This window comes from Penicillium expansum (assembly GCF_000769745.1).
Source record: "Penicillium expansum strain MD-8 chromosome Unknown contig348, whole genome shotgun sequence".
In the NCBI taxonomy this organism is placed as follows: domain Eukaryota; kingdom Fungi; phylum Ascomycota; class Eurotiomycetes; order Eurotiales; family Aspergillaceae; genus Penicillium; species Penicillium expansum.
The window spans coordinates 39,872-94,387 of record NW_015971310.1 but is presented as its reverse complement, the minus strand read 5'-3'; the positions used below and the strand labels follow the sequence as shown (position 1 = coordinate 94,387).

Genomic DNA, 54,516 nt, shown 5'->3' with positions numbered 1-54,516 from the left:
GTCGTAGAGGGTTACCCGCGAGCGACCCTTAGAGGGTCAGGGTCAGGGTCAGGGTCGCTTATGAGCGACCCTNGGCTTAGCGCTCGAAATTTATATATCCGAGGGTCGCTGCGGGTCGTAGAGGGTTACCCGCGAGCGACCCTTAGAGGGTCAGGGTCAGGGTCAGGGTCGCTTATGAGCGACCCTGACCCTTAGAGGGTCGGGTAGAGGGTCCAAGATCATGGACCACCTAGAGGGTCACTGCCAGGTCTACTAATATTAATAAATATCTAGCCCTACAGCGTTTATTACCTTATATATTCTAGAAAGAAAACTAATATAAATAGCCGATTTTTATAAGTATTACCTATAATATTATATCTATCCTAGCTACTAGTATAGGTATAGAGCGACTATTTAATTCTATATATAATATTTATTATTACTAGCGAGGCTTACTAAAGCTAAAGATAATCTAGGATATTATAATATTTATATATATAATAAGGTTTGATCTATAGGAGAGTTAGTAGCTGATTCTCTAAGAATACCTATCTTCTTAAGAGATCATAGCTTTAATAGAGGTAAGTAGTATAGTTACTACCTTATTTAAACTAATTAGTAATACTAAGAAAGATATAGTTAAAGAAAGTTAGTCACTACCTACTTTATAACTATTACCTAATATTATACTTAAGAGGAAATAAAGAAGTGGCTTACTAAGCGAAAGCAATAAGATATAATCTAATACTAAGGATAGTATAGATAAAGAGGGCGAAATTCCTCTCTCTCAATCATCTAGAAGAATTCAAAAGGTTTTAAAAAGGCTTAATAGATATATAATAGTCTAGTAGATAGGAACTAGATTTAAGAATATAATATAAGTTTTTATAATAATATATCACTAAAAATTAATATTAAAGAACTTCGGATATATAATCAGGATACTCAAAAATATAGGGCAAATCTATATAAATTATATATATCACAAGATTTGCCTATTTGTCTTGTTTGACGACCCTCAGGGTTACCCGCGGGTAACCCTCTGAGGGTCCAACCTCTAGGTGGACGACCCTTAGGGTCGGAAGGTTGGACCCTCAAACCGCCCTAGTGGCGGGGCGGTTCGAGGGTCGTGAGGGTCACCCGCGGGTCACTGCTAGGTCTAGATAGACCTTTAATAAAATTAGACTTTACTAGCTTAAAAAGCTCTTTATTCCTATTACTTCTTCGCGTATAAAAGGGGGGTATTAGCTTTTAATACTTAATAGCTATAGAAGTTATTTAACCCTAAAGTTTAATAAAATCTATAAAGAAAATAAGATTATACTAATCTATATACCTCTATACTCCTCTTATATTTTATAGCCTCTAGATATAGGCTATTTTATAATATTAAAATAAGCTTATAGCCGGCTAGTTAAATTTTAAATATAGTATAGATCGAATTATATTAATAAACTTAATTTCCTTAAAGTATACCTATTTATATAAATAGAGGCTTTTAAATCTAAGACTATTAAAAATAGCTTTAGAGTAGCTAGTTTAGTCCCTTTCTTACTAGAGAGAGTGATTTTAAAGCTTGATATTCGGCTTCGAACCCCTACCCCCCCCTCTAGCCAGGGTAGTGATTAGGATCTAAAAACACCTTCGAACTATATATAATTATAAAAGTAAGCCTCTTTAATAAAAGTACTACTTTATATAAGATCAAGGAGCCCCCTAAGCCCGCTTAATTCTGCTATAAACTAGGTTTTAAAAGCCTACCAGATCATAATACAATCCACCGTATTACTCGAGAAAGAAGTAAGCGATTTACGCGCTGAAAACGAGAAGAAAAAGTAGAAGCGAACTCGATCTACAAGGATAATAGTCCACAAAGGGGATCTCTCAGTTCAGGAGGTTCGTAAGCTACGTTCGGAGCCATTTAAGGCCCAAGTAGCGCGTATCAACAACTATTATAAGTAGGTTTCGGAAGGTTTAAGACCGCCCCCCTAAGCCGGACGAGCATGTGGAATATGTAGGAAGCCAGGGCATAGAAGAGAAACATGTCCAGATAGATGATTTTTTTTTTAAATTTAATTTAATGGCGTTTTGGTTGAGATAAATGCATTTGAAATTAGTAGGTTGGGTGGGGTGGCCGGCTCGCTTGTGTGGCCGGCTCGCTTGTGAAATACGTTATTCCAGTAGCAATGGCCACCACCTCAGTAGTTAACCGTACCTTCATGTAGGTATGCGTAACATATTGAAGCTACAAGCAAAACATATTTCTCTAGTATTCAAAATATTCCCAACATTCGCTTCCATCGCCGCAACATCACGCCCTGGGACTTCAGAAAATAAGAATCTGCCATCTTGATAACATATGCCGGGTTATGGTCGTAAAAGTGATTCTCAAGATCAAGGACCATTTGTTGCCTCTGGTGCGTAGTATACTTGAACCCTCGTTCATTTGAACAACACTGACAAGATAATGTGCAATGTCCAATCCCTTTAATCCGTTTGGTTGCTGATTGGCGAGTTTTACAACACCCACAGTTTCGACCGCAACAACCCCCTCTTCTCGCACAGTCTTCGACTAGTTCTTCCCGAAGATACCAAGCGGGACTTTGTCGTAAAATATCGTAAGAGCGTTTCACCGGCCCGATGGGAAGCATTGATTCGGCGAGGTAAAACTCCCACTCAGCCTTGGTATATTCCTGTGAGAGGTCCCTCAGCTGCTCATCATATCGTGCTTCTTCGTGCTTATCGGTTGCAATTTTTTCTGATACCCGAGCCTTAATCTTTAGAGCATGTTCCCGTTGAACAATTTCTCGGAGCACATATTCGGTTATCATAATATCCACAAAAACTCGGATATCGAAAATGAAGTTTTTGCCATATTTGAGTCGACGTATGAGAATGTCTTCACATCCTTCGAGTTTGGCGTACCTTTTGACAGGCCTGAATCCCATCTTATCTGCGAACATATCGTGGACTCCCCAATATTCCATGCTGAGACTGGATTGCTTGCACCAGTGAGTACAAAGGGAAAAAAAGTTGAAGAAGATCAAATGATCTAAATATCCCGTAGGAGTATGTGTGACAAAATAGTAGCAGGGCCGCTACTGAATCGGAGTTCGGCCAAACCCTAATTGACCCGAAAGAGAAATAGAAAAAGAAAAAGCGCAGTTACGTAATGATCGGGTCCAAACTAGACCCCCCAGGCAATCCCGGGCAATGCACCAACTTTCTTTCTTATTCATCAGATCTTCGATGAGTCTCCCCTGCTTGTTCAGGTGCTGATCTGAGATCTACGAGTATGGAATGTGACTAGGAACCATCGAGGTACAACCCCCGAGAACCGTGCAGCTTCTTGTACAGCTGCCGCAAAGAAACCTCGGAGTACAAAGAATGCTTCAAACCCCTTCAATCCTCAGGGCCTCAGACTTTTTCCGACGGGAAAGTCATTAAGGCCATTTCATACCGAGTCTGATCGCCGGGCTGGGTGACGTCGGCAAAGGATTTCCAGTAGCGGCCGAAACACTTATTGAAATACTTGGGCTTGGACCTAATTCAGGTCCCTCACTAGGGCATCACAAGCATTTAATCTAAATAAAGATTATTCCTCTATAGGAATTCCTAGTCCCCTCAACGCCGTACCTTAAATCGCTTACTTAGTTCCTTCGTATCGCGGAGCTATAGGGCCCAGAATCCACTGTAGTATAACCTCAATAGGTAGTAGCTTGTCCGTCTTAAAGACTATACCGATAGTACTAACGCCGGAATCTTTAATATAACTAGGGGTTTATATCTAGGTGGGAAACTTCGACTGGTTGACTGTAGTCCTATTATTGATTGCGTTGGAGCTACCAAAGCGTTTTTTCCAGGTAGACTTGAAAACTCCAGAAGCAATACATCGTAGCACCTCCTAGCAGCGATTGAACACCTCCAATTCTGTCTCTGGCGTATCTTTGAGTGGACTGAGATTGGGAGAGGGGAATCCGACTGTGTCACTTGGGAAAGTCACTCGGGAAAGTGAGATTTAGCTTCGTAAATTCTGATGTATGTTGTTGTAGAAACTTTTCCTGCTCTGATTTTGTCCGTTTTCCGTTCTCCTCTGCGGTATTTGCGTTGTAAACATTAACATCGGGTACCTGTATTAGAACACAAGCTTAGTCCAGGATCCTATTGAGCTTAAGTTCCTGTACTCACTGTCTTTTTGCTTGGCCTCGGAGAATTTACTTTCTTGCTGGCGGTTTGCATCCAAGTGGGAAAGTTCGACTGGTTGACTTGAGTCCCATTGTTGATTGCGTTGGAACTACCAAAGCGCTTTTTCCGGGTGGACTTGAAAAGCCAAGAGGTAAGATATCGTAACACCTCCCAGCAGCGATTGGATACCTTCACTTCTGTCTCTGGTGTATCTTTGCGAGTACGGGATATGAATGGAACCACCGAGATGCAACCCCTGAGAACTGCGCAGCTTGTCATTACCCAAAGTAGCTTTCTTCTCAAGGAGCCCTTTGGCGTTTTCCTCTCCTCAAAATGCGTCAACTTCGGGTTGGAGCTTCGTGTAAACCAGGAATTGGTCGTCGGTGTTGCGACGAATGAACTGCCGTACAGGTGGTGTGACACTCTCAGTTCTTCTGGGGCGAAAAAGCGACTCCGTGGTGGCATTTGGATTCGAAGGCTTGAACCTGCTAGGGAAGATTGGTCCCGTGCCGGCTCTAAGCCCCGCGACAGGGGAGACATAAGGTGAGCAGGCCGGTATATATGATGCTGGGCCATGTTGGAAGTAGTACCTCGAGATGCGTGTTGGCTGAAAACTCCGAAAGATCGGTCCCCAACCCTAGGGCATCTAGATATATGGTGTTAGCTCTAGATGTTGAGGCTTCAAGGAGTGAAAACTCGCCAGGGAGAAGAGTGAACACAGTGGTGAGAGAAGAGTGAACACAGTGGTGAGAGGGGAAGAGAGGGGAAGAGAGTATGGAGGTCTCTGTGGAATGAGACAGGATTGAATAGAAATTTTCTAGGATTTGAATGATATAAGAGACAAACCAAATGGGGTCAGCGGCGATTACATCTGAGTACGTAATCTTCTGTTTACACACCTGAAACACTACAGCACTCGATTCTATGTTTCTCGACAAACAGGCCCATCCCAACGCATTTCAGCCTGCCCAAAAACCCACTTTAGATCTACCGAGGGACTCAGGCTGGCTACTAGGAAAACGAGGGTGATATGTGATATGACCAGTTTCCAGCTGGCACTCAGCGCTCAAGAGCCAGCAATCGAGCCTTTGCTGCTGAAGCTACTCCAAGGTGCATACCCAGACAATGGCGGAGCAAATCCAAAATCTGACTGCTCCTTTGTTTACAGAAATTCCATCCTAAAACACCAAATCCGTGATTATACAAATTTCGCTCTTGAGAAAGAAGGCCCTGCGGGCATTGAGTACCCACATACAAGCAACCGAGCTGAACTACGAGCTGTCATTGCTGCTACGCAATCTCCACACTGGGTTGCTGAAGGATGTCGCTGTCTAGTTATTGCCACGGATTCGGAATACGTGGCGAATGGTGTGACTCGATGAGCAAAAGGATAGGTACGGAAGGACTGGAAAACGAAAGTGGGAGCGCCTGTTAAAAAAAAACCAGGACCTTTGGCAGTGCTTACTAGGGGAGGTGGAACGGTGGGATGAGGAAGTAATGCGTATTCAATTCTGGCGTATTCCTAGAGGATTGAATACAAAGGCGGATCGATATGCTAAAGAAGCTACTTGTAAGGGTGTATTTCAAGAATTCCGCGGTCCCTTTAGCATCGTTATTTAAGAGCATCTGAGCACAGAGTTGTCAGATCTACCAGCCGGCAGGTTCAAAATCAACCTTGGAAGTTGTTGACTCTAAATTGACCTGAGGAAATGGCCGTGGGGAAACCGTTTCCAAGATCCTTCTGGATTCTATTATTGCATCAATGAATCTTCCAAACCTGTTGTCTGACGATTATTAACTAAAGCTTGTTGGGCAAGCCTATGATATATCCCTGGGGAAAGTAAACTAGGCGCTAGCTTGGGATAGCTTAGGGAGCTTGCTGGGTAGGACTTGGACGACTTCACTGATACCAGTTGATTTTTTTTTTCTTTTTTACAATATCTTATATTCGAAGAAACGTGCAGTCATTAAAGAACAATATCATTAATCTATCCACTCCTTTATGCTGGTGGCCCATCTAAGGTAACGGACCTTTTATTTGAACACCCAGCCCCAAGCCCAAAGTATGTAAACAAATGATAACTCCCAGCCATGCAAATTACGAAATCCATGTAACTCCCTGTGTGCTAATGCTTTTTGTATACCAAGGGATCGTCAGAAAAAGTCTTGTTCGCCTAGCCATTGCGAGTCCATCGCGTAGGCCACCAAATCCGCGGCGCAACACATGTCTTCATGTCCATGCTCCAAATCGAGCAGTTCGAGGACGGCATTCAGCCTGTCATCGAGTGTTTGCTTGAGCCGTGAGATACCAGCCTGCATTTCTTTGGTTTGTCTCTCCTTGACGAGGGACCCGACCATGTTTTGGTCTTTCCCTTTCGCTGTCTCCGGTTTCGGTGTCATCTTGTTGGGCGAGCAAGATGCAAGAGCCTTTCGTTGTGGCTGTGCAGGCAATGCTTCAGGTTTGCGGTTCTTGAACAGACTCTGGAGCAGGAACAGTAGCCAGACCAAGTTGGTGCGTGGGGAGTATTCTGCCCAGATGCCAGGAATATCCGCCACCTTTTCTGTTTCTATAGGGCAACCAGTATAGAGTGTTGCGCGCATACTGATTTTTAATATTAGCAAGCTGCTTAAGAGAGTGAATGATTAGGCATGGGGCAGCATACTATCGGTAGGTGTTTCTTTGCATAATCTCGTCTTCATCTTGTCCAATGGCATCGAACAATTGCTTCTTGTCCAGATCTGAGGACGCAACTTCAGTGAGACCGGCGGGATCATCGGTCAGGAGGAGATCCGCCCGAGAGAGCGAGTAGTCGATAATGGTAGTTTCAAGGGAGCTGATTCCAAATCCACTGGAGGATCGCTGTCGTGCAACATCGTGTTCTGTGGGGGGATCTATGCAACCATCTTCCCGCGTAGAACGTATGCAAACATTTCCTAAATGAAGATCTCGATGTTCGAACATAGCATACTCCTCTGCCCGGGCCAAAGCCATGGCAACTCCCCAAAAGATATCATAGATCTGGAAAATCGACGACCATGCGAACTTTTCCAGTTCACATCCCGCATCGTCCATCTCCACGATCGCCCATAGCTGCGTATCGGGATAAGCTCTTTTGTTGGACGGGTTAGGATTCATGCAGTCGTCTTTGGTCTTCTTATAGTGGTCCCATGCATTTTGGAATGACTCTGGGAAACGACCTTGAACAACATGAATCTCTCTGAAGCGAGCAAACCCAGGGATCGGGTCCAGGTACTTGAGCATCTTGACCTCAGCAACAATCTCATCAATGGTGGTGAACTTTTTGGATCCGAGACCACTCTTTGCGCGCAGAGGCACAACCTTGAAGACTCCATCGCCATATGATTTCAGTTTAGCCAACTTTGATTTTGACACCGCTGTCTTACAAACTTCTTCCCGTAGGTGAAGTTTGTAAACTTCACCGTAGGATCCCTCTGCGAGTTTTGCGACATCGAACATGTTCGCTGATCGCGAAGCCCATGAGTCGAACTTCTGAATACCTTGCGCAGCAATTGGAGATAGTGCCTCATTCAAAATTGGGCTAACATACTCGCTGGCTTTGCTGTCATGGACAACTCCAGATGACCGTCTGGACGCAGGAATCTTCTTTCTTTCCGCTCTCCTTCTGTCGGAAGATGTACTTGGCTTTTCTCGATCCTCGCTCGTGGACTCTGATGTCGTAGTTGGGGAATCTGATGTGACTTGAGGGAGATTTTCTGGAGCCTGTGGGCATATTCTGACCTCCACCATCGTTTCGCATTGCTTCTGTTTTGGCTTTGTGTCCTCCAGGGAGGACTCGACGGAGGATTGCGTTGTCGGAGTGTCCGAAGTATCCTCTATCGTGGATGGACTCGATTCATTGGAGGGGATTTCCGTCAAATATTGCTCCTCGCTTTTAGTCTTTGGAGGTTCTGCATGATTGTCTGGTTGAGGGGTTGGGTCGTCATCGATTGTCACTTGGGCTAGTTTCGCCTGGAGGCTTCCCACGGGGTCGACATGTTGGGTCTTGGATTTGGTCTCTCTGGCGGGACTTCCTTGATCGAATACTGCCCTGGGGGCATTGGCTTTTCGTTTCCCGTACACTCTGCGCTGAGCCACTGACTTGGGCTTGGGTTGTTTGGGCTCCATTGGTGTCGCGTGACTTGAAACTGGCGAGGGTGACCGGGTTGACATTGTCGGGGGGGATTTATACACCCAGTATATTAATCCGGGGTGTAGAATACCTGTGTTTGGGGGTTTCAGGATGGTTCTGTTCGACAGAATGAGGCCGAGAATGATGATCTGGGCCAGCGGTAATGGATCGTGTTGACGTTTAGCCTAATTGGGATTAGCGTAGAGTTGCTGCGGTGAAAACTTTTTGCCTTTGGCCTCGACGTTGTAGACTGATATTGGACTGATATTAGACTGTTGTATACTTTCTATATAGATCTTGTATTGATCTTATGGGCTATTAAATGTATAAGCAAATTGTTGTGATTGTATTTTGAAAGAAACATTAGGAAATTGTTCAAGAATACGGCAGAATTCCGGGGGAAGTGTATACTTCTACAACCCTTAGAGTATATATGCGACAAATTTCAGGCTTTATACGGAGTACCAGGGATACAATTCTTATTTTAATTGCATTACTCTGACATCTTGACTAGACTTTCCCTCGGAATCTTTCCCTTACATCCTACATGAAACGAACGTGGGACTCTGACCTTTGAAGATCTGCAGCCCCGTGCCTGTTTTTGTAAGTTATACATAGTAGGACACCTTCAAGTTCAGAGACACTTCCCGTGTTTTCCCCCCTTTCTCCAGATTTCGGGGCAGAATGGTCATAAAGTACTCCGTACTCCGTATTCAATAAAGCCCAAGAGTCTAGATACATGCAAGCCGGATTGCTCTGACCGGTGAATGGCCTAGTACTATCCACAGTGGACATCAAGGTCGGGGCTGACCGGAAGTGGTTCCTGCAAGTCACATTGTGACGTACCGGGTATCCCTATGGCACCGAAGGAATATATTATCAAGAAGAAAAAGAAAACAGAAGAAAAGGAAGAACACTAGTGGAATGATACATCCAATTAATCCTTTTTTAACAAAACACTAAAGAAAATCTAAAAAGAAAAAAAAATCATAAAAAGTCTAGTGACTCGGAAGCACGCGCCTCGGGTGTGCACTTTGCCTTTTTTTTTTTTCCTTTTCGTTTTCCGCCTCCCGCCTCTCCCTCTTTTACCCTCACATCTCATCTAATGTCCTTGTAATACCTTTTTTTAATACTCTTCTCGATGCTTGGGCATGGCGTTCAACTTCAACTGGTCGCCTTTGATGGCGGACGCGAGTTTTTATACTCGCGCCCAAGATCTGCTCACTGCCGCCCTTAATAAATCGCCAAAACCCCCCATAATCGTCGACGATATTCACGTCACCGAGTTGAACCTGGGATCCATTCCCCCCGAACTCGAGATTTTGGAAATCGGTGACTTGGCTGAAGATCGCTTTCGAGGCATCTTTAAAATGTCTTATACCGGCGACGCCTTTCTCACCTTGAAAACCCGAGTTCAGGCGAATCCACTCAATACCTTCCTCGTCACACGACCAACTTTCGGTTCGCCAGTACCTCTTGCTGCAGCGTAAGTATTCGGTCTCACTTCTCTCTGCTTTGGCTCCAACCTCTCAGATGTGCCGTGCCTACTGACACTGTCGCGATTTTAGTACCCCGCTCACCATTCCTCTACAAATCACCCTCTCCGACTTTAAACTCTCTGGATTCGTCATACTAGTATTCTCAAAACAAAAAGGAATCACAGTCGTGTTCCGTAATGATCCGCTTGAGTCGCTCAAGGTTTCCTCGACCTTCGATTCGATCCCGTTCGTGCGCGACTTCCTACAAAAAGAAATTGAAGCTCAGCTCCGGATATTGTTCATGGACGAGCTCCCCGCCATCATCCATCGACTTTCGCTTCGGTTATGGGTTCCAGAATATCGCACAGGGGAGGAAATGAACGACGAGACCGATAACACAGCCAAGTCACGCAGCGAAGGGCCCGGCCAAGATCCTCTCGCTAGTCCGCCACAGGATCCCGTCGACTCACTCGGAAATGCATTGAATGAGTCGGAAATCGCGTCGCTCTCTTTGGATTCATCGGTCGAGACCCACTCCCTTTTCTCGCAAAAGAACCTCCTTCGCTTGGCCGCCCTGACAGACTCACAACGTACCCTGTCGTTGTTCACTCCCTCGATCCAGGAAGTGGTGTACCGAGCATGGACTTCTCCAACTGATACCAGTGATATTCATTCGAGCGTGATTTCTCCACTGAGCCCGACCCTTTCGCGAGCACACTCCCAGATGGGAAGCATGTCTTCACTTCACGAAACCGCTAGCACTGTCTCCATGCAAAGTCGACCATCCATGTCCAGCCAGTCATTCAGTACTAGTACCTATGGTCTGAGCCTAGGCGCTGGACGTCATTCTAAGGCCCATGCCCGGAAACGCAAGAAGCGTGTTGTGGATCTGCGCCGCCCTAAGACAACCGATGACGTTATGAGTGTTAGCGATGAGAGTGTTGTGACTGAGTCGTCTAGACCCCCTTCTATAGCCTCCGCGCCTCTCCCTATTGTGAATGAGCCGTCAGATGACCCAGTCACACCACCTCTGTCACCCGAAGCCGACTCCCATTTGCCCGTTATCCCCGAAAGGCATTTGGCCAGCTTTTCCCGCCCAACCCGTCGGGATGGGGACTTATCATATTCCCATGAGACCATCCGCGGACCCAAAACAGAGGACGTGGAAGCGACCCCTCGTGCTACTGTGCGTGGCTATCCCCAGGAGAAGGCGGAGCCGGGACCATCTAGCAGTCAGCGACCCCAGTTGCCTGCGACTGTTCTTCCGTTCAGCAAAGACGAGAACGCCAATGAAAGCGTCGATTCCGTCCTGGTTGAGAGACTCGCCGGTGAAATCGCTCGTCGGATGCGCGAGGACAAGCTTATGACAAATGCATGCAGCGGTTTCTGGAGCCGTCAGCACGAAGACAGTCCTCCCCCAGCGTACGGCCACTGAGCGCTTACATTTTCCCCCCACACTTGAGTAACCCTCGAGCATGACCGTTACGATTTCCTTACTTTTCCTTTCTTTTTCCTACCGTTTCTTGGTTTTGTTGTTCTTTCTTTTTTTTTGGGCTAACTGATGTTTCTTTGGAGCGGGATTGTACAAAATTGGGGTCTGTCATGGTACAGCTGGCGTTGAGTTTTGTCCGGGGGTTTCATTTTTACATGATACCACACTCATTAGCCATCATTATTTTTGTATTTCTTATTTTATGGGTTATCGAAGGTACCTAGAGAAGATTGGATATTTGGAGTTTATCAATTATATTTCTCTTTGTCAATTGCTTCAATTTGCTCCAATCGCATAAATCGCCTAATTATCTCCGATGCGGGTCAAAAAGCTGGAGACAGCGCTAGACCCGGGAGGAACTTAGCTCCGCACCGGGCACCACGAACCGGACATCTCTCGATTCCTTCCCACTCCTTTCCCTTCCATCCATATCACATCAATCCCAATATGGCGGGCATGTTCAAGAACGTGTTTGGCTCTCAGCCTAAGCCCGATGATGGTATGTTAATTGATATATCTCAATTGCTGAGCTAACTCTGGTAGACTTCGCCGACTTCGTGGAAGCTCCCAACCCGTCGCCTGCCTCCCTCCTCGCCGACTCGACCGTCGTCCCAGCTGCCAACACACTGGCCGCTCAGGCGGTCCCCTACACGGCTTGGTACCGAGTATGGGAGAGGACATCCCCGAGCGATTTCAAGCAGGAGGCAATGATCATGCCCGTCATCCTCTTGATTGTCCTCTTCCACCTCTGGGGAACGCGCAAGAACCGACGTAGGGCGAGGGACTGGGCGCAGGCCCATGGACCTTCTCTTCAGAAGGAGTTTGCCGTTGTCGGATTTGATGGAATCGCCCGACCGGCTCCCGTGGAAGGCGAGATCACCGTGGAGCTCGCCAACCCCGAGTCGCTCTTGAAGGAGAGATCTGCCTCCGAATTCGCCGCGTATGCGACTGGCCGCCAGAACGTTGCCTTCCTCGACGTTAACATCAAGATGCCCAAGCGATACAACCCTATCACCTTCGTCATGGAGTATGCCTTCAGCTTCTTCTTTGAGAGCTGGGAGCCCCCCGTTGAGAAATATGAGGCTCTGCTGTATGCTTTCGATGGCAAGGAGAAGGACTTCGTTCCCGTTCTCGCTAAGGATTCTGTCCCCGTTAAGGTGCCTAGCTCGACTTACGACGGCTTCATCTGGGCTGTTGTGCACAAGAGCCACATGCGCAAGTTCCGCAACGACCGCTACGATGCCTCTATCACTTTCTCTAAGGACAACCCCAAGCTCCCCTCGTGGGTGACCGTGATGACTGAGAGTGCCGAGATTAGCGATACCCTCCTCACCCCGGAGTTGATCCAGGCCATTGAGCAGGCTGGTAATGACTTTGAGTACTTGATCGTCACGGACCAGCCCGTCGACAGACCCACTAAGTAAGTAGCATCAGTGCGGGACTTTGATCATATCAGTTGCTAACAAATGTGTGTTCCCAGGATCGAAGAGACCATCCCCAAGAAGCGCATCCAGCTCTCCGCTAACCTCGCCTCCTCCGCGTCCGGCTACGCCTCCACTCTCCCTCTCTTCAACCAGTTCCTGCGCTTGTCCGACAAGCTGGTCGCCTCCGCCCACTTCCGTGGCGAAGTCATGCGCAAGGTCCGTAACGTCCGCGAAGAGGAGATCAAGAAGCTGCGCCGTGTCGACGAGGAAGAGAAGGCCGAGGAGCGCCGCATTGCCGCTGAGAAGATTAAGAAGGATGAGCGTGAGCGCATCCTGCGTGGATTGAGCGCCGAAGAGCAGCGCAAGTTCCTTGACCGTGAGGCTCAGAAGGGACAGAGACGCCAGGCAAAGAAGAGCACCCGCAAGGGTTAAACGGGGTGTCTTGTGTTCTGGAGGATTTTTATTCTGTCTTCTTGCACCTTTCTGTGGGAAAGCTGTGGGTTGAATGTTTTATCCTGCCCTTTTGATACCTTTTTAATTTGATGTATTCATATTTATTTGTGGAAGATATAATATCTACCATAGAATTGGGGATGCAATCTTCAAACGTTCAGCTATATTCAATTCAGATTTTATGTTCAGCTTATTGAAGTGTGCGTCTGATTTGGATCCCAGGAAGCAGCGAAGTAGATCCTTGCTGTCCCATACCTCGCCAACATCTCAACCTCAGCTCATTACTCCAATCCAACATCCACAGTCATTTGAGTTATCCTTATATACTCCGTCCTGGTTCATTCATTAATCGCAATGCATTTCCTCGCCCCCTTAATTCCATTCCTTCTTTCGGCTACAACCCTATCCCAAGCCGCTCCCACAGGGAACAGTATCAAAACCGATACCACCAACATCACCCAGATCAACGCCTCCAAATTACCCGTCGGAGCCATAATCACCCACTGTACCACTCCAGGCACAATCGCCCTTACTTTTGATGATGGCCCGTACATCTACACCCCCCAGATACTAGATACACTCGCCGAACATGGCGTAAGAGCAACCTTCTTCCTCAACGGCCATAACAGAGGAAACATCGATACCTCCCCCGAGATAGTTCAGCGTGCATGGATGGAAGGACACCAGCTGGGGTCTCATACGTTCGTTTATACTACCCACCTATCCACCCAATCTCTCTCTCCCAGCCCGGCCCAGCCCGGCCGGTCCAAGCACCAACATATACTAACCAAATAACCATCCAGATGGAATCACCCATCCCTCGACACCCTGCCATACGAAGAAATCGTGCACCAAATGACAATCCTCGAAGAAGCCTTCCTGCGCATCCTAGGCTTCTTCCCGACCTACATGCGCCCCCCGTTCCTCAGACATACGCCCGTCGTTCTCGGCGCCATGACTGATCTGGGATACCATGTCATTGGGGCGAGTGTTGACACGAAGGACTTTGAGAATGATAATCCTGATACAAACTGGATTAGTTTTGAGAAGTTCAAGAGGGAGGTTGATGCCGGTGGGACGATTGTGTTGGCGCATGATGCACATCAGTATACCGTCGAGATTTTAGTCGATAATATGCTTGCGGATGTTGAGAGGAGGGGGTTGAGAGGTATGTTTTTTCTTTTTTCTTTTTTCTTTTCCTTTTTCTCGGTGGCTATGGGCTGAGGCTAACAGGTTTACGTGATAGCTGTTACTGTTGGCGAGTGTCTTGGTGATCCGCCTGAGTATTGGTACCGTGCTGGGAGGTAGATGGTCTGTGTTGATAGGAGGTGTGTTTTAATTTCCTGAATGTTTTGAGCGGTTGTTTCTTTTTGGTCTTTGTACTTGGGCCAAGGGCTGCCTGTGTATAGAATCCCTAGGTTTCATTGAACTTGTATGTTATTCTTGACGAGGCTTTCTATATACATGCATGCATGGCTAGTGTAACTCTAGGCTAATAATATGGACCACCTATCTTTATATAAGAACTGGTGTCTACGGTTTTCATAACCATTTCGCACCTCCCTTCACGACACTTCGTCAATCCACACTTTACCTTCAACTCGATGCTTATCTTCCCCTGGATACTAGACTTTTCAAGTGGTCACGCGGCTATCACTGCCTTGGTATATCTGTTTAATATCACCTATCCTACTCCATTCCACACCATATCCCTACACGAGTAGACTAGCTAGATGTCTCAGAGGGGCGGGAAGCTGACGTACGGGACACTGGTAGGTAAGCTAGGTGTCATAGAGGGACTAATGTGTGGCACCTCGGTGGGCAAGCTAGGTGTTGTAAAGGGAAACGCGGTTGGCGTGGCCTGCATCTTCAGTAGGGTGGGGATGGGCGTGCTAGATAGGCTTGCAAATAGAATATCCTAATTGTCTGCATTTTTACATTTTCGCATACGAAATACATGACTTTGCCCTCTATTACCTGAACTTATGGAAATAAACTAGTTTAATTTCTTGTCGAGGAACATGCCACAGCCATCATAAACCGTCTATCAGTTTCCGGCCCAGTGGCTATGCCCGTGATAGAAGCGTATGTATTCGATTTTTTTTTTCTATTCTAGCGGAAAGGGCCCGCTTCCAAATGCTTCCGACCTTTCGTACCGGGGGCAATAAGCCCTAGTTGATTAGATGCATCCATATGTTATGTACTGACAGTCCCAGGGAGGACGAAACAAACAGCCCAGCCGCAACCCCGAGACAAAAAGAAAGAAAACGCCTTTTCAAAATAATCGACAAACGCTTTTCGGCCCTATGCTTTTCCACAGTCGAGACAATGATCTGTCTCAACCGGTGTAGTAGAAAAGAGATGTCGTCAGTTCATTTCGTAAATTCGTACACTTAGAGTGCAGATCCAGCACCAGCACGGAAGAGCTTCACCATCAACTCGGGGCGGCTCCAGAGCGAGAAGGACTTCTGGTCAGTCCAGCTCAGAGACTCAGAGAGCAGCTCCAGGTCGAAGTTCCACAAGAGCTTCGCAAGCAGGAGACGCATCTCGGCGTTCGCAAGGCTGTAGATTAATTGTTAGCAAACACTGCCAGGTACGACTCAGGCGAAAACACAGATGGGGTAAGTGGGTAGTAATGGAATAGGTGCTTACTGTTGACCGAGACAGTTCCGTGGACCGTAGGAGTAAGGCTGGAAGACCTCCTTCTTGTCGTTGCTGTACTCGTCAGACTCGTTCAGCCAGCGTTCTGGGACGAATTCCTCGGGGTTCTTGAAGTGCGAGGCTGCGTGGAAGGCGGAGTACAGCGAGATGGAGACGGAGACCTGTTTGCATTCAACTGCTGTCAGTATCAAGACTATCAAATTGGAATCGTGTTTTGTGTGTTGAGGTGGGAATAGTGAAGATGGAACTGTCTTAGTAGAACTAGCTCCATGCACTTCTCATATTGTCCACAAAATACTACACACTAGGGCTAGGGCTAGGATTAGGATTTTGTACTCACATTTCCAGGAACGTATTGGCCATTAATCATTGCTCCGCCTTCGGGGACAATGCGCGGAAGCATAGAAGGAATTGGCGGGTAGATGCGCATCGCTTCAGTCAGGACAGCGTTCAGGTACGGGAGGTCCACAAGGGTGGACAGCTTGATATCAGCGTCCTTTTCGAAAGCATCACGAATCTCCCGGATCAAGCGCTGGTACTTGTCACGGCAGCGCAAAAGGTAGTATGTCACACCAGAGAGCAGGGCAGCGGTAGTCTCACTACCAGCCAGGACGAACACGGCCGAGTTTGCATCCATCTCCTCAGGCGACATACCCTTTCCATCCTTGGCGTGCTTGAGGATGTAAGAAGTAAAATCTGGGCGGGTAGCACCGAGGGCAAGACGACGACGGACCTTCTCAACGCTCAGGTCGAAGCTAGCTTGGCGTTTCTGGAGAAGATGCTTGGGAACCAGGACGCGGACCAGGGGAACGAGGAAAGGGTAGAACCAAAAGACCTTGAGGTAGGCACTTGCCTTGACGGCATCCAGAATAATTCGAACCCACCAGTGGTATGTGCTGGCTGACAAGCAGCCGAAGGGTTCTCCAAAAGCGAGGTCGCCAATGAGGTCGAAGGTGGTGAAATTAAACCAGCAGGTGATGTCAATGTTTTGAGACACGGAACTTCCCATGAGACCCTTGAGCTTTTCGATGAACATGCTAGCGTACATCTGGAGGATTTCTTCCTGCTCGCGCAGGGCTTTGTTGGAAAAAGCGTGGGTCAGCAAACGGCGCATCCGGGAGTGATCATCTTCATTGGCTGTGATGATTGCATTGACACCGTTGGGAGTGGGTGCATACAAAGCCGGATCCTTGACGAAGACCTTCTGTCCCTTCTTGCGGTGACCGTAGATATCCTTCCAGGCGGGTGCGGCACGGTAAACGAGGGCATTGGGGGCAATACGGACCACGTCTCCATACTTGTCGTGGAGATGTTTCATAGTCGAGTGCTGCTTACCCTGTATATCCCAGATGAGGTGGACCAAAGGAGTGATGGCAGCCAGCTTAGGGCCAGGGTAACCACTCAGAGGGTGGAAGCAGAGAGTGTGGATTATCCAGCCCACATAATAGACACACAGCTGTGGGTTTTGATTGAAATGAGACACGCACTCCTTCAATATTTGGTCTCGTATATCAGTACTTACCAAGACAAGGAGTCCACTCAGCAGACTCCAGAATGAGGGGACGGCTAGGGCATGGCACCAGCTGCCCATAGCCAAGGAATCGAAAACCATGATCAACAACAACTAGAGACTGTAAGATATACGACCAAAGACATCCAAGGATGTTATTCTTACTGAAAGACAACCGAAAAACAAAGGTCAAAGGAGGGAGTAGTGTGGGGGAGGGAAGAAGAGAGGAGAAGGAAGAGAGAAGAAGGATGAAGGAACTGACCAGGAGGGGACCGGGGGTGGGCAAACGACAGATGGGATGACAGGAGACTTACAATAGGAGTTGACTGGGGGACGTAAAATGGTAGGGGACTGTTTAGTGGAGAGCTTTTAGAGTCCCAAGTGACTGTGCGTTTAAGAATGATTGAAACCGCGTAGGAGACAGCCGGCAAACTTCGACTTGAAGTCTCAAGTTAGGGCTCCTACTCAAACGGAAAACAGGGGCCACATTAAAGGGCTCAATGGCTCACCTAACAAAGAAGTACTCATGCTGAGATCAAGTAATGGGAGAATTCTTATGGCTCGTCATTCATTATATTTGGGTCTACTAGATGGCAACAAATTATATAGCACCGAAATCAACCACTGGCAACAGAAAAACTCAACAAGCTCCCAGCAGCCAGTCCACCAACAAGAACCAGGCTCATAAATCCACCAGCAGCCGGCCTTTCATCGGCAACAACCCAGTGACTAGCACCCATCATACAGCTTGTCCCCAGGTACCCATTGGTTGCACCAAAGAAGAACTGTACAAGGAAATAGAAAACGTCACTCTTGACGGTAGCACCTTGGCCGTTGACGTTGCAGAGCTGGTACATGGGAATGAAAATAACACGGGCAATGGCCACAATGGCAGCCATCTGAGGATGTTGCCCCAAGGACACTCCTGGAATAGCCACGCACATTCTCCCAGCCAAGTCACCCAGGTTCCAAATCAAGAAAGCCAAGGGAACAAAGACACTAGGATCGTAGATCCGTGAACTTGCAGGGTCGTTGACAGACTGGATTTCCGCAGTGTAGACTGGGAAGACCATAGACACCAAAAAGCAGACGAACACAGCGAATGCCAGGAACCGCAGCTTAACGAACAAAGTCCAGAGGCTGACAGTTTTGGAATGTTCGCGGTCATCCGCAATAGACTCATCATCGTCTCTTGTCGACTTTTGCGTCGAAGAAGGTTGTTGCCTCAGAAGATAGAGGAAGGCCAGCAGAGCAATGACCGAGACACCCGTAGAGGTTAGAAAGTAAATAAACGCTGACGTCGACGCACTCGTCTGAGGCATGCTAGGATCTTGATCTTTACCAATGCTATCCTCCTTTGGTGGCACAGCTAGCACAGAGAAAATCTGAACAATGCAGGGCAGCACACCGGCAACACCCTGTCCACTCATAATAGCCTGGGTATATTCCTCCCTTCCATACCCGGAGACGTATGCAAACACGCCATTCTGGTTGATACCAGTGGCCAGACTCGCGGCGCACACCATCACCATCAGGAAGCCAAAGTACGTCCGCGGTGAGGAATCGGTCATGACGACTGCCGAGAAGGCCAGAATAGTGAACACAACAGAGTTCATCAACAGCGAAAACGTTATCCGCCGTGGATAGGAGGCGTTCTTCTGTAGCTTTGCTAGGGCATAGGCGGCTCCGAGGTTGGTGACAGTTGACATGGACTGAATCGACGGTTGGTAGTGTAGTCTTGTCCAGTCATCCGACTGGAATCGGCTGTAGAAATATGGTGCCGCGGCAAGGAACATGTTCCTAGATTGTGCTCTACGTTAGTTACGGTTGGCCCAACACATATAGCTTGCTCCTCCATTCCCGGAGACTGTTGGGTTTACTTACCAGGCCCACAGCATAGACACTCCGAGGAGGAAGAATATTCCATACTGTAATCTTGAAAAAGGAGGCTGCTGGTGTCGCTCCGTGTATGTCGTCTCATCGGCGTCGTCTGCGGCGGAGTCCTGCAGTCGCTCATACGCCGCTGGACGGGCGATGAGACTACGTATGCGGTTCATGGCTGTCTTATTCAATCCCTACCCCTTATGTATAAGTAAAAGGTTCGTTAAAATAAGGGGGTTATCTCATAGCAAAGAGCTGTAATATGCTGCTGAGGTCGGCCCCGGGGGATATGACAGGTTACTAAGCAGGATATGTCACGGTCTCGGGGGACCCGCACGGGACTCCGGCCCCGTCAGGCGGGCGATCTGTAAGTTCTCTTGTTACTCACCTGCCATACCTTTTATAGTACTACCTAGGTACTTAATTAAATAATTACTAGATATATTCAAAACAATAATAATTGTACACTGATGTAGTCTCTGTCCTTGACGACGTAGGACTATGAATCCGATTCATTTGACTAAGGATGATATAAGGGACGTTATATGTAAGAACACTCTGGTGTAGTTTTGGATGCTCTTTTGGGTATCTTTTTGGATAATGGGGATAAAAAGCATAAACTGTACAGAGAATTTTTATATGTAAAGCCAGGGATAGTCATGTAAATAGTTGAGCATTCACCAATTTCCGCCTTTTGATCCCCTCGAAGCATGTAGATATATCTTTCAGTATCATGTTTTATTTCTACTCTTTATACCAAGCTGAAACAAAAGGGAGAGAAAACCAAGCAGCAAAAGTACAACTCGAACAATAGTATTGATATCAAAATTTATACACAGTAATTGCTGACTTTGTATCTATCGCAAAATCCAACATGCAGAATGTGTATGAGTATGAGAAGAGAGAACCGTGAGAGGTGAGTGTAGATGAGGGAACATGTATTTTAACAAAAAAATTCAACAAGAATGAACAGACATCGTAATGAGATAATAGTATAAGGGTGGGGTCAAAGGGAACGAGGTGTGGAGTATGATTAGTCCTTCTTCGGAGAGGTTGTCTCTACCTCTTCTACTTCATCTTCCTCTAGCTCAGGCTCTGACTCCTCCTTCTGGAGCTCCCAGAGCTGATCTACCTCAATAGGCTTGGCCGGAGGTGGCGTTGTTTCGCCACCACTCATTTGCCATTCCATGAGCTTTGTAAAGGCGCCGTCAGGGTGCGAGCTGAGCTCATCGTATGAGCCTTGCTCGGCGACCTTGCCGTCGGGGCCAAGGACAATGATTGTGTCGGAGCGCTTAATAGTGGAAAGACGATGGGCAATGCTAATTGTCGTGTTGTTGCCGCGAAGCAGGGCGGCCAATGCACTGTTGACAAGGGTCTCGGACTCGGCGTCGAGGGCGGAAGTGGCTTCATCCAGAATCAGAATATCAGGCTCCTTGATGAGGGCGCGTGCAATAGCAATGCGTTGCTTCTGACCACCGGACAATTGAGCTCCACGAGCTCCAACGTGAGTGTCGAGTCCATCAGGCTGCATTAGGTTAGCTAGGTTCATGAAAATAATAGCTGCTCGGCGGACTTACGAAGTCGCTGATGAATTGACAGTTGGCCTTGCGTGCAGCAGCAACGATCTCTGAGCGTGTTGCCCGAGGCATGCCGTAGGAGATGTTGTCAGCGATTGTTCCAGAGAAGAGCACAGGCTCCTGGGAAACCACGCCAATCTTTCTGCGAAGGGACTTGGCGTTCATTTCCTTGATATCTTTCCCGTTGATCAAGACCCGGCCCTCAGTGGGGCTATAGAACCGAAGCAAAATGGATGCAATGGTAGATTTGCCTCCACCGGATGGTCCAACGATTGCAACGTTAGTTCCTTGAGGGATCTCGAAGTTCAATTCCTGGAAGATCTTCACAGCGGGACGAGTAGGGTAGGAGAACGTGACATTCTCAAATCGAATGGGTCCACGTGCGGTTTCGACCTTGAGACCCTTGGTTGGGTGAATCGTGGGCTGACGATCTTGCAATTCAAAGAGTCGACTCGCTGCACCCACACCTTTCATCAGCTCCGAATAGAAGCTGGAGAGGCCGAACATGCTGGAGCCTGCATAAGCAGTGTACATTAAGAACGAAGTCAAATCTCCGATACTAATAGCCCCCGACTGAACCATCCCGCCGCCAACATATAGCAAAGTCAAAATAGTCATATTGCCCATCAAACCAGTCTAAGAATCAAACAGTCAGCTAAAATCGCAAAAGAAAAGGCCAGGAAAATTTAGACCGCCGACTCACCGAGCTGAAAAAGGTTGCGCTAATCAGAGATTCTTTTTTGCCAAGCTCGAAGATCTTGCGGACTTGCTTGTTGTACCGGTTAACTTCGATAACTTCGCCTGCAAACGACTGACTAGTCTTGACGTTGCCCAGACGCTCTTCGGCAATCTTAGTCAACGATCCCAAGTTCTTTTGGATTTTGCGACTGAGGTTCCTGATGGCCCGACCGTAAAAGAGAGCGCCGAGGCCAATTGGAGGAAGCAACACAAGCAAGATAGTGGATAGCTTTGCACTAGTATAGGCCATCAGACTGAATCCAGCTGCACCGCTAACAGCAGCTCGTAGACCGTCAGACAAGTTCTGCGTGATACTTTTGCCAACAATTATAGTGTCGGAGCTAAGGCGCGATATCAGATCACCAACCCGGTTGGCATCAAAGAACTCGGCATCTTGCACAAAGGTTTGACGGAAGAGCTTGGAGCGCAGCCTGGCAACAATTCGCTCACCAACAATTCGAAGAATGATGATGCGCCCATAGTTTGCACCAGCACCGAGAAGTAGAATTCCACCGAGAGCAGTGTAAAACATGGGCATGCTCATGCCGAACAGTTCGCCGCCACCTTCGGTTACGCCCTTGGTCGCAGCGTCCATGATTTTACCAATGGAGAAGGGAACTGCCATTGTGATCGATGAGGAGACTAGGAGGAAAAAGAAGGCAAAACCAAGCGCCTTGGATTCAGGGCGCGCGATCTTCAAAAGCCGCCAGATCTCGGCGAACCCGGACTTCTTTCCCGATGCGCCTTCTTTGGCCAATCTGGCGCTCATGTTGACCTGCGCCGCCTGCGCTGCTCGCTCAGACAATTCAAAGCCCTTGTCCTCCTCCACTTCTTCTTTCGGTTCTGGAGCTGACTGGGTAGTTGGGTCTGTGGAGGTTGCGGGTGGTTTCGCTTGGAAAAGTTGAGAAGTCGAACATAAAAGGCGTGCTTGGGAGACAATGCGAGATGTAGAAGGGGTATATTTGAAGCTGTTATTTTGAAGCAAGAGTGGGTTGGCACCATCCCGGAGTGTACCCGAGGCGGTTGAATAGAGGCGATTCAAGCCATTGTGGTCGCCGGAAGAGACAATAGACGACCTTGTCTTGGGAAGTAGATCGCGGGTAAAGGAGCTATATGGTCTCAAAGCCTGCCGTGGGCTGACGCCCAAGGCCAGAGACACAGGCAGTCGGGAACCGCGCATCTCGGAGTTGGATCGGACAATGGATGGAAACGGAATGGAGTTACAATGATGTCACCGAATAAGACGTCGACATGCCATATCTGAACGGAATATGTTCAAGTTGAGCACATCACATGGCACACATTCAGCTCCTTGGAACGTGCGATGGATTAAGAGCGGATGTGTCTGGAGCTTCGTCTGACGCCCACGGGCATCGGCAAAGCGGTTTTCGGGGCCGATTTTGCCTTGGTCGACCGCTCGTGATTTTGCCTTGATTTACCGCCCGTGGAAGCCGGTCGAGAGCTTTGGATACTTCGCTTGTTGTGGCGCCAGAAGCTTCTTTATTTAGTTTCACTGGATTAAATTGCTTCAAAAATATAATAGCCAACTTGCTGCATCATAACTTGTGTCAGGACCGGCAAAAACTTTGTCTCACCTATTTCCTCTGCCGCTGATACACCCACCCCACCTCATACCTACTCTACACATTCACTGTCAGACAAGATGGTTCTCGACTACAGCAAATGGGACGCCTTGGAGCTGTCCGACGACTCGGATATCGAAGTTCATCCCAACGTCGATAAGCGCTCTTTCATCCGAGCAAAGCAGGCTCAGATTCACCAGCAACGAGAGCAGCGTCGCCATGAAATCAAAACCCTGAAGTACGAGCGCATCATCAATGATGGATTGCTATCGCGCATCGATAAGCTTCTTGAGTCTCTCAAGAAGCACGAAAGCTCGTCTGCTTCCCCTGATGAGTTCATTTTCACGACGATTATGGAGTTCGCAACCAACCCCGCCGAAGACCAGGCCCCCACCCCGCCAGAGGGAGTATACACACACGCGCCGGAGCAGCCCAAATTTTCCCAGATGATAAGCTCATTGGTTGATCAGGTGAAAAAGGAAATTGGCGACTCTAAGCCTGACAACCTCTTCAAGGCATACATTCAGGGTGTGAACGGACACTTGGAAAAGATTCAAGGGCTCCAAAAGGAATTGGACGCGAAGCTGGCGCAACTCGAGAAAGAGGAAGGCGCCAAGATCACCAGTGATAAGCTACATGAAGGTTTCAACCAATCACATGTGTCCAAAGTTGCTGAGAAGGAGAAGGCGACTACCAAAACAAAGGAGAGCTCCGTTGAGCTCCTGAATCCTGGTGCGGGAAGCTCCGCCGCCGATGCCGATGATGAAGGCGATGATGATGACCCCGCCGATATTGAGATTAGTCCGCTGGCCAAGAAGTTTGCTCAGCTCAAGCCTGGAGACTACAAGGCCTATCTGAACTTCATCTCAGCGAACCCTGACATTGTCGCTGAGAAGGAGACCGACGGTCTGCTTGTTGAGGCGTTCAACAGTCAGCTCAAGGGCCAAGATGACTATGCTCGTCAGTGCGTGCATCAAGGTCTGCTTCTGCAATACTGCCGTTCGCTCGGTCGTGACGGTATCCAGCTGTTCTTCACTCGGTATGTCAATGTCCTACAATTCTTTTTTCGGTCAATCGCTAACATGTAAACTTCCAGCATCACCACTAAGGATCACCGCGCATCCACCCTATTCCTTAACGATGTCAATGAAACATACGCTCGTATCAAAACCCGCTCCGCTGAACTCAGCAAGGACGGCTCAGCATCCAACGATCCTGCGGGCGTAGAGCAAATCCAGCTGCACGCCGTTGACCCCAACACCAAGATCACCATCAACCTTCCTGCCGCCAACAGCGAAGACCCCACTGAGATTGAGGTGCGCAAGATCTTCGACGCTTTCCCTGAAGACCTGCAAAAGGCACTGGCAACCGAGTCCTTGGACGAAGTCAACAAGGTTCTCGGCAAGATGTCCGTCGAGGAGGCGGAGGTCGTTGTGGAGCAATTGGGCAATGGTGGCATGCTCAGCTTAGAGGAAGGAATCGTGGATGCCACGACAGCAGAGGGCCAGAAGAAACTGAAGGAGCTGGAAGAGGAGGGAAAGCAGGAAGTTGGTGAGCCCGGCGGTGACATTACCGAGCTTGACTAAGGATATGCAAAAAGCGATGATGATATGAATTGAGTATGCATTTACTTCTTTTGATCCGAGAACAGGTTGCCAACTACTTCTATGATTCTTGTACATTTGTGACTATCCATTCTACTATTAAGCGTATAATGAAGATACCTGGTCAGGGCTAATCGGCTGGAAAAGGAAATCCGTGGTATTAACGATGCTATCAATTTGAGTGAGATACTAATTTACAAATCCCCCTAGATACTTCGCTGCGTGGAGTAAAATAAAATAAAGAGAAAAAGAGACGTAGCTGCCAGATAACAGTCAGGCTACCAAATAATGCGGGGAGGGGGATGTAGAAAAAGCCATATCATGAGTAAATGTGGGAAACTTGTGAATACCACGTCTTAACCCCGGACTCCCGAATCTTCTATCCCCCACGCGCCAAAGCAAACCACCTAGATTCCGCTAGAGCCGGGAGCCTCCTGGTCTTTTCGGAGGTCGAGCAACAATTCGCGGAAACGCTCCTTTCCGGAGCCGCTGGCACCGCCCGCGGAGCCCTTGCCGGATACATCAACCAGCTTAGCAATGCGCTCCCAGCTGGTACCACCGGCGGAGGTGTCCTCCCGGTTGGCAAGGAATTGTTCGGCCTCAGCGCGGGCGTGGGAGCGGTTCTTATCGGCCTTGTTGTTGTAGGAAACGTAGAAGTCATCAATGTCCTCCTGTGCCTTCTTGACTGTGCTGTCCTTCTTTTCGGCGGAGACTTCTGCACGGCGGGCGATCTCAGCATCACGCTTCTCGCGCCATTCACTAATTGAAAGATAGACATTAGCTTGGGGATCCGAGCCGAAACAAGATGAATACAGATCGTAAATGCAATGCGCCCCGTCATCCTGTCATCCAAAGTTTGAGATTCAACTCACCGAACAGCATCTCCTTCATCCTCGGGTTCCTGGGTGCTCTGATATCCGGTACGGGGGAAGGGTGAGCCGGAGCCAGTGATTGTGCCACCGGGAGCAACGCGCTGCATGGATGTAACCCCTGGTCAGCACACTGTGTGTTCACCACCATATATCCAATACCCAAGTCATACCTCGTTCTGGTTCTGTGTCGCAACGGAGGGGAAGGATGATTCGAATTGGCCAATCTCCTCAACGGGTTCGTCACCTCCGCCGAGTAGGTCGTCATCCCCCGCGCCTACATTCCCGCCGGCAACGTGGTCTTGAGAAGTAGCGAATTGCTCAGCGTCGTCACCGAGCGCGGCACGCTCACGGGCAAGGAAATCGTCATCTGTGGTAGCCTGGATGTCGGCTACTTCGGTTTGGCCTAAATGCGGGTCATGTTAGCTCTGGTGTAAGGAGAGTAAGTAAGGTGGGTTGAGCATACCCTCAGAGAAGTCCTCTAGGGAAGGGAAACGGTCAGCCATGCTGGGAATGGACTGTCTTTGACTGTTGTATGATTCAATAAAAACGTTCGAATCAAGAAGATGGTCGTGAGGAGAAGTAATCAAAGGGTCAGGAAGTTGATAGTTAGAGGAAGTAGTGTTGACAGGTGTGGCCGGGGCGGGCTCGGAGCCCCGTTGTTCTGCCAGTTCCGGGGCGGTAAGCTTATCCATGTTTCAAGCTTGGGGTACAAACCACTTCAGCTTCACTTGTGATGAAGAAGGTTGAGAGTTGAGATCTTCGTTTGATATTCCTTTTGCTTTGTTCCCGTGGCTTGACCTGATTGCAACTTAACTGCTGTTCAAAATCTTTCTAGTGATCTTCAATTGCTTCTCGTTGCCTATTTGTCTCCCACGGTGATTGCGACTTGCACTTCAGATCTGATAATTTCACTTCTCAAAAGCTTCCCGTTCAATTCAAGTGGTCATTATTTTTTGTCATCATGGCTTTTACTGATGACGCTGTCAAAGCAAAGCTGTCAGCTCTGAACGACTCGCAGGAGAGCATTGTCACTGTTGCGCAATGGGTCATGTTCCACAGGTACGGACACTTGCTCCAAGTTCAAAGAGACTTGCTGATTTTTCGCCTGTAACAATAGACGCCATGCTGAACGGACTGGACAAATTTGGCTACAAAAGATTCGCGACTCGCCGCCTCCTAAGCGACTCAACCTGATCTACCTAGCCAATGGTACACATGTCCTCATACACTTGAGCTTCGCACCGCTTGCTAATTATATCTACAGAGGTGGCCCAGCAATCTAAAGTACGCGGGAAAAATGATTTCCTCATTGCGCTATCCCCGGTCCGTCTCCCTACCAGTCCACCATTGCAACCCAAGCTTACAGAACAATAGATAATCGTCGATGCTACGTCAGTGGCCTACAAGGGCTCGTCGAATGAATATCAACAAAGGATCCGCCGAGTGGTGGAGGTCTGGAGACAACGCAATGTATTCGATGGAGCAATTTTGGATGCAGTTGAAGCCCGTATAGACGGTAGGTCAAATCAATGGGCCCGATGATGGACTAGCCAAACTTATCATGTTGCAGAACTCGACAAAGCTCGTCCTACAAACAAGAAGCAAACCCTCGGAGGCTCCTTCTTCAAGGATACTTCTGCGGGATCCACCCCGTCTGAACTACAGCCTCTCAACCCATTGCAGGTTGCTCTCAACAAGGCTGTTATCAACTCCAACAATTCCGCCACAACCGCTACTTCGGAGTTCAACAAGCTTCATGACCCCAATACCCCGAAGCCTACACTGCCCGTTCACGCTGCACGTCTAAGTTCACTCTTGAAGACGCTCGCCAACGCAGAAAACTCCGTCTCCGAGGTAATCAAGTCGCGCCGCGCCTTGATCGATGGGCTTGAGAAGATCCTCCAGACAAACCGCGCACAACTATCGAAGGAGGAGGTCCTTAGCGCCGAACTCTCGGAGAAGAAAACCTCAGTTGATACCAAGAAGCGCGAGGTCGAAGATGCGATTATGCGCGGTCTACCCAGTGAGGAGTCCGCAAACCCCGGCGAACACAGCGGACACGATGACACACCCGGCCGCCCAGAAGTCGAGGCTTTGACACCTCCCCCGGTGGAGGCTATTACGCCGGTGGGGTCCCCGCAGCCAGAAAAGCAACAGCTTCGCCGTGGCCCTTTTACTGAAGAGGCGGACGACGACATCTCAGAATGGGACCCCATGAACATCCCCGACATGCAGCAGTCAGGCAACGGGACTGCCATCGCTGATCAATCCACCATTTCTCCAGACCATGGCAATGACTTCGATATTGCTTCCGATGGCCATGCAAAGAGGCGCAAGATCTCGCATGGCGAGGAGGACTATGCAGCTTTTGCGGCCGGTGATCTAGATGCTGATGTGGCTGATCTGCTTGCCACTCAGGGTAAACACTAAGTGAGCTTGAAACATTATGGTCGAGGCCATATATTACCTTGGTAACCTTGGTAATTTATGTGCACCGGCTGCCCTTGTTTTGTGTGATTTATTCATTTCATTCTATTCCATTGACTGTCTCTTGGACATTCTTGTTTCGGTTTATGTTGGATATCATTTGTTTTATGTATGTAGTAACTAAATGTACGAGTTAGAGTAACATATGGCATTGGTCCTATTCCTGTAGTCCTATTTTCTCCGAATTTTCCCCGTATAAGTGTCTTGCATGCCGTCTAATGTCCCCATATACATCGTGTCTAGGTGCCTATTTACTTGCAAATAAAATCAAACAAACAACTACAGCAACTGCCGATATATAAAGGGAATGTCTGCTCTTCTGGTCATGTCTGCTCCTCTGGTCACATTAACTATGAACCAATGCTATTTGCAAAAAGAAACGTCATCGGAAAATATCCGGATCCATCCACCGATCTCGCGCGAAGCGGTTCGACAATTGATGCCTTCGCCCCCGGTAAGCCAACACAGAGCGGATATTGTTCGAAGATTCGTCCTCTGGAGGTGGCGGCGGCGCTGAACTGCTCCCCTTTGGTTTTACAACCAGTAAAATGATCATTCCTACCACGACCAGAAGGAGCAATAGCATGATCTTGCGCTTGGTTGTTCGTTGTTGATAACTCGTAGCCTATGTGAGTCAGCTTCTCGTTCTAGTGACATCGAATATGAAAAGAGTGAACATACCACTTTGAGCTCCTTGTCTGCAGCCCTGACCTCGGTGCCCATTCGCTCGACGTTGTAATCTATACGGTCCAGCATGGTACCTTGATCGATAATCATGCTCTGCAGTTCACGGAAAATATCTGAAAGCTCAATAATCCCCTTTGCAATATCGTTGATTTCGCGCTCTCGCTGCGCAATAGCAGCATCATTCTGACCGGTCTGTCGTTGTGAAGTCTCCTGCAACATCGTCTGTGAAAAGGACCTGTCGGCATCTGACTCCATCATCGACGGATCTGTGTATGGGTTCTGGGCCTGCGTAGGCGTGCCATCGAACGGCGTCGCGATGCCCTCAAGATCTCGCAATTCTGCACAGAAACAAATCAACACATTAGCATATTTGAACCAAACGAGTCCGCCTCCGCGGGAAGAGAACAAGAACACAAAAAGAAATAAGGGTCCCATACTCCGCAAATAAGTACTCTGCTTCTTCCTAAATCTAGCACTAGCCTCCTGCACCCTCGCAGCAAGTGAAATCTGAATGTTCTTCGCCATAGTCTCCTCCCCACTCGTAACACCACCATGCGCCTTAGACTCGCCGACCATAGTCTCTATGCGCATGATAGAGCGCTGACAATCATGAAAGGAGCGCGTGACATCCTGCGTCAAGCGCTCAATAACACCCTCATCCTGCCTGCGCAGGTCCTCGTCGCCGAAGCCGGGGAGCAGGTGTTTCTGGTGTAGCTTGTCGAGCTGGGCGGAGTTCTGGGCTATCTCGGATAACAGTTCGGAGACCTCTTCCTGCACGTCGACCCAGCGCGGCGGGAGGAGGTCCATCTCGATGACCATGTCGCCATCTTCTTCTGTTTCGGGTATTAGGCGCCTATTTTCCTCCAGGTGCGAGGGTGTTTCGGAGAAGCCATTGGTTGGTGTAAATTGTGGCTTTTTGGCTGGGTGGTGGATTAGGGATTGGCGGTAGGAGAGGTAGCTGGGTTTGGAGGTGAGGTGTTAGTTGTTTATATGCTTTGCAGGTTGGGTTTTATGTGTTGTGTTTCTTCTGTTCTTTTTTGGCTCTTTCCGGCGCTGGCGGGTTGCGCTTGGGGTAGGGTAGGGTATATGGGGTTGCATACAGGTTGGTGCGATCCCGCCACATTGTGAGGGCGTTAGGAGGATCTAGTTGGGTGGAAAGTTTATTGATTTGGTGCGGATTTAAGTATCATGATCAGGTGGGAGTGTCAGGCTGGGATTGAATGGTAGTTTAGAGTCTCGATGCCGGAAGTGAATGATAGGAGCTCTCCACATGTCGGAAGGGGTCACGTATGCCCGGTATTCATCATGTAATCCGTGGTTTTGTCCACGTGGACTGGGGTAATTTTGGTATGGCTGGGTAACCTGTGAAGACATTTTGATTTGTACATCTTCTACATCTTCTTTACTAAAGAAATATACTGATGTGTCTCCTGTCATCGTGCCAATTACTGCAAATGGCTTCCTATGGGTCGCGTGCTCAATTGAAAGTGCCTCGACACCCCGGATTTTCGAGCAACATGGACTAAATAGGTATATAGTGCTCTCAAGATAGTGCTAATTCAAAGGCTAATAGACTGAAGAACAACTATATTACATGAAGACTGACTATCATAATATTATAATATGCCTTCTAGTTTGTTTCGTTCTAGATCTATCAATCCAGTGCCCCGCAGTCTACGCCCTACATAAGGACTAAACATAAAAGAAACAAAACAAAAGCCAAGACCTTCCTAATGCAATTAAACTACATGTCTATTCGGCATATTATCTGTGTTAGCTCGCTCAGCATAGGGGCCCGGGATCAAGCTTTTGCCCGGCGTTACATCCACGGATATCATATATCTACTCCGTAAGGAATCCGTACGGAGATATAATCCATACCTCTCAGAAGAGGACTTGACATATTAACGTCCATCCAATAAGCCAATAAAAAAAGCAAAAAGCAAAACTACTGTCAACGGTGGCAACATTCAGCCCCAGGAGGGGGAGGCCCACCGCCCTCAGATGAAACGACGCTGACTGGGCATCCTCAGGCACGCTATTTTGGTAACTCTCGTAAGGCTGTTCCCCTTAACCCTCTTCTTCATTTGATCCTCTTCATTTTTGACCCCTCCTTACTTTGTATTTTCCCATCCACATTCATCATGGTATGTTCCTGACCCCCTAACTTATCAGTTGTGTTGTCGAAAACAAAACCCCCTCATTGCGGGGCATCATTGTTCTTCTGAACCTCACTAATAATCGCATCCTCTAGGCTGATTCCCTCACCGAAGAGCAAGTGTCTGAGTACAAGGAGGCTTTCTCCCTGTTTGTGAGTGATTCTAAATACAGTTCGAAGACGTGGTTGTCGAAAACATGCTGACCGGAGTTTGTTTTGTTGTGAAATAGGACAAGGATGGCGATGGTACGTGGTGGTCGCGCCCGACAGCTCAGTCGAGGCCACAACAGTCTCCTCCGCGATGGAACTTCGAGAGAAATTATTCTAACATATAATCCTACCAATAGGACAAATTACCACCAAGGAGCTTGGCACCGTCATGCGCTCGCTGGGCCAGAACCCCTCCGAGTCTGAGTTGCAGGACATGATCAACGAGGTTGACGCCGACAACAACGGCACCATTGACTTCCCTGGTACTTGACCATAACCCACTGATATAAATGAGAGACGGCTACTGACCCGCGCTAGAATTCCTCACCATGATGGCTCGTAAGATGAAGGACACCGATTCCGAGGAGGAGATCCGCGAGGCATTCAAGGTCTTCGATCGCGATAACAACGGTTTCATTTCCGCCGCCGAGCTGCGCCACGTCATGACTTCCATCGGTGAGAAGCTGACCGACGACGAGGTGGATGAGATGATCCGCGAGGCGGACCAGGATGGTGATGGACGGATCGATTGTATGTTTTGAAAACAATCTTGGAGCCTATCCGCACTTGTCTGCACAGATGCTAACCTCTCCATTTCCATACAGACAACGAGTTCGTTCAGCTCATGATGCAAAAATAAACGGCGCGTTCCCACCATACGCCTTTTTCCATGTTAGCTGACGTCGCGGGGTTTTAACGAGAATGTTTCTCTTCTATTTCAATTTTCCAATACCGATTTCCTGTAGTCTATGCTTACTAGGCTATACATCTTGGATGATTTATGATTAAGCGTGTGCTTTGAAATGCAGACGGAAAGAATTGGGCGGTACTTTGGGTCAAGTGTTCACAATATAGGAATGATGGCTCTCTCCCTATAACCCTGATGATGCTGGGCTTGTTTCAACGTCGCTGCCCTGTGCCAACTAGCCATGTCCGCCAAACACCGTAGCAAGCGCATAAAAAGCAACCAAATCCCACCATTTGAGCATACAGCTATCGATTAAACCTCAAAACCTCCATAAACTGCCTCGCAACATCCGCCCCAGACCACGGATCAGGATCATCCTCAGTGCGCTCACCAACCACTGGGACAGCCCCATCAACACTAGTATCAACCCTAGCATCAATCCCAGACCCAGCCATCTTCCACCTCCTCAACCGATCCTTAACCTCCTTTCCAACATTCGGAATAAGAATGGCCTCCCGAGCCTCAACACCCAATCTCCCCCAAAACTCCCGAATCAGCGAAGCAGTCGCCGCATACTCAGCATCGATATCGGACTCCTCAATTGCTGAGCTAGCGAGGTCGATACCCGCAGCTTCAACATCACCATCACCCCCAGCACCAACACCAACACTAAACGACCCATCCTCCCGATCCACAGGAATGGCCTCCACAACCGACGGACCACGCCATTCAATTTCAACAACCGTACCACGCACTCGCGCCGTCGGGAACGTCTGCCGCACGTCACCAAGACGCACGCGGAAGTCGCCAACCTCATAGACGATGCCATTTGGGACAGCTAGGGTAAGTCGGTGGCTCCAGAATGGCTGGCACGCGTAGGTAAAATGCTGGAAGAGGGTTCCGTATGAGGAAGGTGGGATAGTAGTCATGACCATCGGTGGGGAGGGGGAGTGGTCTGGCGCGATGGCATTTACGGGGCCGGGCGCGCCTTGGTTTTGGTTTTGATTTGGTGCTGAGGCGGGTTTCTCTGGCTCCGAGGTGTAGATGAAGCCGTGGGTTGGGTAGTGGGTTAATGAGAGGAATTGCATATAGCGTGGGTTTGGGGGCTTTTTGTTTGAGTTTGAGGAGGAGGGAAGTAAGCCTGGGGTGTCGCGGAGGAGCTTTTGTTCCAGGCCCCAGCGGCCGATTGGTGTTAGTTCTTCATTTGGGAAGGCGGCGCGGAGGCGCTCTGTTATTATTTGGAGGGCTGTTGAGGCGTTTGGGTTTGAGGGGATGAAGTAGACGCTTTGTGGTGTTAGTTTAGGGGTTCGGGCAGGATTGGAAGAGGATGTTTTACCCTGTGATAGGCATTTTTTGTGCTTGTTTTCTTCTTATATTCTGAGCAGGTGCAGACGAAGAGATGGGATTAATGGTCAATGTAGTGCTTGGCTGAGCAATATCAATTGGGGAATTGACGCGTTGAGAAGATCGCGGTGATAAGTTCCCGGGTGGTCTTCAGTCCTGTTGGAGGATTGATTCAGAGACTGTGTATCAGGTCGCGACCATGCAATATAGATATAGAGATCGGTCAATAAAAATGATGATCAAGTCAAACGTCAGACGAATGATAATAGAAGATTCCCCAACCGGATGAAAGCTTTGCAATCTATATAGTCTGATTAGTATAAGCACTGATAATGAGAAGGATCCGGTACCTTTGGACAATTTTTATGTATACGAGGTTGTTCTGGGGAATCAAGTGGTCGGCCTCCAAATGAAAGCCTGGGCATGATATAACATCGGGGTGCAAACAGAGCAAACACCTAATGTAAACACTTCAACCTCCAGCATCGAAACCAAGTCCTTTCCTTTCAACACAGATATTTGTTAATTATCTTATTGCAATATTGAAAGTCATTGATACATTTCCAATGTTGCTTTCATCTTCGATCTTTAGCTCTTGAAGGCACCGATAGTAAACCCTTCCACTACATTCATTCCAAGCGTTAACCGCTGTCTGGCCCGACACCACTGTATGCACACTCATACAGGGAGGTAAAAGTCTGTCATAAAAACACCCATCAAGGAAATGATTCGCTCATGAAGTCCTTTGACACGCCTAGTTTAAAATACCAGCCATGAAGTGTTCGAGATTGCTCGCATTGCTGCTTGCAATCAGAGTGGAGAAATTGCGACTATTCCAGATCATATAGCAGTGACGGAAATGTAGTTTGATGGCAGCTTTCATATCCTATAGTAAATCTCATTCTGATTCATCAACGTGAGAACCTCATCTTCTTTCGATTTAATTTCACTTGGCTGAAATATAAAAGAACGATATTTCTGCTCTTCGCGTCACCAGTATTCTTCGAAATCTGAGGATGAATTATGGGTGATACAACTGCTATAGATCCTGAGAGATTCGCTAACTACGTGAATTCTCGCGGAAATCTTAGTGGTCCTAGACTGGATCTGAGTTGGTCCCTCGGGAGACTGAGATAATTGGAGAAGATATCATGGAACATATGGTGCCCTCCAATTTTGGCTAAATGTGAGCTTTACTCGGTCTCCACCTGTTATCTCTTATTATTGGAAGGCAAAATACGCTTTTTTTGGTGTTTGCCTACCAGTAGAAACTTCTGCTCAAACGATATATAGCGCAGACATCAGGTAGTTAGTTGATTCTCAATGGTATATCGGCATTCTGCGCGCCTCGGATGGATTCTTATGGGCCGTTTTATATTCCTTTCTTTGCTTTTTCTTTCATACGGACTTGACCGAGCAGAGCAGATCTGTTAACAATGACCTACATACCCCCACTTCTGGTATGTACTTATTGTAGATCGTTTTCCCTCCTCTCTCTTCCTCTCTCTCCCTGTCTGCCCCGCTTCATGGTATAGTGAAAGCGAATACCAAACGGTCCTTATATCCGTAGGGATCCATTATTAGTAGCAGTCCCTAAGTACATATAACGCTTAATTACCCGCCCATAATTCACAAGCGGTAATATATATGCCTGACTTGACCCACTTATTTACCCAATTGGTCTCTATATATATTTCCTTTTGGTCAGCCAGCCTCGACTTGGGAGAGTCTGTGATAGAGAATCTCCATGATACTACCGCGTTGATGTCCACTGCACGGTCTTTCCATTGCCTAGAGCCAATACGTCCTGGTAAAAAGTACACTGAAGAATGGATTTTTAATCACATCGCTCGAGGCGATAAGCTGATGCACATCCTTCTCAACCGATGTGCTTCTGCGCAGGATGCTTCTTTTTCAAGTCAACCTCTTGGAAATCTTATGTGTGTCTACGTAATCACTATCGAGGTCCAGTAGGATAAACAAGGCCATGATATCACATCACGTGCTTGGGACCCTGGGAAATCCACGTGACTACTAGACTCCACCCGCGGGCCTGGGCAGGGCTGAAGTTATTTTACGAGGAAATAAGGTAGAATGACCTGAGTATGTAGTGCTACGGCTTCCCGATAGTTCTCAGGCTCCCTTGGCTACATATCAAGTCATGTTACAACATACATATGGATATCAAAGCACATGCTTTCATATTCACACGTTCCTATTGTGCGATCTTCTAATCTAAAAATTGACAAGATCAACCCTTACTCCATCAGAGAGAGTCAGGGGCCGCAGTGGGGTTAGTGGCGCCCTCAGACTGTGCACAGCCTCGAGAGACATAAGAACCTCTTGGCACTTTTATCGCAAGTCTAGACTTGACCATTGACATTCTAATAATAACATTACGGCATGGATCCTGCAGTCTTGTGTGGCCAGGTGTGAAGGGGGTGACATTGTCAAATTGCACCAATCATTACAACTATACCACTGCGATATCATGCCTGGCACTAAATTCCAAAAGCCACCAAGGACGATCAATGGAGCTCCAAAGAACTCGGCCGTGTCTGATTCCCCTTCGCAGAGACCTCTCACAAGCCATGACGTGCCACACTGTGTACTCCGTAAAAATGTGTCCATTTCCTCCTTTGCTCCAAATGCCAGGGATCTTATTCTCTCTGAGACATCAATGCCGGTCCTCTTTACTGGTCCCTACATTTGACTTATACAACATACATCCTTCCACTCCTTCTCTGGACTTCACATGACCGTTCTTTTGTTATTTTTTTTGTCATTTCGGGACACCCTTACTCCATTCATTCATTATGTATAACAGACACAAAAACCGACCTTTATCAACAGCATTCTTTCTCATTGTCGCGACATACTTTTTCTTCTTCTGGCTCCCTAGTACACAAACATACCGAGGTCGCCTAACAAAACCAATCTCCAGAAAAGACAACACCGTTCGGCATGATGCCATTCGTCTAGATAAAGTCACAGAGCGATTTCCCGTTGCAGAGTACATCCCACTGCCAAAAAGTTCAGCAAAAATCCCCCGCATCCAGCATGACTTTCCCAAAGAAACCCGCGCCGATCGCAAGACCAGACTCAAGAAGCGGGATGCTGTGAAGGAGGCGTTTCTTCATTCATGGAATGGATATAAAGATCATGCGTGGATGCGAGATGAGGTGAAACCCCGCACTGGAGGGTACCGGGATACCTTCAATGGCTGGGGTGCCACGCTTGTCGATTCGCTAGATGCGCTTGTGATTATGGGACTGGATGATGAGCTGCAGCTGGCTCTGGAGGCTCTGGAAGAAATTGACTTTACAACGACTAAGAGCGGGCATGTGCCTGTCTTTGAAATCATCATTCGCTATATGGGTGGCTTTATTGCTGCTCATGACCTGACCGACGGAAAACACCCTATCCTGCTGAGAAAGGCTGTCGAACTGGGCGAGATGATCTTCAATGCGTTTGATACGCATAACCGCATGCCCCAAGTGCGCTGGGAGTGGACTAGGTATGCCAAAATATACGCTACGCAACAAGAATTCGGGACTGACGATACCTAGATCCGCCCAAGGCAAAGAAATCACACCATCGTCACGCACGAGCTTAGCGGAAATGGGCTCCTTGACAATGGAATTCACTCGCCTAACCCAATTAACTGGGGATCCCAAGTACTACGATGCCGTTCAGCGAATTATGAACGAGCTCGAGATTGGACAAGACAAGACCCGAATGCCTGGCATGTGGCCGACATGGATTGACACCGACCGAATGACATTTGACAACTCCGAATTCACCATTGGGGGATGTGCCGATTCCGCGTACGAGTACTTGCCCAAAGAACACATTCTTCTGGGCGCACAGACGGACAAATATCACCGGATGTACGAAAAAGCCATTGAAACATTCAACGAGAATCTACTATTCAGAGGAATGACCCAGGACGAGGATCAGCACTTTCTCTTCACGGCTAACGTTATTGCAATGCGGGGTAACACAAAGACCTTCCAGTACACGCCTGATCACCTCAAGTGCTTCATGGGTGGCACCGTGGCTATTGGAGCTAAGGTTTTCAACCGGCCGGAGGATATGTACGTTGCCCGGGGACTTACTGATGGCTGTGTCTGGGCATACGATGTTATGCCTACAGGGATTATGCCGGAGGTATTCAAAGTCAGTCCTTGCGAGCACATTGATGATTGTCCATGGGATGAAGAGCAGTGGATGTCAGATGTCATATCACAATCCATTGATACTGAGGAGGACCGCGAGAAAGCAGAGGACCACATCGAGGCTGAGCATCTACCGCCAGGCGTGACTAGTGTTCCAGATGCATCGTATAAGCTCAGGTATGGCTTTATCTCATTCCTCGAGGTGCAGTTCACTAACATACTACCCGTCTAGACCTGAAGCTATCGAGTCCCTGTTCGTCATGTACCGGATTACTGGAGATAAGACTCTTCAGGACTCCGCGTGGCGCATGTTCAAGAACATTGATAAGGCGACTCGAACTAAATTTGGCCATTCGTCTATCAACGATGTGCGTCACGCAAAACCGAAACACGAGGACAAAATGGAAAGCTTTTGGCTTGCCGAGACTTTGAAGTACCTCTATCTCATCTTTTCTGAGCCAGATCATATCAGTCTGGACGACTATGTGCTGTATGTTTGCTCCCAGCTGTTTTTATCCTGTCTTCACGAGCTCATAATTCTCTTTCTAGGAGCACCGAAGCCCACCCTTTCAAGCGGCCAAACTGAAGCGTTCTAATATTAAAATTTCATGTACAGCTTTTATTATCAGCATTACCTTATTTTGATTCGACAAGACCGGCGTTACATGCATCAATGCTTTCAATATCATATGCAGCATCTACTTCCTCCACATCCATCAGAGCAAAGGATATCACAATCCCCGATTTATCTATGCACAATATTACATACAAGAAGCCATAATACAAAATAGATTATACATAAGCAGAAACATCAACAGAATTAATCTTCGAATCCTCCCGCCTCCTCAGCTCCTCCTCATCCTCATATTGAATCGAGTACCGAATCTCCTTATGAATAACCATCTTATCCGTCCCCTCCGCATCCCCTCCATCGGTTACCTCACTCGCATGCCGCGTATGCGGCCTCGGAACAAGCTCAATCAAATCCGACTCCACCGTAAACGGCCCCCCAGACGCACTCCTCGCGCCATTCTTCCCTCTTTCCGGAACTTGAAAGCTCAGCTTCTTGCGCGGTGCGCTGAGCGGGAACATCGATCGGCGCATTGGCACCCGCACCGTATCTGACTTGCCACTATCCCCATCTCTTTGATTATTTCCAAGTGCTCCGTGTGCACGGGGGCTGGCATCAAGACATAACGGAGCACTCCGACCTGGGCCATGAATCTCCGACAGTCGTGACCCAGAACCAGAGCCAGAACTAGAACCACCAGCGGCCGGAGGCACCATCGGCAGCTTTGATCCCGTACCTGCTCTTTTCCTCTGTGTGCGAGATTGTGATAAGGATCTCGAAGCGGTGTTCGAATTCGAGCCCGAGCCAGATCCGGTCTTCGAGCTTTCTTTCGTGCCGTTTGATCTCGACGCGCTACCTTCCAGTGTCGAGTCGCCCGCCGTACCGTAGTTTGTGCTGACGGCTGCCATGAAAGGTCTGAGACAGAATACACTGCATGCCACTAGGGCGTAGTGGAGTTCGACCTGCATCCAGACTGTCGGTTCGACGGCAGCGAGGGTAGTGTCTGTGCTATTTAGGGAGGTGTGGAGGGCTGATATGTGGACCAGGGAGAAAATTATGAGGCTTGGATTGGGCGGTTAGTGTTGGTTTTGGGATTGAAGTGGGATATGGATGCGAATGTAAATGCGTTTGACTCACGGAAAACGGAATATAAATGCGAAGCCGACGGCTAGTTTGCGGCGAACGGACATGAAGAGGCCTTTTAGGAGGACCACGGCTAGGATGAAGAGGAGGAGTTCGGTTATAACGTCGACTGCAGCGATGAATTGCCATCGTATGTACTACTCTTGCAAGATTAGAGACGCTTCGGGGATTTGGTGAGGGTATATATCATTGCTGATTTTACATACCAAGTCGGTGCATTGTCCGCCGTCACTCCGCCACGGTGTGTTTAGCTCACAGTTGACTAGGACGATGAATATAGCCGGGATAACCCAAGCAGTACACAAAGCTAGGGTCGCCCAGGATGCGCGGTTATGTGGTTTCTGTGGCGTGAGGCGGAGGTAGATAGCCACAACGCAGCATTTGGAGAGGTAGATAATTATCAGCGCAATGATATCGCTTGTTGCAATTAACTTAGGTAGCTTCTCAGTTTGGGTCCATTGATATAAAGCAATATAATATCAAATCACAACTTACAGCTTGAATTTGATTTAGTCGGCCATCCTTCAATAACGATATAGAAGTTCCGAATCCGCGCGAGCACGCATAAAACACAAGACTTGATTGCACCACAGCGATAGCCTGTATAGCAATTTCAATGATATATGTCAGCAATGTGCTCAAGAAATCCATCTATTCGAGCCAAGCTAGACTCGAACTTTCAAGCCCTAACTCACCGTAGCACCCAATAAAACCCAATCATCGCGTGCAAAAGGTGGAATCAGCATGAGTCGCACGTACAGCCGAATCAAAAAGCACACGAGGGAGACAACTAGCCCCAGCGCAGCAGTAATTATCAGCCATGCACCATGGTGCAAGTCATCGACGACCTCGAAGGGCGGCGACTGGCCTGGCGGCACATACGGGCCCATGGCAAGGGGCAGGGAGCAGGAGCCACCACGAGCGACAGATTCTAGACAAGTAACCTTCTCGTGGTTGTCATGCGGAGGGATGGATATACTGGGGTGTTATGTGGAATGTATATATGAGTTGCGCTGATCAACACAGACACAGAAGCGATCGTGGAAGGCTGTCAGATCTAGGAGCCATGTGGACTGGAGGGGGTGACAGAAATGAACATGAAAAAAGGGGGTTAACTCAAGACCGAGACGCTTGTATACATTGTGTAGAAAAGCCGAAGCAGGAGATATGCGGCCGTCAAGGCGCGGCGATAATGGTTGGGCTAGTTTCCGTTTCTCCTACGGTGCGCTTGTGATTGCGATGGTTTCTGTCTTGGAGATCATATGCCGATACCCGATAGAAACATGAACTAGTGAGTCCAGGTATGTACGTAAGTAGGCCTTGTGGGATTCGCTCGATGTGGGCGAATGCTGGAGGGGAATTCGAATGTACATGGCGGGTCTATCCCTTTCTTCTAATGGAGGGCATAAATGGTGGCAATTATTGTCATTTGGGTGTAAGTTCAGGTCATCTGGTTGGAATGTCGATTTGCCTTCTCTCCCTCACGTCGAACTTTGACGTAGTACAGAGTACTTCGCCGTGGGCACACTTAGAGCACGGCGGCCCGCTGTAGGGTCGTCGATCAGCGTGCGCCCCTTCAGAATTAGGCTGTGGGTCTTTGGGAGGTTGTAATCCGATAGGCCATATTGTTTGCTCTTGGGCAAAGAAAGCGAGGGGTTTATGCATTCACCCGTCATTTGGTTCGAGGCAGGCATGGAGTGTGGCGGAATCGTCTGGGGGATAAGTATTGAGGGGATGGGCGACAGGGATTAATAGGGCTAGCGCGAGTGATGCATCAGAAATGTATTGGGTAGTAGTGCCAGGTCTGTTCAAGGGGTTAGGATTGTTTGTATTTTGTACTTTCTGTTGTCTATCATTTTGGTGAGTGTGGTCGTAAAAGAGAGAAACAAGTCATTATTTAGATACAACAGTGATAGCATAGAAGGATTTAAAGTAGCATTACAACCCCAATAGTCAGTCCAAACTCCAATTTCTCCCAATTTTAGAAACGAATCGATAACCCCCCTGGCATGCAAGGCGGCAATGTCCCCCATTCTGGGTAACAGACAAGGGATATCGAACTCCAAAAATGAGCTCCAACAGTCCCATTCCCAATTAGATTAGATGCAGCACTCTAGAACAAAGAACGATGTGTCATTTGGATCACTGCTTGAGTATTCCGAGGAGTTGTTCTCTCCCACATGGCCCGCCAGAATTTTTCCCAAGCCATGCCTTGCTCCCACGTCAATACCACGCTTCAACCCCGGCAACTCAGTGGCCGTCATGATTCCAGTCCTTTGGGTTTTCTCCTGATACCTGCTTCTTCTGGTTACAGCCACTTTTGTTGGTTTCAATAGGGGGTGCTTTGGTCGCTGGGCGCTTTTATACTTCGCATCCTAGATCCTTCGAGCGTCGAGTTGCCAGGCGATATAGGTTTTTTTTAATTCTCGCAACTCCCTATTTCTTTGCGGAGAGTTTCCCTGCCTCTTGTTAAATAGATCTTTATCTAGTCGTTCAGTCACACGCGCGATCATGACGGTCTTCAGCAGGTCCAGACCTGACTCACAACAGACGATGACTGGCCTTGACGAGGAGTATGCGCAGAAAGGCCTTGTTGAGCCTCGATATATGGGCACGTTGGCAGATCGGCGTGATATGAATGCTCTTGGTCGAGTGCAGGTTCTGCGAGTAAGTTGCTCCGCTCTTATTGCTTCGGTCGCGCGTTAACCTTGCTAACATCACGAAGAGAAACTTTCGGTTCGTCTCTATTGTTGGATTCGGATGTACTTTGATCTGCACATGGGAGGTTATCTTGACGTACGTGCTAGTCCCTGCATATGGTGATTATGCAGACCACTAATTCCATTAATAGATTGCTGGCGGCTGGCTTGACCGACGGCGGTACAGCGGGCTTGATATGGGGGTTCGTCGGCGTCACAATTGGGTTTACCCTTGTCTATGCCAGCATTGCTGAGATGGCCTCGATGTATGTGACTGATAGGTTGATTCCCCTGACCATATCGGCCGCTAATCAATGAATTGACAATTAGGGCTCCCACTGCTGGTGGTCAGTATCATTGGGTGTCGGAGTTCGCACCAAAGAGAGGACAGAAGTATCTCAGCTATATCACAGGTAATACAGCTAAATAGTCCCTGTCTAAGTCTAATTAGCTAACATATCATCTCAGGATGGCTTTCTGCTATGGGGTGGCAATGCGCCATTGTGTCCATCGCCTATCTCGCTGGCACAATCATTCAAGGCCTGATCGTCTTGAACCAGCCGGACTATGACTTCCAGCGATGGCATGGGACCATGTTAGTAATTGCCATCTCGACATTCTCAATCTTATTCAACACCTTCCTAGCCAAGAATCTTCCCTTTGTGGAAGGGCTGATTTTGATCATTCATATTGTTGGCGTGTTCGCCATCATTATCCCGTTGTGGGTGCTCGCACCACGCAACAATGCGAAAGCAGTTTTCACCACGTTCAACAACGGGGGTGGCTGGGATAGCTCTGGGACGGCAACATTGGTCGGCTTATCTACTACCATAACATCCATGCTTGGTTATGATTGCTCGGTTCATATGTGTAAGAAAGAACTCTATGAACGACCTTACAACTGTCATATCGTGCTGACATTCAGAAGCCGAAGAAATCAAAGATGCATCAGAGACACTCCCAAAGGCAATGATGACCTCTGTTGCCGTCAACGGCGTGTTGGGATTCATCATGTTAGTCACACTATGCTTCACACTAGGCGAGGTCGACAGTGTCCTCGACACTCCGACGAGATTCCCGTTTATTCAGATCTTCTACAACACCACGGGTAGCTTCGCCGCTACAAACGCCATGACAGCAGTGCTGGTGGTAACACTAACCGCTAGCACAATCACCGAAGTTGCGACGGCATCACGCCAGCTCTGGTCGTTTGCGCGGGATGAGGGGCTGCCCTTTTCGTCCTTTTTTGCATATGTAAGCCACGTCTTCTTTCTTTTCTAATCCCTGGCATCAAAAATAAGATGTGTAAACCTCAGCTGTATTAATATGTAACCACTAGGTCACACCAGGCTGGAACATTCCACTCAACTCCGTGATGGTATCTCTGATCATCACAGTACTACTATCGATGATCAACATCGGGTCGGAGGTCGCTCTGAACGCGGTCATTTCACTCACCATAACGTCCCTGTTGTCCGCGTATATCATCTCTATCGGGTGCGTATTCCTAAAACGGGTCCGGGGCGAGCCGCTCCCACACCACCGGTGGTCACTTGGGAAGTTTGGCATGGCGGTGAATATTGGGGCGTTGGCATTCCTCTGTCCGCTTTATGTCTTTGCGTTCTTCCCCCTGACGACGGAAGTAACTGTTGAAACGATGAACTGGAGCGTGGCGATGTATGTTGGCATCGTTGGATCTGCAACGATATATTATTTAGTTCGGGGGAAACATCATTTTATTCCGCCTGTGGCTTTGGTTCAGAGGGATGCGAATAGTTAAGATCATGCTTGATTGGCTTGAAGTGTATGCCTTTTTTCTTTTTCTGTTATTAATCTTTATTTTTGTCTATGTTTGGCTGTTGGAGGGATTGTTTATTTTGATGATGTGATGACGTGAAGTACTCCGTATATAGGTATGATCTTGAGACTGTGCTTTTATCATTACTGAGTATCATTATTTCGTTCATGTTGTCCAAACGGACTCGTACAATAATGACGTGGCGCCCACCCCTATTCATGGGGATAGTTACTCGATTTAGATGTCTCGAAGACTTTCAAGAGCAAGGGCTGGACCATTCAGCCATCGGCATTAAAATTAAGTTATCAGATGGAACCCGTTAGCCCTTCTAGAGGGTTTTCCCCTTGAAAAATAAAAAAACTTTATAACCTTCAGGACTCCTTTGTATGCAAACCCCGGCCTCCTTACCCGGCGTGACAAAGAAGATAGAGTGGATCAATCCAACAGCACCATAATTGGTACGGAACATAGAATAGAGACTTAGTGACACACCAAAAAGTCTCGGATATGAGCTATGTATGGAGTAGTTAGCTTGCGATATCGGCAGGGAGTAGTTTCAGGCTACGTATGATTATTGAATTACCAACCAGTCCACCAGCGAATCTTTCAGGCTGAAAGCTCCAGGGATGATCTGTTTTACTGTTTTTCTAGAACATCCCTAGCTCATTCAACCTGACCCACTGATTGATCTTGGCCTGGCATCCCCACTTTGGACCAAATGGTTGGGAAATTGATTTACCGAGGGTTAGGGACGTGTAGACTAAGAGAGCTGTGATGGGCCAACAGGATACACAGGTTTAGGTCCGGCTGGTCGGAAAGTGGGGAGTCGTATAGAGAGAGATCCATCTCGTATTTTGCAAGAATGGGGGGCTTGAGGCTTGGGGTCAGGGGATTTTTATTGCAATACAAGTAACCCCTTTCCGGGATTGCCCCGGTTGGGAGAGAACACATGCTTACATGTGGAGATGTAAAGTGGTGGTTATCAGATGGGATTGATTACTCGAACAGGCGGACAAATCCGCCGTTTTGCTATCTGATTGATCTGATAACCGAGGTAATGTGTATGGTATTGTCATGTTACGAACATTACACGTGTTCCATGTTCCATATTCAACATTTTCTATCGGCCCACCCCGGAACATACATTTTTTCTGCAATTGCAATTTAAATTATCCCTGTAGAACCCCTGTAAACGTAAGATGTAGGTTAAAGGAATAATAGTTTAAATTGCAATCATCTGACATCTTACTACGGAGTACGTATGATCGTTCCGATTAATAGCCAGCCGGGACTTTCCTCGGCTGTTCTCAACGCCACCAAATACGAGTAAATTACAAGTTCACCTTCATATGCACCGTCGATCTGGATGGATACGATGACCCCAAATGGAGTCAACGCCATATCCAGTAGTCGAGTCCTTATTACTGCTGACATTCAAGATCAACTCTAGTCTAGATCTCCTATTCTAGCTCTTATACAGTGTAAAATATCAATGCCGGAACCGACCGTGTAACATACCGTGACGAAGAATGTGGCGAATCTGATAAAATCCTTGTTCTGTTTCCGATCTTCAACGCTGTGAGACCGTGTATTTCTCATTCCCATACCGTCATTTTCGCTTTTCCGATTATCTGAACGGAACTATCGTCCCGACCATTCTTCGGGTCCACGCTCTCCTCCCTCATCCCACTCTTCTATTTCCATGCTCTATTCATAGAAAGCAAAAAAAGGGGCTTTCTACGTCCCTCAAAGTGTCACTTCTCGACTCATATACCCCCGTCTTTCCTCGTTGCGCCGATTTTTGTGCAACTCTTCAGTGACTCCCATCTCTCCTCCAAATTTCCTCATGGGTATGCGGAGAACACTCAATCCCAATCAAATCGTCGAGACTCACCTTCTGACTTATCAATGTAGTTCACGCCGTTCAATCCATCATGCCGTCGGCGACTTTTGCTTCAACGGACTCTCGTCCCCGCAGAGGCACTTATCAAGAAATCCCAGTGTCCTCGACCTCCCACCCCGATAACCCAATTCCGGAAGAGCCTCGAGGTGTGCGTTCGCTCTCAGTGACCGATACCAATTTCAACGTCATCTCCTCGGGCTCCTCCCAGGGTACTGTATCGAGCGGCTCGAGTTCTCCCGATGCCCCTCTGACACCATCCACCGAGCCCCAATCCGAGGAAGAAAATGCAGAGGAAAAAGTGGACGGTGGTCGGCAACGGCGACGAGCATCAACTGTCCTCATCTCACAGAATTCAAATGATATGCGAAGGGTATTGGAGAATGTGGGCACAGCGGGCACTCAGAAGCTTCAATCCCTCTGCTGTGGTGGGGGTTGCTGCCGGGGACAGGCATTGCGCCCTGTAGATGGACCGATCTCAGGCTTCAATTCCATCGTTGGACCTGTTGGCAACAAGGCTTTTGATAGTCTCAAGCTGAACCTCGATCTCCTCACCATGGACAGTGAGCTTTCCAACATTGCCCCTCTCCCAAAGAAGACCGTTTCGTTCAAGCCGACCCCCGCATCGGCGGCCGATATGACCTTTGGCCCCGCAGACCACCCGCCTGAATTCGTGCAGCCGCACCCACCTTACCAGGTCTACCGTGCGCCTCTGTTCCACACCCGTGAGTTGACAGGGCCTGGCGCCGAGAAGCGTACCTACCACTTTGATATCGATGTCACCGACTACCCCGCCGAAAGCGGGATGGTTGACTTCGTAGTTGGCGGTGCAATTGGCGTGTGTCCCAAGAACAAGGACTCCGAAGTCGAAGAGGTCCTCAACCTCCTAGGTATACCAAAGTCCATGCGCGACAAGAAAATTCTCATGCGCACAACCAACGGCCGCTGGCCAACAATCTGGGGCGACGACAAGCCCCGCGAACTGATCACTACCCGTCGCGAAGTTCTAAGCTGGTGCTCCGACATCCAGAGTTACGCCCCAACAAAGCCACTCTTCCGTCTCCTCGCCGAGTATACAAGCGAGCCAAACGAGAAGAAAATCCTCGAATACCTCTCCTCAGCCCAAGGCCAAGGCGCCTTTTGCGACCTACGCACAAGTTCCTTCGTCTCCCTCACCCAACTCCTAACCGCCTTCTCAAGCTCTCAACCACCCCTCGACCACCTCCTCTCCGTCCTCAACACCCTCATGCCCCGCTTCTACTCCCTCTCGCAAGATCCTCAGATCTCTTGCCGATACAAAGGCACCGAATGCCGACGCCTAATCGAAGTCGCCGTCACAGTCGCTGAATCCGATGACTGGCGCGGTGGGTCCCGCACAGGTGTAGGATCCGGGTACCTAGAGTCCCTCGCGCGGCGAGCGATTGCGGCCGAAGCCTCCGGCGAGAAACTCGATCTCCACGTACCCATGTTCCGAGGACTGATGGCGAACCCGCTCGCGACACGCTTTGCCTCTGACGGCCCAATGCTGCTCATCGGCGCTGGAGTTGGCATCGCGCCTTTCCGCGGCTTTGTGCAGCGCCGTCTCCAGTCTGCAAACTGCGCCAACAAGGTCTGGGTTCTGCAGGGCGTGCGTGACTCGCTGCTCGACGAGCTTTACTCGGGCGAGTGGGGCGTGCATGAGGATAAGGTGCGCACTGTTGTGCAGAGCCGCAAGGGCGAGAGTCGCTATGTGCAGGAGGAGGTCAGACACCAGGCTGATCTTGTTTGGTTTGTTATCAACTCGCTTGATGGTCGTGTCTTTGTTTGTGGTTCGGGTAAGGGCATGGGTGAGGGTGTTGAGGCTGCTCTTATTGAGGTTGCTATGGCCAAGGGTAATCTCAATGCCCAAGAGGCCGATATGTTCTGGCAGCGGAAGAAGGAGGCTGGGCAGTACATTGCTGTAAGTTTTGATGTGTTTTGATGTTTTGGGGGCTATGCTGACATTTTTTTCAAGGAAACTTGGTGATCACTTCAATTCTAAGTGGTTGGCTTTGGTGCATTGTGCCTTGATGGCTAAATGCTCATTGCGATCATGTGCAAAAGACATTATTGGTCCTTCATCTGTACATATTTGTCCCATCCTGCCTGCTGCAAAAGCTCTACGGTTTTTCTCTCTTTTGCATCGAGCTCATGGCTAGACACACTCGACCAGGTTGTCGACTGGCCTTCCATTGTTTTTCTCGATGTCTGATTCGTGTTTTTTTAGCGGGGTGATTATTTGTTCTCTCTTGTCTTTTGTCTCCTTCTTTGGCATTCTTTCCTGGTTACCTGGTTTTCGTTCCTCGGGTTTATGGGTTGTTATATTTCTTCCGGTTTTAGTTGGATATGCATAAATCAATCTTTGTTTCTATCCAGTTCTTCTCTTGACGGATCTTTCACGTTCCGTTTCCGGTATTGCCACCGTTTGTGTGCTGCTTAGTTTTGATGTCCGTCTACTCCAGGGCAGTCTCAGATCCCAAAGTCACAAAACAGCCGACACCGTCGAATCCGGAATAGGACTCCAACTCATACAGAAGGGAAACCAAAGATTACATGTCCTTCATTGATCTCTCATTTTCTTCTCGCCCATTCTCCCTTATCCCTCTCCTACTTTACGGAAATCTAATCGGTGCAAATCGAAGAGCGGCCATGCCATTTGCAGGTCGATAGCCTCGCAAAGGATTGGGATTAGCGTGCCCCCCAAGCAACTTAACTAAGCACTATGGAAAAGGCATAGACAGGATCTAGGAGTCCGAATTCTTTAATTGTAAGAACACACCTAGGGCAAGCCATAGTGATCAATTTCTAGTTTTCTAGCCTCTTCATGGCAGAGATAGTCATTTCTTGGGGCTTGAGAAGGCTAGTCAACTTTTTCTCATGTGTCTGCAGATTTATGTTGTCAATGCCCTCACATAGCGACAGAATATCTGAAATATATCAATCAACAAGTTTTTTTGCACCTTGATTGCGCAGAGAGCCTATCAACGCGAGGTCATGGAGAATTCCAGCCTTTTTACAGGTTAGTGGAGACATCAATCTTCCCAGATGAGGCTCAAAGTTTGCCTACCGTTGGAAACTTAGAACCGCACAATCAATACTTACACGACAATGTTAGCCTGTACATCGCTCAGAAAATGGACAGGGTAAATAATCATTTCCATTCATCCATCTGTCCATCCACTAATAAGAGAAAGTAGCAATGTTGTTGAGACAATGGAATCAAATTTATCTAAAAGGCTAGGTAGAACATCAAAGCAAACATAACATGAGAATATAAAATTTGCAATCGATCGTATGCTTGGGGTATTTCATCAAAACATTTCCCAGTCAATTTTCAGGTAAAATAAGAACAGTGGATGCAAAGGCTTCACAAGCGAAGCACTAGAGCATGGCAGCAATCGCCATGACAGCAGCTGCTCCCATTGGCGCAGCAGTAACCATGGCAGCTCCTCCATTGGGAGTTTTGGTTGCCTGGCTGGCAGTGAATGAAGCTGCTCCCCCCGTGACATCGATCCCGTATGAGGTGTAGGACTTGGTTGGCAGGCTCTTGGTGGATGTGGAGGTGGAGGTAGAGTACGAAACACCTGCGGTGGTGCCGGTGACCTTCGCGCTAAATGAACAGGAAGGAGCGTCGGTGGCCTTGGTGAAAGTGCAATCAAAGTTCTGGGTTCCAGTCACAGCATTGACCGTTCCTGAGCCCGACCTGGTGTATACACCTGTGAGACTGTAGGTTTTGGGGCCCTGGATCATGGTCCAGGGTGTAGCGATCTCGCAATCAGACTTGGGAGCATTGCTCAGGCATTTGATTTCGTAGGTAGTGGCGATGGCATTGATCCCAGCGACGCTGGCAGCTGTGCTGGTCCATGGGTGAAGCTGAATTTGATGAGCCCATTGCATTCCACCGCCGAAATAGTTGATTCTGGTTGATTCTTCTGCAGTGACGAGAGCAGCTAGTGCCGTTGAGAGAAACAAAGTGACACGCATTATGAATTTCGTTTTTGTGAAAGGGTTCAAACTGTCAAAGTAATTGATGAGTAGAGATACTGGAATCAAGAGAAAGAAAACAAGTGGGAAAAGGGTCCCTTTAAGCCGCATCAGCCCAACTATCAGGGGGCCGACCCCGCATAAACTCAGCCCAGCAAATGAGCTGACATCCCGCCAGGCTAAACATCTGGGCATGCAGCTAAAAATACTAGGAGACGATCTCATTGGCTCAGCCGTAAAGGGACATGTGTAGGGCACCCGATTAAAGCCGGATCATCCACTTTGGCATAATTGATGGTGATGATACCGAGCACAAATGCACTGGTCAACCCTCCATTTTATTCGTACATTTGAACAAAGAGATAAAAAAACCAACTGTAATACTAATGAGCTCTCTCTGTGTGCTTTTTTTTGTGTGAAGAGATGAGTAGAGGATCGAGCCCCGTGGGGGCCGTTTCACAAGTCCTCATTTCTGTATCAGGCTCCAGGGCCAAGGCTGCCCCAGTCGGGCAGTGAAGCATAGCCAATGCAACCATGATGACATGATCAAAATGTTACGCACTGATTATTGACTTTTTAATGGCAGATAGAAACAGTTAAAATGATGATCTACAGCATGAACAGCTAGACGGGTTTCTGTATAGAAGACCAGGTAGAACTTGGGATTGGATTGAACAGAAGAACAGATAACTGGAAGAGAGAAAAAGAGGAAGGAGAATTGATCTAAATGAAAAGGAAGGGTCCTATCCACCTTTGGTAGTAAGGCTGCCTTGACAATTCCTATATAGTTCTGCAATCTAGAAACACCAACTCAACAAGCTATCCGAGCATGGGAACCTTGAGATGGGTGCCTAGAGGTGGTTCTGATGCCCGATATTTCAGGCCAGTGGCCTGTGATATCAGAACAACTAAACAACTACAACATAGTCAACCAGTTCTAGTCTTCTTTCTCTAATACAACTCTTCCCACTCTTTGTCTTCAGCGTTACAGACGCAAGAGTGGCGGGATCCCTCGGAAACACTGCTGCCAGATCTGATCCCAATCGCGGCCGATATGGGGTTTCAAGGTTTATGCGAGTGTGATACTCAGGACCAAAGGCACCCCAAAATCAGTACATCCGTCGTCAGCGTTGATAGTTGGCTGCACGACCTAGCAACTCATGGTGAGAGCAATGTCTTGCTTCTTACGACTAAAGGAGCAGCCTTAAGTTTCGTCGATCTGTTGTCTAGCACCCTCACTGCTGTACTAGAATATGATTGATCGCCTGGTGCGAAAATCAAAGACTTTATAGAGGTATTCCTGAGATGGGAAGACTATTTTCGGGTCGTTTGAATACCATTTATTAATGTTCATTTGATTCAAAGTTCTTCCTTCGTACAATATAGTAGTCTAATTTACAACCTCTTGGACATCTTTAGATGATAAAGTATGGACTAATCGCTGCTCCTTTCCTTCGTCCCGGATATATAAGGCAGTCCAGAGAAGGTGAATGCCTAGCAGATATTCTTCGAACAAGCAACCATCTTCAAGTAATGAGTATCACACACATTTCTTCCCTAACGACTTGCTGTCAAAATGTCACAACACGAAATAGACACAGACCTTCTCTTCATCACAATTTCTGTAAACACTATAACTTCAACCCCCCGTGGTTCACGTTCTGGTCGCTTCTACTCCACTATCGAAGCCACCATCCCAGGTGTGCAACCTCGATCTGTGCTTCATCGTCCAGACCTCCTTTTCATTACCGATCTCACAGGACAAGAAGTTCAAAAACTCTGGGAAAGGCTTGGAGAAAATCTCGAATCGAGTGGGATCCGAAGGTCCCTCAGTATGCGCGCCAAACCTTGAGCATCAGGCTGTAAGATGAAATGAAAAACACCCATCGCTCTCTAACGAGGTGTTTATCGCCATAGAAGGAAGGAACCAAACGCCCATGTCTCCATTGCTGAGATTATGTGGCACTTTCTTCGTGTTAGAGATCAGACCTGGCTGTTTATTTGCTATTTCTAAGCCGACAATAAGATCTCGGGATAGAGATTCAGTTGCTTCTTCCGTATTGCTGAGACTGGCGCCTGAGGTGTAGTTAACTAGTTCTGAGAGCTTGTCTCTCTCCCCCTCTCTCTGCCTTACCACCTTCCAGACTTGGCTCTCATACTTCAATTTCCCCTTTACTACCTCCTTGGGCGCGCAAGAAGCGCTCACAGTAATGATCTCTCTCTACTTTTGTGAGCTTTGACAGTCACACTTCTAAATCAAGGAAGGGCGTCGTGGATGCGCCACTGCTTCTTATTGTCCATTGTGAGGTTGCTATTTCGTAGCCTGATACTCTTACATCTCACAAAGACCTGGTGAAGCCGCCATCTACAGCGGCCACCGAACCAGTTCTGTTTCTTCTTCAACCAGCCTCCACACCAGCCAAGAAAAAAACACTAGGCAAACAAACTCGAAATATAAGCGTCAACACTCACTCTTTGTCTCAAAGTTTGCTACAGCAAGTTCATATCGAAGTTTAAACTCTTGCTCAGGAGTATCTGACGATATCACTGATGAGCTTGATCAGAAGAAGAGCAGGTATATCAGCAATTTCGTAGGGTACAATTGCTGCGCTCAATAAGTGGAAGAATAAAGAAACAAAACTGGGCAATATTTTGCCGAGGATGCGCTGTTGTGTCACCTGCTGCAGGCTGGAGACTTCTCTCCGATGGTGTGAGAGAGAGACGTTTTACCGCTGTGGAAGCAACGCCCGAACAGACGAGTTACAGGCGCGGAATGTTGTTCGAAGCTGGGGCAATTCTCGGAGATTTCTGCTGGGGATCATTCAACGGGACCAAATTGTTATAGCCTTGGGCAATGATACTATGATGTCAAAAGGTTCAAAGAGGGCCTACAATATAAACCGTAAGCTTGGTACCATCCTCGTTGGCATAGTCACCACAATGCGGGGTTGCTAGGATGGCGCGGCTACGCCGGCGAGTATGAATGTAATGCCATCCTTGCACATTAGTGCTTCCTGTAGATAGGAAACAATCCAAGCGCTTGAACTTGATTTATGTCTCCTTCGCTTTGTTAAGCACGTAACCTATCAGCTGAGACTGTTACCATATTACTCTTGGTGAAAGAGTCTCCAGGGATGGGACGTTGCAGGTATATTTCGGGATCGAGTTTGGGTGGCCTGTTTAGGACATGTGATAAATAGGATAACCATATCTTCCTCGCTACTCCGTACTCAAAGATGATCTTCCGGTTCAAAAATGAAGCGAGTGCCATTTAAGACTAAAATATGTGGTTGCCTGTACCGCCAATGATATTGTACCAGGAAGTAGCAGGAAGTGATGGTTCTGACATCTCACATTGAATCGGGGTCTTTCCTAATCGAGTAAGGTGACGGGATCTCGGCTCCAAGGGTAGCCGACAAGGGTAGCAAAGCTCTTGCCGAGCAGAAAGCAGACAAAGAAACAAAGTACTGTCGACACCGTCTATAGCGCCCAGTCAGGCACTAATGCATCATAACCACCGATCCATCACCCGAGCTCCGGTCGGTCGCTACGCCTTGTTACGTCCAGCAAGTCATATCAATCCATGGGTACAGGAATTATATATCCGGACCCTGCCTAAGTGCCTTACCCGTTCAAGAAAGAGAGGTCTGACACCCACCTACGTCATTTAAAAAGGCAAGGCTCCATCTAAAATCAATAAAGTATTAATTGAACCAATAGAAAAAAAGAGTCGGCTATGTCACCTCGCATGACGGTGAGGGATTGGTGGCCTTGTCATGAACTATACCCTTGGCACATCTAAATCATGCATGAATACTCCTACGGTGACACGAGTCTATGTTGTTTTGGGCAGCCAAATAAGCAAACAATTCGGATTGTCCAGATTTTAGCCAGGCATATGCCGGAAGGCACGCACCTATTAACGGTGTAGACATTTAATTTGAGGTTGGCTTTATGCAGAGGGCTCTTTTGAGGTGCCTTAGGTTGTATTATTGTGTTACTATGCTATGGAGTACTAGTATTATGTAGCATACTGCTATGGGCCTCACTAGGCATATTTTGTTATGCCCCAATGGCAGTTGTTTTCTGATACACACATAGAAAGAAGAAATGAATAATTGGACCTCCTTTCGGCAGTTCACCAAAGAGTTGCTTGTAGAAGGAATTCTGAGTAATTCAGTATCTCGAATCCTTATACTCCGTAATAGATAAAATAGAAGCTCAAATGTCAGAATAATGAAATAAGGTTGAACACCCCAAAATTGGACCCGGGTAAGATAATAAGATAATAAAATAATAAAATATAATGTAAAATTACAAGTAATATAAATACAAAATAAACCCCCGGTAGACCCAAGCACCGGGAAACGGAAATGACAAATACTGCATGCATCCATGGATCAAGTATATGGTTTCCACCGATCTGGAGTAATTCCTCCGACGCTAGGGTATCCAGACCCAAAGTGTATGCAAGAAGAGCCAGAGGCAAGTTGTATGTTTACCCCTCTCCAATTTCCCCTCTAATAGCGCTCCAAGCTTTGAGACGACCAATCACCCGCATTTTGGACCAGTCATTTTTCCCAGGGATCCTGGTTGCCTGCGAGATCCGATGATCTGCATTCCTTCATGCACGATCTCTGATCTCGTGAATGGGGCCTCAGGGCATGGCAGGTATGATGATCGGTTGGGATTTCAACTTCTTTCTTTATTTCCTTTCTTTTTCTCTTTCCCCTTTTTTCCTTGTTAGCTTAGGGGTATGGATGACCTTTGAGAATTTTCATGAAATCAAACTTTGACGTTCTTATTTTCTCAAACCAGATCTCTGGAACAGCGAATCAAAGAAAAGTCTCGGTAGATCCGAAGCTTCGAGGCTGACTCCATTTCCGATCGGAATAATTCTCGGTTTCATTTTATTTAGTAAATGGATCCTCCTTTTTGATGGGTGGATCGAATTTTAACTCGAATACAATACGGGCCTAAAGGACATACAACATAGGCCATACCTTAGGGCCCGAGGTGACTGCGGTGTTAAGTTCGGTTACCAAACTTTGAAGAAAATA

The 54,516-nt window shown here is 47.9% G+C and overlaps 18 protein-coding genes across 18 annotated transcripts; 9 read left to right on the top strand and 9 right to left on the bottom strand.

Annotated features, from left to right (window-relative positions):
* Window positions 1-6,321: 6,321 nt before the first annotated feature.
* On the bottom strand, window positions 6,322-8,314 carry PEX2_097740 (uncharacterized protein; the record flags this gene model as incomplete). Its single annotated transcript, XM_016747044.1, has 2 exons — window positions 6,322-6,769; window positions 6,831-8,314. The coding sequence occupies 2 exons, from the start codon at window positions 8,312-8,314 to the stop codon at window positions 6,322-6,324; spliced, it is 1,932 nt and encodes a 643-aa protein (XP_016598613.1).
* A 1,185-nt stretch (window positions 8,315-9,499) lies between these two features.
* PEX2_097730 (MDM34 family protein) lies at window positions 9,500-11,231 on the top strand (the record flags this gene model as incomplete). Its single annotated transcript, XM_016747043.1, has 2 exons — window positions 9,500-9,804; window positions 9,887-11,231. The coding sequence occupies 2 exons, from the start codon at window positions 9,500-9,502 to the stop codon at window positions 11,229-11,231; spliced, it is 1,650 nt and encodes a 549-aa protein (XP_016598612.1).
* A 504-nt stretch (window positions 11,232-11,735) lies between these two features.
* PEX2_097720 (CCDC47 family protein) lies at window positions 11,736-13,144 on the top strand (the record flags this gene model as incomplete). The annotated part of the gene is made up of 3 exons (XM_016747042.1): window positions 11,736-11,787; window positions 11,832-12,708; window positions 12,769-13,144. 3 exons carry the CDS (start codon window positions 11,736-11,738, stop codon window positions 13,142-13,144), a joined length of 1,305 nt encoding a protein of 434 aa, XP_016598611.1.
* A 375-nt stretch (window positions 13,145-13,519) lies between these two features.
* Window positions 13,520-14,473, top strand: PEX2_097710 (chitin deacetylase; the record flags this gene model as incomplete). Its single annotated transcript, XM_016747041.1, has 3 exons — window positions 13,520-13,866; window positions 13,969-14,333; window positions 14,412-14,473. The coding sequence occupies 3 exons, from the start codon at window positions 13,520-13,522 to the stop codon at window positions 14,471-14,473; spliced, it is 774 nt and encodes a 257-aa protein (XP_016598610.1).
* A 1,085-nt stretch (window positions 14,474-15,558) lies between these two features.
* On the bottom strand, window positions 15,559-17,438 carry PEX2_097700 (cytochrome P450; the record flags this gene model as incomplete). Its single annotated transcript, XM_016747040.1, has 4 exons — window positions 15,559-15,727; window positions 15,818-15,987; window positions 16,167-17,282; window positions 17,349-17,438. The coding sequence occupies 4 exons, from the start codon at window positions 17,436-17,438 to the stop codon at window positions 15,559-15,561; spliced, it is 1,545 nt and encodes a 514-aa protein (XP_016598609.1).
* Window positions 17,439-17,953: 515 nt separating this feature from the next.
* Window positions 17,954-19,393, bottom strand: PEX2_097690 (nucleoside transmembrane transporter FUN26; the record flags this gene model as incomplete). The annotated part of the gene is made up of 2 exons (XM_016747039.1): window positions 17,954-19,147; window positions 19,223-19,393. The coding sequence occupies 2 exons, from the start codon at window positions 19,391-19,393 to the stop codon at window positions 17,954-17,956; spliced, it is 1,365 nt and encodes a 454-aa protein (XP_016598608.1).
* An 857-nt stretch (window positions 19,394-20,250) lies between these two features.
* Window positions 20,251-22,712, bottom strand: mdr2 (ATP-binding cassette permease mdr2; the record flags this gene model as incomplete). The annotated part of the gene is made up of 3 exons (XM_016747038.1): window positions 20,251-20,742; window positions 20,795-21,430; window positions 21,498-22,712. 3 exons carry the CDS (start codon window positions 22,710-22,712, stop codon window positions 20,251-20,253), a joined length of 2,343 nt encoding a protein of 780 aa, XP_016598607.1.
* A 483-nt stretch (window positions 22,713-23,195) lies between these two features.
* Window positions 23,196-24,701, top strand: PEX2_097670 (Hsp90 co-chaperone CDC37; the record flags this gene model as incomplete). Its single annotated transcript, XM_016747037.1, has 2 exons — window positions 23,196-24,154; window positions 24,212-24,701. The coding sequence occupies 2 exons, from the start codon at window positions 23,196-23,198 to the stop codon at window positions 24,699-24,701; spliced, it is 1,449 nt and encodes a 482-aa protein (XP_016598606.1).
* A 425-nt stretch (window positions 24,702-25,126) lies between these two features.
* On the bottom strand, window positions 25,127-26,283 carry PEX2_097660 (clathrin light chain CLC1; the record flags this gene model as incomplete). Its single annotated transcript, XM_016747036.1, has 4 exons — window positions 25,127-25,478; window positions 25,592-25,692; window positions 25,762-25,994; window positions 26,055-26,283. The coding sequence occupies 4 exons, from the start codon at window positions 26,281-26,283 to the stop codon at window positions 25,127-25,129; spliced, it is 915 nt and encodes a 304-aa protein (XP_016598605.1).
* A 269-nt stretch (window positions 26,284-26,552) lies between these two features.
* On the top strand, window positions 26,553-28,021 carry PEX2_097650 (CTD-interacting domain-containing protein; the record flags this gene model as incomplete). Its single annotated transcript, XM_016747035.1, has 5 exons — window positions 26,553-26,650; window positions 26,709-26,800; window positions 26,856-26,914; window positions 26,966-27,107; window positions 27,162-28,021. The coding sequence occupies 5 exons, from the start codon at window positions 26,553-26,555 to the stop codon at window positions 28,019-28,021; spliced, it is 1,251 nt and encodes a 416-aa protein (XP_016598604.1).
* A 439-nt stretch (window positions 28,022-28,460) lies between these two features.
* Window positions 28,461-29,888, bottom strand: PEX2_097640 (t-SNARE syntaxin TLG2; the record flags this gene model as incomplete). Its single annotated transcript, XM_016747034.1, has 4 exons — window positions 28,461-28,703; window positions 28,760-29,103; window positions 29,218-29,723; window positions 29,866-29,888. 4 exons carry the CDS (start codon window positions 29,886-29,888, stop codon window positions 28,461-28,463), a joined length of 1,116 nt encoding a protein of 371 aa, XP_016598603.1.
* A 1,021-nt stretch (window positions 29,889-30,909) lies between these two features.
* On the top strand, window positions 30,910-31,773 carry PEX2_097630 (calmodulin; the record flags this gene model as incomplete). The annotated part of the gene is made up of 6 exons (XM_016747033.1): window positions 30,910-30,912; window positions 31,020-31,076; window positions 31,154-31,169; window positions 31,271-31,396; window positions 31,452-31,664; window positions 31,739-31,773. 6 exons carry the CDS (start codon window positions 30,910-30,912, stop codon window positions 31,771-31,773), a joined length of 450 nt encoding a protein of 149 aa, XP_016598602.1.
* A 353-nt stretch (window positions 31,774-32,126) lies between these two features.
* Window positions 32,127-33,171, bottom strand: PEX2_097620 (uncharacterized protein; the record flags this gene model as incomplete). Its single annotated transcript, XM_016747032.1, has 2 exons — window positions 32,127-33,105; window positions 33,158-33,171. The coding sequence occupies 2 exons, from the start codon at window positions 33,169-33,171 to the stop codon at window positions 32,127-32,129; spliced, it is 993 nt and encodes a 330-aa protein (XP_016598601.1).
* Window positions 33,172-35,981: 2,810 nt separating this feature from the next.
* On the top strand, window positions 35,982-37,929 carry PEX2_097610 (glycoside hydrolase family 47 protein; the record flags this gene model as incomplete). The annotated part of the gene is made up of 4 exons (XM_016747031.1): window positions 35,982-36,682; window positions 36,735-37,520; window positions 37,576-37,833; window positions 37,893-37,929. The coding sequence occupies 4 exons, from the start codon at window positions 35,982-35,984 to the stop codon at window positions 37,927-37,929; spliced, it is 1,782 nt and encodes a 593-aa protein (XP_016598600.1).
* A 206-nt stretch (window positions 37,930-38,135) lies between these two features.
* On the bottom strand, window positions 38,136-39,947 carry PEX2_097600 (uncharacterized protein; the record flags this gene model as incomplete). The annotated part of the gene is made up of 5 exons (XM_016747030.1): window positions 38,136-38,976; window positions 39,052-39,194; window positions 39,264-39,474; window positions 39,553-39,554; window positions 39,753-39,947. 5 exons carry the CDS (start codon window positions 39,945-39,947, stop codon window positions 38,136-38,138), a joined length of 1,392 nt encoding a protein of 463 aa, XP_016598599.1.
* A 1,663-nt stretch (window positions 39,948-41,610) lies between these two features.
* On the top strand, window positions 41,611-43,536 carry PEX2_097590 (putative GABA permease; the record flags this gene model as incomplete). Its single annotated transcript, XM_016747029.1, has 7 exons — window positions 41,611-41,724; window positions 41,783-41,853; window positions 41,909-42,022; window positions 42,087-42,169; window positions 42,225-42,625; window positions 42,684-43,010; window positions 43,096-43,536. 7 exons carry the CDS (start codon window positions 41,611-41,613, stop codon window positions 43,534-43,536), a joined length of 1,551 nt encoding a protein of 516 aa, XP_016598598.1.
* Window positions 43,537-45,400: 1,864 nt separating this feature from the next.
* PEX2_097580 (FAD binding domain protein) lies at window positions 45,401-47,459 on the top strand (the record flags this gene model as incomplete). The annotated part of the gene is made up of 3 exons (XM_016747028.1): window positions 45,401-45,404; window positions 45,469-47,393; window positions 47,448-47,459. 3 exons carry the CDS (start codon window positions 45,401-45,403, stop codon window positions 47,457-47,459), a joined length of 1,941 nt encoding a protein of 646 aa, XP_016598597.1.
* A 1,394-nt stretch (window positions 47,460-48,853) lies between these two features.
* Window positions 48,854-49,456, bottom strand: PEX2_097570 (uncharacterized protein; the record flags this gene model as incomplete). The annotated part of the gene is made up of 1 exon (XM_016747027.1): window positions 48,854-49,456. One exon carries the CDS (start codon window positions 49,454-49,456, stop codon window positions 48,854-48,856), a length of 603 nt encoding a protein of 200 aa, XP_016598596.1.
* Between the last annotated feature and the right edge of the window lie 5,060 nt (window positions 49,457-54,516).